Here is a 72,089-nt window from a genome sequence, read left to right on the forward strand (position 1 = left end):
CGAGCCCTGGTCCAGGAAGATCCCACATGCCTTGGAGCAACTAAGCCCGTGCACCACAACTACTGAACCTGCGCTCTAGAGCCTGCATGCCGCAACTACTGACCCTACGTGCCGCAACTACTGAAGCCCGTGTGCCTAGAGCCCATGCTCCACAACAAGAGAAGCCACCACAATGAGAAGCCCGCGCACTGCAATGGAGTAGCCCCTGCTCGCCGCAACTAGAGAAAGCCCACGCACAGCAATGAAGACCCAACGTAGCCAAAAAAATTAAAAAAAAAAAACCCATAAAATTTTATGTTTATAAAGTTAGTAATCTTCCTTTTAGAGGATCTTAACTAACACTCAAATGTAAAATGCTTCATTTCTTTTAAGGAATTTAAAAGAAATACAGCTTCTGCAGTGCTAAATAGAAATAGATGGACATGATAAACCAATTCAAAGGATTGTCTAAAGGATGGTTATTCTTTTCCTCTACGGGAATCTCAAGGTCTCTTTGTCTTGGGTGGCCAATAAGTACAGTAGAAGCTAGCTGATTTATTTCATCTATTACTTTTACTTGAATATTTTAAAGTTCTTATAGTATCATGACATTTCTCCCTTAAATATGGACTATGCATCTCCAAAAAGTAAGGACAGTTCCCTACCTCACCACGAGACCTAACAAAATTAATAGTAATTCCTCAGCTGTATCTAATATTCATCTTCTTTCCCCCAAATTTGCCCACTTGTCCCTAAATGTCATTTACCATTGGTTTATTTAAACCAGTCAAGGTCCACGCATTGCATTCGGTTACGTCCCTTAAGTTTCTTTTAATCTAGAACAGTCCTCTCCCTCTTCCCTCACTTCACTGACTTAATGAAGAAATAGCCAGCTTTTTCATAACAATTAGTCTCGTTTTATTAATTACTAAGCAAGAAGGCAACCACAAGGCTAACTTAATGAAACCAGATGTCTTCATTCCAGGATTGATATTTTTGATTTGGGGTTTATGGCTATTCCCCCTCAAGAGCAAAGGAAACAAAAAACAAAACAAAAACTAACCCTGACTTTGACTTGGATTTGACTAGCAGTTCTATGGCAGCATCCCTGCGATTCGGTTCCATGAAACTCTGAGTCCATGGCTGCTTGTCACTGATTTGGTGCCCAGTTACTGTGAATGCCCACTGTGGTTTTCTTCTACTCCTCTTGATTCTCAAGTCAGTTTTCAGACAGCCAACATCCTTTACCTGTGGGTTGCTTTTTGGAAGGTATACAATCCCCTACCAGCTCTATAAAGTATCTCCCTTGTAAGGAGACTATATTAAACGGAAAGATGTTTACTGATCTTCCCTTTTATTTGGTTACATCTTACATTCTTCTCTATCCTTTTGTCATATGGAAAAGAAAGCCCCCGTGACAGAATGGCAGTTGGTACTAGTATTACCTCCAGTAACTGTTAATCTTAAATCTTACAGTGCACATGTATTAGGGATGTGGGGAAAGGGTCCTTTATTCACGATGAGAGGAAATTGCCACTTAAAAAATGACTCCTACAGGAAGTATTTAGAAAATGGTACCCACTCTTTTACTAGTATGAGTTAGAGGTTATCCTTTCTTACACCTGTGGACCGAAGTGCATCCATTGGCTTGTGTGCAAGTTCCAGCTGAACCATATTAAACTGGGAGACCCAAGGCAACCCACCCATTTTCCTTAGTCTTATATTCTCAATCTAAAAATCAGGAGATGGCACTAGACGTCTAAGCTCCCATCTAGCTGTTGAGCTCGATGACCTCATCATGTGAATAGCAACTTTAATTTTCCCATGTCATCTCTCTCTTCCTCCCATAAATAACCTCTTCTGACAGGCACTTGCCTCTGAGTGTGTTGGGAGCCTCTGTAATGGTTTGGGAGCCATGAGTCAAGAGGTCCCGTTCTTACTTTCAGGTATAACTTTGCAGGTCAGGTATGACCTGTTTATTACTAAACAGGTAATTTCTTGTCTAGTTTTTCACGCTGTAGGTTTCCCACATATGGAAACTACTCATCTTTTTAATTAAGAGCAGTGAACCCAAATATATTTATGTTAAAATGTGTGTTATCATGGGGTTGCCTAGAATTGGTTGCATTAAAAAAATATGGAGCTAGCAAATATGCTGGGACTGAATAGTACCAGCTGATAGTGCAGCATACACAGTGTCTGAGCTAAAAAAAAAATGCATTATTGGTCATCGACCTTGTGCCACGCACATGAAGGCTCATTTTCTCACTAATCTCCACAGTGACCAAAGAGAGAGCCGGCCTGTTTGGGGAATCAACAAAGAAACAATTTTGCGCACAACAGAGCAAGGATTCCAACCCAGGTCTTCCCCAGCCTCAGACCAGTTCTCTTCCCCGTGTTGCAACTCAACTTTTTAAGTTGTGTATTTGAGCAATATTATTGTTTATACTTAGATTGCGTGTAATTCAAGAGCTGTTCTCATTTTTCTCATGTGCTATGCTACAGAATAGATACCACAGACACATTTAGAAACCTTTTCAGAATGATTCATATTGGGAGAAAAATCCAGCCACAAAATATTTGTATCAGGTAGCCATAGAAACCGCAACTTCAATTTGTGTCTTACAAAAGTTCTTTTATGAAGTTGAATAGACCCAAATTCCTGCTTGGTAGTTTAACAACCGATTGGTTATTAATGTGTACGGCTATTTCCCCATCTCGTCTATTTTTGCTGTCTGGTTGGCACAGCCGTGGCCTTTGGCAGCAGCTGGGATATAAATATAAAGTGGGAATTGAGGACCATTGGGAGTGGAAGAACAGCTGACAGAGCACAGCAAAGCCCCAAGCTCTGCAGGGCTGACCGACCAACCCAGGCATGTTGGTTTCGGTCTGATTGACTTGTCGGCTTTGTGCTGAGCGAGCTTTCATGGTTTAAAGGTTGGCATGGGAAGCGATGTTTCTTGCCCTGAGAATATCCATCTCTATTTGTAATCTATGTGGTAATTAAGGCCAGACTTTTTGATGGAGCCTCATCTGTGGCAGAATTTGAGGCGTGGTGTTATATGCCCCTTTCTAGCTTATTTTTTTTTTTTTTTTCTTTTTGCGGTATGCGGGCCTCTCACTGTTGTGGCCTCTCCCGTTGCGGAGCACAGGCTCTGGACGCGCAGGCCCAGCGGCCATGGCTCACGGGCCCAGCCGCTCCGTGGCATATGGGATCCTCCCAGACCGGGGCACGAACCCGTATCCCCTGCATCGGCAGGCGGACTCTCAACCACTGCGCCACCAGGGAGGCCCTCTAGCTTATTTTTAAAGGTGCACATTATATGTTAGGAAAATGTTTAAAAGCTGTTTATGGTTCAAAGTCAGTTGGCGTCATCCTTACTAATTTACAGATGTGTCACCTCATGAATGTAAGTCCTTGTGTTGCAAAGGTACTTGTCTAAACTGCAGGTGAGAGTTTATAACATTTATGTTTCCTTTTGCAAAGACTGGCAGGGTTTTGTTGTTGTTTTACTTTGTTTCTTTTGGGTTGTTTCTTAAGATTCTAATGAGAAAGATTGCTATTGCTTATTAATTATAGTTTACCTATAACCCAAATTGTTGACAAATAGCTAGCATTTTTCCATTTGGGGAATAGAAATCATGTGCATGTATCAAGTGGAAAATTTGTCACATATATTCAGCTAACAGCTAACAGCTTTCTGCAGCAAACATTTATGAAGTGCTCACAGGTGTCAGGCTTTGTGACAGTGACACAATGGAAGGTTGTATAGCTGTGATCTCAGCCCTCCAAGAGCACACAGCTATTTTCCCTAGTTCAGTGAACCCCACTTTTTCTGGAAAATTATTAATATTGTACCAGAAAACAAAGACACCAAATAATTAAAGGTTGTTTTGGCTTTACATATTCAGATATCATATGACTAAAACGTCTATGCTCTTGTGTTTTTCCATCTGTTTCTCAGTTTTCTCATCTGTAAAATGGGCATAATCATAGAACCTACCTCATAAGGTTGTTGTGAGGATTAAACTAGTTAATAGATCCAATGTTTAGAACAGTGCCTGGCACACAGTAAGTGTTCAATAAGTATTAGAGTTATTATTATTTGTCCAATGATTGCCTGGACTTTCTTCTTTCCTGGGTTGCTAGGAATGTTTTGAATCATATGACATTTTTCTGGAACTCATAATCAAAACTTCCCAGCCACACCCAGCTAAACCTGCTCTTCCTGCAGAATTTCGTATCTTAGCACATGGCACCACCAGCTACATAAGCCAGTCCTTCATGCCACCATGCTCCTGCCTACCACAGGGTCTTTGCACGTGCTGGTCCTTGTCTTAGAATGTCGTTCCCACTTCTCCCAGGTAATGTCTGTTCCTTTTCAAGATCACAGCTTCCTTCTGCTGAGATGGCCTGTTTGAGCTCCCCAAACAGAGCAACTATTCTACACCACTTATTTGAGGTACCATTTTACATCTCACTGAGTGATTATTTGATCAATGTCTGTCTCTCCACCAGAATATAAGCTCCATGAGATCCAGGGCAGTATTAATTTTTGTTAATCTTTTGTATCCCCAGCTTCTAGCCCTGAATTACATGATAGGTGCTTGGTAAACATTTGTTGAAAGAATGGATTAGAAGGCTGTAGTTCATGTATTATTTATTATTTAATTCCAAAAATAATACATGGTATTTGTAATAAATACGAGTGGTATAGAAATGCATGAAGAAATGAAGTAAGGAAAAAATGCTCCTTTACCTTATAATCCCATCTCCCAGAAGTGGCCTCTATTGACACTCTTATACAAACTTGGTTTATATCCTTCTAGACGGTTTTTCCTGTGTTTACCAATCATACACACATACACATATGCATATATATAGTTCTTATAGGAAAATAGAATCTTATGCTACATATGCTTCTGTTTTGTTTTATATGATACTGGAGCTATCTTTCTAGGTCGGTACATAATAGAGCTCCCTCATTAAAATGACTATGAAATACTTCAGAAAGGTCTAGAACAATACAATGAGCACACCTGTACCCACTACCCAGCTTGATAAATAAAGATTATCAATACATTGAACAGATCCCCACCTCGTGATCTTGAATTTGGTGTTTCTCATTCCCATGCATTCCTTTATTCTTCACCTAACTAGGTGTATATCTATAACCATTGGAGAGTCTTTTCCTATTTCCAAATTTTATATTAATGGTATAATTCTATATGTGTTTTCTACAACTTACTTTTTTCACTCAAATTTATGTTTGTGAGATTCATTCAAACTAAAGTGGGTAGTTCAGGTTCATTCACTTCCCTTGATGTAGCATAGTCTACTGCAAGAATGTGATATAAATAGTTATCTATTCTTCTATTAGTGTGCATTTAGTTGGTTCCCTCTCCCCCACTACTTTTTTTAGTATTTCAATCAATGCAGCTATAAAACATTCTTGAATTTGCCTGCTTTTGTGCATATGTGAGAGAATTTCTCCACAGGTTATACCTGGGAGGGGAAATGCTGAAGTGTAGGGTATGTAGATCTTCAGCCTTACTAGATGGCGCCAATCTACTTCTCCCAAGTTCTTTCATTATTTTTTAAAGCTGCATAGTATTCCAGGAAAATAACATACACTAATTTATTTATCCATTCCTTTTGCTAGATATCCATTTGCAATATCCAATAACACCCATCTGCTGGATATTATTTGGGGAGTTAAAACAATATTAAATATAAAATATTTCATGTTGAGATGATTCTACTAGCAGAGCACTTGAGAGCTTGGAAGGCTCTCTGGGGTATTTTAAATTCATTTGAGGCACTCCGAGGAGATAGTCAGGTCAATCATTACCATTGTTATGTTTTATCTTCAATGGATGATGAAACCAAACCTGAGGTATTAGGAATCTCAGGTCCTTGCTGGGTGGGCAGCAGAGCTACGTGGAGTGGCTCACATCCTTGGTTCACAGCTTGTTCCATTCTACTGCTCTGTCTTCTGACACAGTGCAAAGAAAAAAATGTTGCCCACTATTCCAGTTCTACAAGGATCAAGCCATTAGCCACTTCAGTCATTGCACCCCGAGGCGAATTCAGGATGGAGAAAAACAGGATGCATTCTGTGCTTTGGATATACCGGCCCCTAGATAGTTAAGATACCTATCTAAGGAAACATTTCAATGATCCTAGATTCTTGCATCTTCCCATACATAGAAAAGCACTAAAAACAGTAACTGGAGATGTCTGTTCTTTGTGACTAGCAGTAATCATTTTATGCTTGACTACATGTTTTTCCCAGCAAAAAGGTTCATCTACATCCTGGCTCCTGCCTTGCCTCTTCAGTGTAGTTCCTCAAAGCTACCTGAGAGTCTGTCTCCTGGGCAATAGTCCTCAGTAAGGTCCCAAATAAAACTTTACTCACAACTTGTACATTGTGCGATTTTAGTTCAGCCGACAACAGCTAACTGAGTGGTTCAGCTGAGAACTATAACTGCTCAGAGCATTGGAAACAATGTCAGAAAGGAAGACCACCATAAAGATGGAGGAGGAAACACGCCTTCTTTGTTGCACTTGTGAAAACTGCAGAGTATCAGCTCACAGGCTGTGCTGCTGGGCTGTATTGTCCTGGGAAAAGGGAAACAGATGGCAATTTAATAGGAAGCTGATAGCATTGTTTGGGGTTGGACAGGGGCTCTCCTCTGGGGAGCTAAGAGAGAAGCTTTCAGCTAAGAGCCACAGAAGCCTGGAGAAGGAACTTCTGTGGCCACTTCCTGCCACCTCTGCCCTAGGAGGAGCCCGAGGGGGCAGGAGTCATAGGTCTCCATGGTCTGCCTGCTGCTGTTTCTGACAGAACTCCCTTGAGAAGCCAGAAGTTATGACCCCAGGGTAGAAACGTGTGTATGTGTGTGTGTGTGTGTTGGAAGAAGGGCTGGCCAGATGGTGAAAGCTGAGTATATAAATGGCATCAGAGCGGGAATGCTGAGGATGGGGAAACACGTTAACCAGATGTGCCTAGGGCACGGGACACAAACAATGTGTATAGTGCCCAACCCTCATTTCTCCTTTTTTATATGCTGGCACATGTCCTGAACTTGAATGGCTCTGACCTGAATAGATGCAGCTGCTGTGCACAGCTTCTCTTAGGAGTGGTGGGGAAGCATGGTTTAAAAACCAGAAACCCAGGCTCTGCCACTAACCAGCTATGTGATGCTGGGAAAGTCCCTTTGCTTCCCGGCGATGCTTATTCTTTAGGAAATGCCAAGATTCCTTCTTCACTGCAGATCCATCTTGTGCCTACTCTGCAGGTCTGGGGTTGTAGGCTGCTATCGAGGGTTTAAAAGTAAGCAAGACATGATCCCTTCCCAGCACCTTTTCTCCAGCTCCTGCCCAAGTTCTGAATGTCTAGCTCCTGGTTAGCAACTGAGTATCAGACAAAGAATCAGAATTAAGGTTGTTCTGGGAACGAGGAGAACAGGATTGAATGGCTCTGAGGTCTGCTTGGTGCTTCTTTTGAGTTTCCTCCATTGAGGTCGAGTGCGTCACAAATGCTATTCTTTGACACTGAGTATCATGGTCCGCCCAGCCAAGGCCACCTCCTGAAATCCTCGTAACCCAAGACACAAACACCCACACTAGGTTTGGATGACATGCCCACTCTTCAATTCTCTCTGGATGCCACTTACGTGCCACATGTCCCTTAATCTGGGTACTCCGGAGTCCCATCCTCTTCTCGCCTTTCCTATCCTCATGTGTATTCTCCAGCTGGATCATCATGTGAATTCCCACGGTTACCCAAAGACCAATGGTTCCCCGCCCATATTCTCTGGTCTGTGGCTCTCCTCTAAGTTCCATTTTAAATGGCTACCTGCCATCTCGACTTGGATGACCTGCAGGCGTTGACACTCACCGTGTCCAAACCGCACCCCTCAACCTCACTCCCAGCTGCTTCCTTTCTTCAGCGTTTCCTATTTGATGGCTGACAGCCTCACCTGTAAGCACCATGCTGGGAGGCTCCTTGGACCCATCACTGGGTCCTTTTTCAAGCCAACTCTTTTGTGGTTCTGTTCCTGGTAGAAGAAAATCCAAAGCCTTTACGGTGACCTGAGAAGCCTGGCTGCCTTTCCAGCTTTTTACTCCCTTCTTTGTTCCCACACGGCAGCCACCTTGAGTTCAGCCTGTGGGTCACAGGGCCCTCACTCTTGTCCTGATGGGGACAAGGGAAGTACTTTGTCCCTATCAGCTTCCTGTCCCTGGAATCCCTCCCTCTTCCTCACATCCAGTCTCCTTACCTGCCTGACTCCTTTCTCCTTACCTTCCAGAATTTCAAATAGCATCTCCTTTCCTTGGGCTTCCTTGGCCCTCTCATCTAGGTTGGTGGCTCCTCCTAGGGGTTTCCATGGCATCCTGCAGTGACCTTGATCTCTGATGACATAATTGAAGGTGCTCTTCCAAAGCGAGACTTGGTGATTATCTCTCCTCTCCTCCGGGCACAGTGGCTGGCTCTCAGCCTGTGGGATAAATAGACACATTTTATAAAGAGGGAAAGAAACTCTTTCTCAAAGTTTTCTTGGGGTGTGGTTAGGATCTCAGGGTTTGAATGTATCCCCATACATTTCTGAGATTTGCCGCAGGGAAAAATCCTGAAGGATGTCCACAGGTTCCAACAAATCCTCCTAACTAGCTGATTTCTTAGATTTCCCGGTGCTTCCTGTCACCAGCTTCTCCACTTTGCTGTGAGGAGTTGACCAGTTGGGGTCTGTCCAGGAGCTGGTGACTGACAGATACCTGGGCATCTTTTGCAAAGTTTCAGGGGAAAAAAAAGGTAGAGAATAGAGTGTCAGCTGTCCAGGTACTGGGTGGCAAAGCTGATGACATCCCCTAATATATTCATCTGTGCTTTCAACAGAGGCAGTGTGCAAAAATGAAGAGCACCGTGGAGCCCAGTTGAGGATCTGGCCGTTGCCGTGGATGGAGGGGTCTGTGAGGAATGGAGGCTGTCACTGGAGGTGAGGTTGGGAAGTCAATGTTTCAGGTTCTTAGAGAAATAACTGCAGAGGCAGTCAGTCAGAAAGGGGTGCGGTGGTGCCCCCCTGTCCCATGCCCCGGTTTCTTGGCACTTAGGCAGCCATCAGATTAACGAAATCTTTTCAGTCCTCACAGAATTGACAACCTCATAAGGAAAAAGAATGTTTTCACACTGGATGGAAGATTTACAACAACATCAAAAGCAGCAAAACCTTTTCTATATAAGAGCATAAACACTTGCCTTCTACACAATGTTGCGGGTTAATATCTTTGTCTCAGGGGTATAATTTTTCTCCTCGAATCTTTAGAGCTATTTCCAGAATTGCAAAGACTGTTTTCAAAAACTGTGTCTGAAGTCTCAAATGCCCGAGTCAGCTCCATGTGTGGATGGACAGGGGAGAGGTGAGGGGAGTCATACTGGGGGATGAGAAAGTTATTGCCTTTCAAACGCCAGTGTGTAACCTAAATCAAAATTTTTAAAAAGTTTCAGAACTATAATGCCTTAAAAAAAAAAACTTGAATGATGCTGGGAAAGTTGAAGCAAAATGAATTTAATTACTGAATCACTGGTGGTAATTAAAAAACAACTTATCTGTAATAAACTATATTTATAGATTTTTCCAATGCAAAAGTATAGGACTTATAAAATGCAAATGATTAGAAGTGTAGGTTAGATTTAGAAAGAAAATCTGAATAGAAATGATTCCCTTCCACGGATAACAATATTTGATGTTAAATTTGGTTCTTTTACTACTCAAGCAATCAATATATATAAAATATAGTTAGAGTAAACTATATTTTTCATCACAAAAGTGCCTTTTAATTTGTAAAACATCAAGTCACACCATGTTCCACTACAAGCATTAATAAATTGCTTATGTTATGAATTATGTTTAGAAAAATGTGCTTGTCCACATTTTTAGAACCACAGCTATCAGAGTAGCAGATGATTTTTAAATGGATATTTAGAACACATTAGGGTGAGTGTTATGTTTAGAGCTTGGATATTCTTACTGAAGATTATTCAGTTTAAGATCCAACAGCACACACAATCTCTGGGAAATGTGTGTCCTCAACAAGAACCTGCTTGGGCATCCTTTCCTTATACTTAGGAAGAAAAATCCGGTCTGGGATGTCCAGGTCCCAGAGAGGCACCTCCTTTGTGGTTCACAGGGAGACCACTCAGATCCTGGGTTCAAATCTTCCCTCGGTCACTTTTTCACTGCGAGATCGTGGGCAAATTACTTAACTTTTCTGTGCCTCAGTTTCTTCCTCAGTCATCTGGGGATAATAGTCTCTTCATAGATTTGCTGGAGGATTAAACCAGTTATGTAAAGCTCTGGAACAGTTTATGATGGGCACGTAGTAAATCTTCAATAGACATGAACAATGATAATTATTGACATTGGAAAGCTCTCACTCTTTCTAAAGAATTGGCATGAATCAATGTCTTTAGAGTACACTCAGACTTTGCAGCACAGCGAATCATTTTCAGTGAATGGTCAAAATTATTTAGATAAAGTAACCTCTCTTCAATGCCCTGGCATCAGTTGTTCAAAAATAAAATGAAAAGACAAAGGGGAAAAATTCCTGGCAAAGAGACAAGTTTTGAGAATTGTTTTAAAGCAGTCATTGTGTTCAGGTGGCTTACTATAAACAGGGAGGGGGGTAAGGAGGAAATCAGAGCCCATTGTGGGTCCATGAAATGGATGTCTTTTCAACTAAACAGATTGCTATCAGCCTCACAGAGCCGACTCATGTTCCTTTTTTGCCTGGTCATTTCCTTTACTGAGTGTCTGTAAGAACCACCCACTCGGGTGTTTCTCAGGATTATAGGTTTTTTAGGTCAAACAGAAACCCTGGGAGCACCCAACGCAGCCCCACACACGCGGTTACATTATGCACCGGCTGGGTGACATCGACCCTGCCGCTGTGGTGTGTCCTGGAAGCTGTTGTGCCTGATTTGCAGGGATTCTCTCACAGTGTGGCCAGCGGCGACCAGCAGCACGGGGTAAGAGCTTGGCTCTGAAGTCCTGAAGCCTTCCTCTTGGGCTGAAGGCTGCACGTGGGAACCCCTCCATTCATTTCAGAAGCTGGACCAGTGGGCCCTGCTCGCTTGCATCCTTTGTCATCCTCGGGATCCATGATGGATGAGACACGGGAGCCTCTGGCCATGACTGTCCACCTCCTGGCCAACTCCGGGCACGGCTCGCTTCTGCAGCAAACCCTGGACCAGCTCCTGAACTGCATTTGCCCAGAGGTCCGTGTCTTTCTGGTGTCTGAGAGGGTCAGTCCTGTGAAATACTATGACAAATGCCATTCCAAGCGGTCCCGCTTCCCGGGGATGTCTGTTCTGCTCTTCCTGCATGAAAGCCTCGGAGAGGAGCGGCTGTTCCGCGTCCTTGACTCCCTACAGCATTGGCCGTGGCAGTGCTACCCCACCCAGAATGCGCAGGGAAGACCGTGCCCCTATATTCTTGCCAATCAGGAATTCTATAGTCTGGACAACCAGATGCCCGTCTGGGGTGTGAGGCAGGTGCACTGTGGCACCGAGATCCTGAGAGTGACGCTCTACTGCAGTTTTGATAACTACGAGGATGCCATCAGGCTGTATGAGATGATCCTGCAGAGGGAAGCCACCTTGCAGAAGAGCAGCTTCTGTTTCTTCACGCTCTACTACACCGAGAGCTTTGCCCTGCAGCTCTCCCTGAAGCAGCTGCCCCCTGGAGTGTCGGTGGACCCCAAAGAGGCTTCAGTGTTGCAGTTCAAGGTTCAAGAGATTGGCCAGTTAGTGCCTCTTCTACCCCATCCGTGTGTCCCCATCAGCCATACCCGGTGGCAAACACAGGACTACGATGGCAACAAGATTCTACTTCAGGTATTTCTGTGTGGTCTCTATGATCTTTAGATGCACATGGAACTGTGCGATTTGACATCCAAGAGATGATTTAATTTTGGTTCACCAAAATCTCTGGGGAGGTTTCAAACATTCCCATGCCATGGCTGCACCCCAGGTCAGTTCGATTAGAATCTTTGGGGGCACACTGGCTTGGGTAAATTTTTGAAAAACTCCTTGGATGATTCTAATATGTAGCTTGTAACGTGGTTGAGAGGCACTGGTTTAATAAAATCCCTTCATCTGACAGATAAGGAAGTCCAGATTCTGTGAGCTGGTAACTTACACAAGTAGTTTGCAGTAGAATCAGGCAACACCCTACGTCTCAGATTTTCCTTTAATCATGCTCCTCAACTATACACAAGTACTTTGCCTGCTCTTTGGGTCCAGAGATATCATTAGTTCTTTCCATCTGGACCTAAGGAAGCTGAAGCTGTAATTATGGTTGGGGATGTTAAGTATGCCATCCTATTGACTTAATTTTTAAGCATCTTGCATCACTGTCAAATTTTACCCCAAATAAAGTTATATAGTTAGAACCCTTCAAAATAAAATCTTAAAATTAAAGCCTTCTTCTGTAGGCATCCTATTGAAAGCAAACACAATTGTGATAGCTACCATGTGTCATTTCTTATGAAGGATTACGTGACAGTTGAACCTTGCTGTTTAGTAGCTGTGTGATTTTTTTTTTTTTTTTTTTTTTTTTTTTTTTTTTTTTTTGCGGTACGCGGGCTTCTCACTGTTGTGGGCTCTCCCGTTGCGGAGCACAGGCTCTGGACGCGCAGGCTCAGCGGCCATGGCTCACGGGCCCAGCCGCTCCGTGGCATGTGGGATCTTCCCGGGCCGGGGCACGAACCCGTGTCCCCTGCATCGGCAGACAGACTCTCAACCACTGCACCACCAGGGAAGCCCCTAGCTGTGTGATTTTTGAGTCTTGGGTTCTTCATCAGCACAATGAGGGTAATATTAGCAACTTCCTAGAGTACAGGTTGTTATCTATGCGAAATGACCTGACATTTATAAAGTGCTTAAGATAGTGCCTGGAATGCAATTTTAGCTGTTATTGTTCATATTATGCCCTAGAGTATGCATTTCACATTGATTGTTTTATTTAGTCCTTCTTACAACATAGGAAGTTTTGCAAAAGGGAAAATTGAGGGGTAGAGGGAATAGTTACTTGCCCAAGACACAAGAGGAAGTGTTTACCTGGCTCCAAAGCCAGGCAGCTAACCACTGCAGTCCAGTGCTGTGTGCATGTGTATGTGTGAAGTGTGTGCAGGCAGGGAGGTGTACGTGATATTCACAGCAAAATTTCTGTCCTTGAGAAATGGTCAGAAACCCTTTTAAGGCCTATTGGATAAAGTAAAAACAGGCTAGAAGATGAATTATCTTTCCTTTTGATTAATTTTGTTGTCATCAGCTTTGAGTTATTAATAAAATATGAGTCATATTGATAGTGTATGTAATGATCTCTAAATTATTTACCTTCTCATTCACATAAGGTGGACAGGCACTGTTTCTGTTAGCTGCCTGTTACATAACTCACTCATTTCCAAGGCATCTAAAGTTTTTCCTTCAGCCTTAGTTAATCTCCAGAATCTAAACCTCACTGTCAAGCAAAAATTTAATATGTGTGTGCAGCAGGGGGCACGTTTCTGTTTCAAAGGCTAACTGACATTTTAACTTCTGAACCACGGCTTATACAACTTAGTTCCTTTGGAAAGTTAAATGAAATTTGGGGAGTGAAGAATAGATTTTTGGATAAAGACGTCAATGAGTTTAGGCTTTTGCCAACAAAATGGGCAATTATCTTCTGGAAACTTCTGTTTCTGGTGTCATATAAAAGTCCCTGAAGAAAGCATATACAAAGGCTTGGCTATAATACACTATAAAAGATAATACCTTGTAGCTACTTCACTCCTATAATGGGGTGAATTTTTCCGGATAGAAAACCCAGTACAAACTTCCTTGGGGGCAGAGAGGATAGTGGGGGCAAATGAACTGGCTTTTGTAAGTAAGTAGCCTGAGTCTTGAGGCTTAGGAACCGACTCCCAGCTCTGCCATTTCCTCAGACAGGCCCTTGTGGTCACTAGCTGGCTGCCAGCAGCTCTGAGGACTAACTTTTTGAGTTCCTCACCCTACAATGGTCCAACAAAACTTCTGGACTTCACGTCATTCAGACCAACTTGGATCCGATTCTCTTCTCTAAATCAATCATTGCATTCCGGGGAATGGGATTAGGTGGATTAGCTTAGTTCTGAGGCAAAGGCTCTACTACCCTGCATCCCGAGATTTTTTGTGGACTCAGACTCTCTTGGCACTCATGGAGGCGGGGGACAAGGGTCCCCAAGGAAGATCAGTGAGGGGACAAATGCTGGGTGGCAAAAATGACTAATGTCCACCAGCGAAAGAAACTAATATCTATTTAAGGGAGAGCTTTAATAATCACAAGTTAACTTCCACATGTGTAACCCCTCCAGGATGGACATGTGTGTGAGGTGGGGGGGAAAGGGGGGGATGCTAGACCCAATGAGGGTGATGGGCAAAGCTTCCCTGAGAGGTGATGTCTGGGCCTGGCTGAGCTGGATGGCCCAGAAGGAAGTAGCTAGATGGGGAAGGGAGGAAAGTGTTCCAAACAGAGGAGATGATGGGTGACAATGTGTGGAATAGCATTTCCTTAGCAGGCATGTTCAGAAAAGCGCCTGTGGTTCCATGTGGCTGGAGAGAAGGGAGGGAGTCGGGGGTAGGAGGATGGGCAGTTGGGCAGGGGCCACATCATCAGGCACGTGGTCAGCCACTGGAGGTAAGCACCACGAGGACAGGGACCTTTTTCGGTCCACTCTTTTTTTTTTAAAATTTTTAAATTTTATTTTATTTACTTTTTTATACAGTTGGTTCTTATTAGTCATCAGTTTTATACACATCAGTGTATACATGTCAATCCTAATCTCCCAATTCATCACACCCCCACCCTCACCCCCACCCCCCGAGGCTTTCCCCCCTTGGTGACCATACGTTTGTTCTCTACATCTGTGTCTCAACTCCTGCCCTGCAAACCAGTTCATCTGTACCAATTTTCTAGGTTCTACATACATGCGTTAATATACGATATTTGTTTTTCTCTTTCTGACTTACTTCACTCTGTATGACAGTCTCTAGATTCATCCACGTCTCAACAAATGACCCAATTTCGTTCCTTTTTATGGTTGAGTAAAATTCTATTGTATATATGTACCACATCTTCTTTATCCATTCGTCTGTCGATGGACATTTAAGTTGTTTCCATGTCCTGGCTATTGTAAATAGTGCTGCAGTGACCATTGGGGTGCATGTGTCTTTTTGAATTATGGTTTTCTCTGGGTATATGCCCAGTAGTGGGATTGCTGTGTCCTATGGTAATTCTATTTTTAGTTTTTTAAGGAACCTCCATACTGTTCTCCATAGTGGCTGTATCAATTTACATTCCCACCAACAGTGCAAGAGGGTTCCCTTTTCTCCACACCCTCTCCAGCATTTATTGTTTGTAGATTTTCTGATGATGCCCATTCTAATCGGTGTGAGATGATACCTCATTGTAGTTTTGATTTGCATTTCTCTAATAATTAGTGATGTTGAGCAGCTTTTCATGTGCTTCTTGGCCATCTGTATGTCTTCTTTGGGGAAATGTCTATTTAGGTCTTCTGCCCATTTTTGGATTGGGTTGTTGTTTCTTTAATATTGAGCTGCATGAGCTGTTTATATATTCGGTCCACTCTTATACTCCCAGTACCTAGAACAGCATCTGGCACATGGTAGGCAAATCCATTCTTGTGTGAATGAGCAAAAGCTTTGCCAAGTAGCTTCTATCTTATTCTGACTGTAATCAGCAGTCACTGACAGAGCCACTGAATGGTACTGACATGTACAATTCACATTATGAGGATCAAAAAGGAGAGTATACATGGAGGTGCTTTGTCAAGTAGAAACTGTAGCGCAATTATTGTCTGTGTAAGAAGGCTGCTAGCTGTCTCTCCATGTCTTTTCCCACATAACCTCCTGCCAGTGCACACTGTCTGATGCTTCTTAGAGCCTAGGATGTGTATTTTTGATGAGATTGATATTAGGGTACCTAGTAGATGCTCAGTAAATGAATGAATGTCTGAATACATAAGCAGGTATGTCAAATGTTTATTCATCCACCAAGTGTTTATTAAATGCATACCTTGAGCTACCCTATTCGCTACTTGGCAGTTTTCATTGTGCTGTCTCAGTCCTTAGTGGATGCATCTGTGGTTTGGTGTCTGACATAAATTTGGGGAAATTCTCAGTCATTATTGTTTCAAACATTTCTTCTATTCCATTCTCTTTCTCTTTTTCTGGTACTCCCATTATTTGTCTACCACTCCTTTTTTAGTTGTCCCATCGTTTTTAGATAGTCTGTTCTGGTTTTTTTTTTTTTTTTTTCAGGCTTTTTTTTTCTCTCTGCTTTTCTCTTTCAAGGATTCTATTGATATATCCTCTAGCTCAGAGATTCTTTCCTCAGCTGTGTTTAGTCTGCAAATGAGCCCATCAAAGGCATTCTTTATTTCTGTTGCAGTGTTGTTGCTTTTTTATCTTTTTGGTTCTTCTTTTAGGATTTCCATCTCTCTTTTCGCATTGTCATCTCTTCTTGCATGCCGTTTACCTTATCCATTAGCGTCCTTATCATATTAATCAGAGTTGTTTTAAATCACAGGTCTGATAATTACAACATCCCTGCCATGTCTGCTTCTGATACTTGCTCTGTCTCTTCAAATTGTGCTTTTTACCTTTTGTAATGCCTTGTAATTTTTTCTTGATAGCCAGGCATGATGTAGCAGGTATAGGAGCTGCTGCAAATAAGCCTTTATTAATGTGGTAGTAAGGAGCTGGGGGAGGGGAAGCATTCTATAATTAGGTCTCCTCCGTCTTAGTGAGTCTATGCTTTGAACTGTGAATTTCGCAAGTGTTTAATCTTTTTTTTTTCGTCCTTGCTTAGGTGGGCGAGAATGGCTAGAGTGGGCTGGAGTTGAGTACTTCCCTTCTCTCACATGGAAGGTTAGAGAAAGCTGGAGTTGGGTATTTCTCTTCACCCAGGTCAGTTAGGCTCTGATAATATGTCAGCATGTTAGGCTCTGGTTAACTAGTTTCCCCTGAGAGAAGGCCTTTTAAGAACAGAGTGCTCTGGAGTATTTAAAAATGGTCCCTTTTCACCTAGAGATTATCATACTAAGTGAAGTAAGTCAGAAAAAGACAGATATCATATGACATCACTTTATATGTGGAATCTAAAAAAATGATACATATGAACTTACTTACAAAACAGAAACAGACTCACAGACACAGAAGAATTTATGGTTACCAAAGGGGAAAAGGAGGGGAGAGGGATAAATTAGGGGTTTAGGATTAGCAGATACAAACTACTATATATAAAATAGATAAACAACAAGGACGTATTGTATAGCACAGGGAACTATATTCAACATCTTGTAATAATCTATAATGGAAAAGAATCTGAAAAAGACCTGAATCACTTTGCTGTACACCAGAAACTAACACAACATTGTAAGTCAACTGTACTTCAATTAAAAAAAAAGGTTCCTTTTCTCCTTCTCTTTCCGGAAGCACAAGGGGATTTTTCTCTGATATTTATTGTGAGAGTCTAGTCACGCTCCTGGAGGTAAATCTCACAAAATTGGGGGGGCTCCCCTGGGACTGGGTCCTCTGGAGTTTTTAACTCTCAGAGTTGTCCACACTAAGCCTCCAGCTATTTGCCAATTACAGTTCAGGTTTTCCTCGCCCCGTCCTTGTTCCTGTAGTGGTTTCCACTTCTGGTCCTCTTTTCCGGGAAGCCATGGCTCCCCGTATTCATTCGTATGTCTCTCCAGTCTTGGGGGCTGCTGTTTGCCCTGTGTCCTCACCTCTCATACAGATGCTAGAAGAGTTGTTGCTCTCTCTAAGGCCACCAGTGCCTGAGCTCAGGGTCAGCAGTATTGGCAAATGCTGACCACCCCTTGCTTGAAAGTTTCTCCTCTGTGAGCTTCCATAACTTGGATCTTCTAATTAAAGGGTTTATCCTATCTCTCTATCACTTGGACATTTTTCTCAAAGTTTCAGCTCTTTTTGCCCCTAACTCAGGTTTCTGCAACCTCGGCACTATTGACATTTTGGACTAGATAATTCTTTGCGGTGGGGGAGATGTCTTACGCATTAGAGGATATCTAGTGCATCCTCAGTGCTACCGTGAGATGCCAGCACCGACTCCGCTTCCCTGCAGTTGTGACAACAGGAAATGTCTCCAGACATTATCAAATGCCCTCTGGGGGGTGGGGGGTGAAATTTCCCCCAGTTGAGAACCACTGTCCTAAGTTTAAGGTTTCCCTAAGATTAAGAAATAAAGCCCATCCTGGGCATTTAGTTGTCCTCTTTGTTCAACTTACTCCTGTATTTTCATCTCCTCTATCTCTTGAGCTTTTGGCTTTTTAAACTCCCTGTAAGATCATTTAAACATAACATCTCCTCATCTCAGATTCAGTCCAAACAAAACCAAAGTAGTCCTCTGCAACCCTGCCCCCAATTTCTCCAGCTCTGGTCACCCTCCCATTTGCACACGTTTTCCAAATAGGTCGTTTTTAAAGCATCTCTTTTTGGAAGACCCACATTCAGACAGCACCCCCCCACCCCAAACTGTTCAAGTTTTCCTTTGGAGCCATTTCTTTTTTTCTCTTTCCTGCCTTAAACCCACCTAACTTCAATGTGCATTGTTATTACAACATTCTAACTCTTCACTCTGGCTCCAGGCACCTGCTTTATCCTGCACAGGAGTGTTGAATACATTTTTAAATGATGGCTGGATTTATGTTCCTTGTCAGCTCAATAGCAAAATTAGCAAATAAAATTAAAACTCACTTGTCCGAGTTTCAAGGCTCTTCATAATCAGGCCCCCCCGAATGCTTCCTTTGCTGCCTCCTTCTCTGGTTTTTCCAACCTTCTTTCCTGACCTCTAGGCGCACTCCCGCCCCCATGTATTTTTTTGTCATAAAATATACATAACATAAAAATGTATCACTTTAACCATTTTGAGTGTAGAATTCAGTGCCTAATGGTACTTAATAGTACATTTACACTGTACTTCATCATCACCACTATCTATTTCCAGAACATTTTCATCACCCCAAACAGAAACTCTGTACCCATTAAACAATAACTCCACAACTGCCACCCACCCCTGTCCCTGGTAACCTCTAATTTCTGTCCCTATAAATTTGCCTATTCTAGGGACCTCATATAACTGGTATCATACAATGTTTGTCCTTCTGGGTCTGACTTACTTCACTCAGCAAAATATTTTCAAGGTTCATCTATGTTGTAGCATGTGTTAGAATTTCCTTCTTTCACGGGCTGAATAATATTTCATTTTATGGATATCTGCCTTTATATACGGCCTGAGCTGTTCCTTGTCCAGAGATGTCTTTCTCTTCCTCTTCACTTGTCTATCCTTTAAGACCCTGTGCAAGCACCACCTCCTCTGTGAAATCTGCTATAAGCGCATTCTTAACTAGAACATTTTACACCGAAACTTTGTAACACACAACTGTGTATAGATTTCCTCATTCTTGTACCATATAATTTGGGACTTTATGACTCGCCATCTCTTTTCAGTATTTTATTGTAAATGTTTATGTCTGGTAGAGTACCAGACAGACAGCTGCTTCTGAACCATTTGTTGATTGATTAACTGCCTGTTGTCAGGAAATAAGTTTCTCTTCAGAAAAGTAAATATTCCAAAAACTAGTTTGGCAGAAGCAAACATATATTTCTCTTCATTTTATCAACAGACCTTTAGCTAAGATCATCTTGATGTTCTTTATTAGCCATTTAAAATAAAAGAAGATAGTCTCTCGTGAAGTGAGTAATTCATTTGCTTCTTCTGTAGCATTTCTGGGTTCCTTTCTCATTTCTGAGTCTGTCAGAGGCACTCATTCAGACTCTATTCCTCCCACTTTGTTCCTCTCCTCATTTCCTCCCCATTCTTCATGCTCCACACAGACACAGACACAGACACAGACACACACACACACACACACATACACACTTCCAACCCTACATGCCCGCTCTCACTCAATACTTTGCTTTATGCTGCCCTGAAGGAATCCTTGTAAGCATGGCTCAGAAGGTTGCTGCTGCTATAGGATGGTGGGTTAACATCATTGGTTTTGGTTAATAAATTAAAATAAGCACCTTTCAAAAGATCAGTTAATTGGGAGAGACTAGACTCAACTCTTAAGTAAGCAAGTTTGGCATTGTTTTGGGGTTTCTTATTATCTATATAATTTGTTCCCATGAAATCTTTTTTCTTTCAATGTAGGAGAAATCCTCTTTTGCTATCTCTTGGAATCACTTTTAGCAAAAGACAATATTATTTTCCCTTCATGATGTCAGTCTGCCCCTTAACAGCTTAATCATGTTTCAGTGATGTATATACTCTTATTTCTCAAGTGTTTAGAGCCAAATGAATGACAAATGATCTGCCTGTTCATCGAGATAATTACTAATGTTCCCTGAAACTAGAAAACACCTACCTCTCAATTTGTAACATTTTATAAATATTTCTTAGAAAGATGGGCTCTAAATGATCAGAATTACTACAAATGCATTTCAATTGCTTTTTTTGGCAAGAGGAGTTTTATTCTCTCTCAAGAGATTTATCTCAACCACTTGGCATTATGTTTCTCCTGGAAATTCTTCACTCCAACTGCACACACCTGCATTTCTACATTAATAATCTTGTGCTTTCTTCTGTCATATCGTCTAAGGACTTCTCTTAAAAAAGGAAAAGTTGATATTCTCTCTCTTAAAAAAGACTTCAGAAATGGCCATCCACAGGATGAATGTCCTTTGGCAGTTTCTTAGTAAGACTTTGTATCTACCTAATGGCTAATAATTAGGGGCCATACATTTCTCTATGCAAATAATTTATAGTTTGTTAGGCATTAAGCTTTATTTATTTATGCAACAGACATCTAGTGATTACTTACCACGTGTTAGGCATTGTGCTAGGTACTGGAGATACAATGATGAAGAAGGTGTATACAATCCCGGCACTTCCAGCTGGCAGAGTCTAGAAGAAGATATAGAGAAGTGAGCAAACAGGTGCAAACTAGTGTGGTAACTACTATGATATGGAAAGTACAGGCTGCCAAGACAGATAGTAATAATATTTGTGATGATGATAATAGCCAACTTACGTTTAGCACTACTATTTCCAGGCCCTGTTGTCATTTAATCTTCTCAACAACTCTTTGACATTGGTACTTATTATGATCTCCTTTTATAGATGAGGAAACTGAGGCACAGAAAAATTAGGTAACTTGTCTAAAGTCTCACAACTAATTAGTGGCAGAGCCAATATTTAGGGGTACCTAACTCAGACTCGGTGACATGGAGAAGGCCTCTAAGAGGAAATGATGTGTAAGCTTGGAGTTAACAACAGGTATGAAGGGTCAGAAGTGACATATCCCAGACAAAGGAAATAATATACACAAACACTGGCATTAAGAAAGAGCAAATAATGTCCAAAGAATTGAAGAAATTTCAATTTTGGCAAGTGGAAGAGGTGGCGAATTAGGCTGGAGTAAGAAGGGACATACTGTGAAGGGTGTGGGAGCCCATACTAAAGGGCTTAGGTTTTTTCTTAAGAAGAGTAGGAAGCCACTTGAAGTAGGATGGTGACAGGATCAAAACTGTTTTCAAAGCTCCTCTGGTAGTGGAGTGGAGAATGGATTAGAGGGAGGCAAGGGCATCCATGGGGTGTCCCTTCAGATGGCTGTTGCAGTAATTCAGACTAGAGATGATGACCTGCCTAGGGTTAATGGCAGTGGATATGGAGAGACAGGAAGATCTGAGAGATCTTTGGGAGAAAGAGTCCATGGGAATGCGTTACAGGAGGGATAGAGAAGGGAAAATGATGCTCTCGTTTGGTGAATGTGGGGCAAATGATGCCAGGTTCTAAGACAGGGAAAAGAGTAAGCAGAACAGATTTAGGGTGAGGAGGGGGATGAGTTCAATTTGGGACGTATTGACTTTTAGGACCTTGTGCCTGGAAGACAGTTGGATAGGTAGTTATGAAGCTTAAGAGACAGATCTGAACTATAATTAGACTTTCAGAAGCCTTCCTCATTTAGATAATAATTGAAGGCAGGGGGTTCAATGAGGTTGGCTGGGAGAGTGTGAAGTGAAAAAAGAAGATGGCCCGCTTAGCACTGAAGAACTACCTCCTGTCACAAATTAACAGGGGAGGAGGCTCCTTCAGTGGACCCTGAGAAAGGGTGGATGGAAAAGAAGGAGAAAATCCAGAAGAACATGTTGACATAGAAGGTTAAGGGGAAGAAGTCTTCATATGTAAAGGAGAAAGGTCAGTCTTGTAAAATTCTACCAGAGCTCAAGTAAAAGTTAATGACAAGGAGGCTCCTCTAGATTGGATAGTCTAATATCAACCCTGAACGATTTCTCAATATGGAACTAGCCATGCCAGTTTCCATTTCCAGAAGAAAAAGCCTTCATTGGATCAAAAATAAAACAAACAAACAAACAAAAAAAGTAGAATATAATGTCAAATGACCTTCCAGGAGGCAAAGGTGGCAGCTCATCCCTTTGAAGGATTGTACTTGTCACTTTTATTCAATTCAACCGACTTTATTGAAAGTCTGCTATGGGCACAGCATGGCAGAAGGCTGAATAGGACGTAGTCTGTTCTTGACACTTAGTTAATGGAAAACATCTGTTACACCTGTTCCTCTTGTCCTTGTCCCATAGGTCCAGTTGAATCCAGGACTTGGTGTTAGGAATGGTGAGCTTGCCTTTCTGAATGACACCTCGGGAACTGACACGCTCCCCCAGGGCTCCAGGCTGACCCCTGTCTCTGCGATTAGGACCCTAGAGCCGAGAAGCCGAAGGAGCCGGGGCAGGAGGTTCAAGGTGGGGTCCGTGGAGCGGCCTGAGCCTGGTGGGCAGACAGTGTCAGACAGCGCTAGTGGCACTTCGTGGAAAAGCCCTGGCCGCTCGGCCCAGCCCAGCAGCCCAGCTACGGACTCCCAGCTGCCTCTGCCTTCTCTCCACCTCGAACCCGGGGCCAGAATAAAGGTCCTCAGACGGGAAAACAGCTTTGAGAAGCAAGAGGCAGAGACGAATGTTGACACAGGATTCACCGTGGTCAGCTCTGGACCCAGGCAATCTTTTCTGAGCAGATTTCCAAGGGACCTTTGGCCCCACCAGCCACCATCCTGCTTGTTAACCTCTTCCTTAGGGGCAGCTGCTTCCAAAAACAACGGAATCTTTAAGGAAAGCGTTCATCCTCTGTCACTTGCTGGCCAAAGGGACCTTTGTTCCAGGACGATAATCTCAAAATGTCCCCTTCCTCTGCCAGTCCAGGGTGAAGAAAAAGAAGCAGAAGAAGAATTCTTTATATAGCATAAAACAACTGTGGTTTTCTAAAACACCAAATCAAATAGAATGTTCTAGAAATGGAACACTGACCCAGAATCAGCCTGTTTCTTGTTCATCTGAGGGGCTCTAAATGCTAGCCATGCACAGATCTGTATCACTTTTATTTCAAATGTTCAAAGTCTAGCAGTGCTGGTGAGTGGTTTGCTGTCATGGTCATAAGGGAACACAGCCAAGGCACAGGGAAAATGCCCAATGCCTCACGTCCTTGGAGACACACTAACACAGCTGGGTGTGTTGAGTTCAGTACCTATCAGGATAATCGCATTATATGCAAATAAGTCAGATGTGTTATGTAATGCTGATTAGAGTCTGTAATTTGGTTTTAATTTTTACTTGCATTGCATTGCTCATCCCGCTGGGCAGCATGGGCTATTTATTCTTTAGTGTTTTTTAATTTTTATGTGACCTCATTTGGTAACTAGACCCTGTTTACCACTCACCTCTAGTGACTTTTGCCTTTAAAGTTGTTTGCATCTGGAATGAATTAACATGCAAAGTGTTTTGAACATTACAAACATTTCTCTTTTTCTCCTGTTTAATGAGCAGCAACCCTGGAAACCAAAAAAAATCTAGTTAAAAATGAAAGCTAGGCTCTAGGATTTTCCAGCTCCTCCATTTTTTTTTTGTTTCCGCACTACCCCAGTGGGGCCCGTGGTTCATACAATTAAGCAGAGAGGAGTGGAATGTGATTGGATGATTCGAGATCTCCACTGAGTGTGGCAGGAAGATTGCATTGGTTGGGTCACTGAAGCCGGACTTGGGTTTTTTTGGCCATGTTCAAATTCCTGAATTCCTTTGTAGTACTCATTCATTTATTCATTCATTTATACATCCATTCGTGCAACACAGTGTACAAATACCTACCTTTGAATAAGACATTGGTATATGGTACACATACATTCTGTGGCCATCAAACCCAAAACTTATTTATGGTTTCACTGTATCACAAATCCATTCTATCATTTCTTAAGAACAGGTAGAAGTTCAAACTTATTTCTCTGGGAAACTTTTCCACAGCTGATTACCACACTTGCTGCACAGGCTGTGGTAAGAATTCACAACCTGTGGATGGAGATTGGGCATATTATGAATTGCAATTATAATCATAATGGACAAATTCTTGGTTGCTCATATGATGTATTATTTGGTTGGGTCTATACACACATTTTTTAAAAATCTGAGGTCTGTGTGTTTCAGTTAGTTTATAAGGTTATTTGACTCCAAGAACTCCATTTTCCAGAACAGATGTTATGTGACTATAAGTGCTGAATTAGCTGGATCTTTTGGAGACCCCTCTACTGAGTATACCTAATTGGAGAGAAGGATGAGTTCAGGCTTAAGCATGAATCTCATGGCAGCGAGACTGGACTGAGTTTGTGTGCTCTGTCCCCCTAAAAGAATAGAAATGGAAGACAGCTGCAAATGGACAAAGACAAGACTTCTAAATGGATTTTTGTCCTTATACCATCAGTGTATTCTTATCCCCATTTTCTTTCTTTCCCTCAGTTTAAAGTTAGATCTTAGAATGTGGAATGAAGAACTTACTTTTGGTATGCTTGTCTATAATAAGAGTTTTAAAAAAATGAAAGTCTTATTTAAGTTGAACTATTGAGCTGCTTTGAAAAGCACAGCAGGCAGTTTTGAAGTTTCTTTCCAACTTTTTTGAGGTTATCTAATTCCTTTAACATAATACATAGGTAAGAATATAAGTACATGGAAAGCATAAAGAGTATTGAGGAATTTGAATGAGTAACTTACAAAATTGACTTGTAAAATAAGACTCTACTCTTAAAATGTACTCTATTGTATCCTCTTACTCACTATAGGAATCCAATTTACAGCATGATGGGATGGAAATGCCAGTGGGCTATGTGAGAGCGGCCCAGATTTTGGTCTCAGTTTAAAATTTACTATTTATATGTGACCTTAAACTCTTTGATCTTATGTTGCCTTATCTTCTGTACCAAGGTTGTTAGGAAAATCAAGATTATGCATATGAAAGCATTTGGATACTGTTAAACACTGTAAATATGTAAGATATTATAATCACAAATGGTCCTTCAGACCCACATTTTTAAAATGTCTTAACAACAAAGGATTTTTTTTGGAACAACTTTTAGTGAAAGAAACGCTACAATTAAAAAAAAGGAATCCAACTCTCTAAGATTTTTACTATGTGTGTCATTTATGTTTACACATCTAGGAGGAAAATTACGGATAGAAAGGATCAAATATATCCTAAAGTTCAAAAGAGATTTTATATATAACAGGGACAAACTTATGAACTAGTTTAATCCAAATTATCAAATTATCCAGACTCTTTACTTATACTGTATTTTTAAAATTTTATTTATTCTATTATTCTATTTTATTTATTTATTGTTTCTGGCTGCGTTGGGTCTTCATTACTGTGTGTGGGCATTTCTCTGGTTGCAGTGAGCGGGGGATACTCTTTGTTGTGGTTCATGGGCTTCTCATTGTGGTGGCTTCTCTTGTTGTGAAGCACGGGTTCTAGGCATGCGGGCTTCAGTAGTTGTGGCACGTGGCCTCAATAGTTGTGGCTCATGGGCTCTAGAGCACAGGCTCAGTAGTTGTGGTGCTTGGGCTTAGCCGCTCTGTGGCATGCGGGATCTTCCCAGAACAGGGATTGAACCCGTGTCCCCTGCACTGACAGGCGGATTCTCAACCACTCTACCACCAGGGAAGCCCTATACTGTATTTTTTGAAATGTAAAATGTATCACAAGTGACTCCTGATGATCAGATAATTTAATATTTTTATAGGTATATTAAAACTAAGTTGCATTATGGTTGTTTGGCTATTTTTAACCTTAATAGTAGTTCACATTTTTTGCAAGCATTATTTGGATATTGCTAAGCATTCATAGAAATGGTAACATTTAGAAACTTGCAAATGTGTTTGTCTCTCAGCGGAAGTAGAGCAGGGGATTTGCAGGCTGAGAGGGAAGGAGAGGGACACACCTTGATTTACAAAGGGAAGTGGCACAGGTGCCTCAGCTATACCCCATCTTCCCTCAGCTCTGAGGGTGTTACCAAGTCCAAGCTTGCACTGCTCACTTCATGAAAGGCCAAGAAATTGAGAGACGAGTTGTTGGGGCAAAGAATAGCGACTTTATTCAGAAAGCCAGCAGACTGAGATGATGGTGGACAGGTGTCCCAAAGAACCATCTTGCTGGGGTTTTGGATGCTAGTTTCTTTTATAGAACAAAGCAGGGTGGGGTGAGAAGGTAAAGTAAAAAAGGTGATAAGTTGTTGCAAATATTTCCTGGCTGCGGTCAGACTTGGGAGGGGAGGTGTTAATTTCTTCCTTCCTGCAGCCATTCATAGGTGAGCCTGGTCAGGATGTTTCCTGTGAACTGAACAGAGCTATTTTAGTTTAATATTCAGGCATGAGAGACAGGGTTCCCAGAGATGGGCCATTATGTATACTTAAGCTATAGGTAATATCCCTTTATAGTGATTAAGTTGTAGCAAAAGCAATAGAATACAAAGGTTAAGGTAAAAGAAACAGATCTAACATGGAGTGAGATTTGTTCTTCCCTATTACAGTGGGATTTTGTGGTGCTGACGCTGGTCTTTCCACCGCTCTACCAACAATGCAGTTATGCATGGGAGGTGCTGATAGCACAGAGAGGGATGGAGGCAAGAGTGGGAGGAGGTGAGAACCCCTTCCTTCTCTCCCAGAGAAAGATGGAGAAAGGGGTAGATGAGAGGAGAGAGAAGAATGGGGCCATGAGCACACACCCATTTTCTGTTGATTGGAAACTCCTAAGTTTCATCTCCTTGCTATAAAACTTAGAAATTCCTGGGATAACAACCCTGGCTGCCTTTCTTGAGTCTTCTCCAAGCCAGAGTGTGTGGGCTTTTCCTCCCTTTTTTCTCTTCCTTTTTTCCCCCATTCCCTTCCATTTTCATTCCTTTTTCTTTTCTTTCCTTCTTTTCTCTTCCTTCTCTCTCTTCCTCTGTGTGTGTGTGTGAATTTGATACTCTCTTCATTCTTCACTTTGTTTAAAATACTTTGTCTTTGCAGCATCTCCCTAGATTCCTCAAGGGGTTGACCTGTAGCTGCAACTTCTGACAGGCCCCCTTGGCTAAGCTCTGAGAGGATCAGAAAGAAGATTTTCTCCTTCTCTGAGGAAATTCTTGCTACATTCCAATTCATTGTTGGGGTTCTGCTCTGGGACAGCTCAACCCACATCACTTAGAAATGAACTGGTCTTTCTTCCCCACAGCTCTCTCCTTCCTTTCACCCCTGTCCAACCTTTCTCTGAGGTTTGAGATGTTTCCTGAGCATTTCTTACAATTAGCCATTTAAAATATTGTCTGTAATTTGTGATAGGAAGACAAAAGGAGCTTATGGCCCCAGAGAGCACATAATTAGGATTTATGTTATTAAGAACTCAAGCCTGCGAAACTTCATTTCACACACATAATTGAAAAAGTCTAGTTATTCCAGAGAATCCATCTGAGCTACTGAAGACATAACTAGGTCTCTGCTTATCATGAGCAATGTATTCTATTTGTAGATTCCATTTTTGCCAGAGATGATTCTGAGGTGTTTCTTTTAAGAACAGTAATTGTAAAGAAGGACAATAATACTAAATCTGAGTTGATGATGGCTGACCTGAGAACCCCCTTCCTAGGTGGGCATTTCTTACTTAAGTATTTCCATCTTTACACCAATCCTGTGAGGCTGGTGCTACAATGACCCCCACTTTACAGATGAGAAAACTGAGGCACAGAGAGGTCGAGAGCCTAATCAGGAATGGCACAATAACTAAGTGGCTCAGTTAGGATTAGAATCTGGGCTGTCAGGTTGGCATCTATACCCTTAACCATGCTACTGTCCCCCTCCCCAAAGGGGGTGCAAGAAGGGAGACCTACACTTCCACACGGTGCCACCCTGCCTCCACACCTTGTGCCCCAACAACTGGCATGCCACCCAGGTTTCCTTGTTGCTCCTCCAGCATGCCCCAGACCTGCCCTGGTGGGCCCCTTTTTGTCCTTTAGGTCTTAAACTAAGTCCACTGTCAGGAGGGACTTGACTAGTTGGCATCCTGTTAAAGCAACCCAGGCACCACTCCCTGTTGCAGTCCTAGGACCAGAGTAAGTGCTTTTACACATATACTGTTCAGTGAATGCACAGCAAGGGTTGGGGACACCTATGAGGCTTCCATTCTCTAGAAGCCAGAGACAAGAGATTGTCGTAGTCTTCTGGGGCTGCCATAGACTGTGTGGCTTAAACAACAGACATTTACTTCTCACAGCTCTGGAGGCTGGGAAGCCCAAGATCAAGGTGCCAACATGGCCCATTTCTGGTGAGAGCTCTCTTCCCATCTTGCACCAGCCACTTTTTCTCTGTGTCCTCCTGTGGTGCCCAGAGAGAAAGGGAGAGAACTCTCTCATGTCTCTGATTTTTTTAAAATTGAGGTATAATTGACATATAACACTATATTAGTTTCAGGTATACAACATAATGTTTCCATATTTGTACGTATTGCAGAATGATCACCACAATAAGTCTAGTTAAATTCTGTCACCACACAGTTTTTTTCTTGTGCTGAGGACTTTTAAGATTCACTCTCAGCACCTTTCATATATGCAATATAGTATCATTAACTATAGACACCCTGCTGTACGAAACATCGCCTAGACTTATTTCTCATGTCTCGTATAAGGGCACTAATCCCATTCATGAGGCCTTCACCCTCATGACCTAATTACCTGTCAAAGTCCCCACCTCCACAGTGGGGATTAGGGCTTCTGCATTCGAATTTGGGAGGATACATCCATTCCATAATAGAGATAAACCATTTCCTTCCTGCCTAGGTCCTAGGGCCATGTTGACTCTGGGCAGCCCCTCTTCACCAGCATTTCCTCCATTTATCGGGTGTGTACCTTTCCTCCTTTATCTGTTGACTGCAGACCTATGACAGTTGACAAAACTTCCCTCCTTATCTCCCTTGGTCCTCTTTAGTGTATAAGCATCCCCGTACATTTCCTTCATTGTTGGTGCTGCTGTGCTCTATCAAATGTTTGGCCTCCTCCATCCATTCCACAAGTGTGTCCTGTGTGCTAGACCCCAGGGAAGTGGACCCTCAGATATCCCACACCTTCTGCCTTCAACTCTGGGAGCTTGTCCAGACTCCCTGCACCTCGGCCAGTGAGCCTCACCTCCAAAGGAACAGGTTTTATCTTCAAGGAAGTAGCCACACTGGACAGTCACAGCAAAAAGGACACTGTTGTTCTCATCACGATGGCTGTTTGAATTCCCGTGGGCAGACAGTCAGAGCAAAAATGACACTGTTGCTCTCACTACGAGGGGTGTTTGAATTCCCGTGGGCATGGACTATGGCTGAGGCAACCTAACATCTCTTATAAGTCACAGTCCTTTTTATATCCCTTTCACAGTTTAGCATTTGCATCTTGGAATTTTCTCTTGCTTTGTGCAATGGTCTAAATCACGAAACTAAGCGTGACTGAATTTCAGCAGGACGTTTTTAGTGGGGTGTGTAAACATCAATACTTACCTTGTTTTTCACCCATCATTAGTCTGTCACTAGAGGGCACTGTTGTGACACTATCCAATGACTGCAGGGGCATCTCCAAGCTTTTCCCCTTTGCTTCAGCCGGAGAGAGCGCAAAGTATTACAGATATTTAAAAATTAATTTATGTTCAGGAAATTTCCCCATAGGAGTATCAGCAGGAGGCAGAGCCCACCTGAAATACTTTCCATCCCCGCATCCCCTCGTGATGTTGTCACTAGGCCAATCAGGTGTTCTCCCCTGGAGTCTTGATGTGGAAAAACTCCTTTAAGGTCGGGGGAGGCGGCAGCAGCAGGCCCAGGGAGAAGTGATGTCAGTCTTTGGCTTTGGAGTCCTTACCCCACATTGGTCCAGGGGCCTGCTTTTGGTTGTGATTCATCCTCCTTTTGTTCTTTTGCATTTTCTGAGCCAGTTCTCCAGCCTTCTGATAAATCCGTTCTCAGCTTGCATTGGCTACAATCAGTTCTGTTCTTGCACCAAATAACTGAGATTGATACAGAGTGAAACACTGATAGGGGTTTGGGCCAAGTACAAAATTGGGGCACATTGTTAGGGAATTGCATTTTCAAAGGGATAAACAAAGATGTTAAAAACCGGTCGTTTGGGGGTTCAGTGTCCCTTTGAAGTTCCCCTGGCTTTGATTCTTTTCCTTTTGGATTGCTTCTTTCTTCTCCCTCACGGCCTGACAGTGAGAAGACCCGCCCCCTCCCCTTTAGCAGGTGAAGAAGGATGGGACGCAGAGTGGGAGCAGGGTCCCTTCTGAGAAGTACATCTGCCTCTAGACTTTTGTCCAGGGAAGACGGAAAGAACCCTATGTGCTACATGTGGTCTGGCCTAGGTCACCAGGACAGGGCCTCAACCTAGAGCCCTTTCATTTACATGCAAGAGAGACTGAGAACTAATTTAAACAAAAGGGGGAAAGAAGGAAAGCTACAGGGTCATTTAACTGAAAGCCTGCATCAGGTAGCCACAGCCCCAGCGTCACATTCCACCAGCGGCGCCCCCTAGTGGAGACAGGAAGTCTTTTCTCAGAGTTCCAGAGAAAATTCTCTGATTGGCCTGGCCTGAGTCACATGTCTATTCCTGGACCAATCACTGTGCCCAGATGATGGGGTTCTCTGATTGGTGACACTGTGGCTGTGTCTGTTTGTGTGAATGACATTTGGAGGGACACAGGGAGGGAGTCAGACCCACTTGAGCAACATGTGGGTCCACACAAGAAAGGGACTTTTTATTAATCAGAAAAAGTGAGAAGAGATGTTGGCTGGCAACGGAAGCAGAGGTCCACTCCTGGCCACAACTGTAGCTGGTAACCAAGGAAGAGCACCTTCTGCATGGTACTTGTGAGGGGGACCCTGGATGCAGCTGCTGGTCTCCTCTTCCTTGCAAAGAGCATAGTTTTTGACAGCATGAGACCTTCCAGTATCCAGCCTCCATCAACCCATGTTGTTTTCTTTAAAAGCTGTATTAGTTTTCTAGAGTTGTAACAAATACACTGCAAACGTCATGGTGCAAAACAGCAGAAGTTATTCCCTCACAGCTCTGGAGGCAAGGTGTCAGAAATCAAGGTGCTGGTGGGGCTACACTCCCTCTGGAAGCTCAGGTAGAGAATCCTTCTCTGCGTCTTCCAGCTTCTCCAGGCGTCCCTTGGCTGCGGTTGCAAAACTCTAATCTCTGACTCCATTTCCAAAGTCACCTTCTTCTCCTTTTATGTCTCTCTCTGTCTCTTACAGTGACACTTGGTATTGGATTTAGGTCATCCGCCCCCAATAGTTCAGGATGATTTCATCTCAAGATCTTTAACTTAATTACATCTGCAAAGTCCTTTTTTCCAAATAAGGTCACATTTACAGGTCTGGGAGTTAGGAGAGGGACATAACTTTTGGGAGGCCACCATTCAACCCACTATAGACCCTTATAATTGTATGGTTTATAATTTTCTGGTTTAGTTATTTATTTGTATTGTCTGTTACTCTCCCTTAGCCCACTCTACTCTGTCTCTATCTCTCCCTCTCCCTCTCTCTCTCTCTCTCTCTCTCTCTCTCTCACACACACACACACACACACACACACAAATATAACCTCCATCAGAGTTAGGACCTACCTGTCACCTTTATAACTGTATTTATAAGGCCTAAAACAGTGCCTGAACCAGAGAAGATGCTCAGTGAGTGTTTGTTGATTGAATAAAGGAATGAAAGAATTGATTTCCTTGGATTGTGTCCCATTAGCACGTCATCAGTGTATTTAGTGAGCTCCTAACTCACTGCATTAGTGTTGGGTTACGTATGGATCTTGGTCCCCCATTTTATTTTATTTTATTTTTTTTAACATCTTTATTGGAGTATAATTGCTTTACAATGGTGTGTTAGTTTCTGCTTTATAACAAAGTGAATCAGTTTTACATATACATATGTCCCCATATCTCTTTCCTCTTGCGTCTCCCTCCCTCCCACCCTCCCTATCCCACCCTTCTAGGTTCGGTGCCCCATTTTAATACATACTCTCTGAGGCCCGTTTTTTATAATTCTGGGTGATTACTGCTGTTCTTTAATTCAGAGCAATGGAATTTATGTGCCAACTCTTGTGCTAGATGCCACCTTAGGAGTTAATAGTAGATAAAGACACATAGAAATACATATTGCAGAGGTTTAGTTTTATTATAATTGCCTGTCCAGCTGTAAATAATTTTAGCTTTTCCCCTTTGTCCCAATATTTGTCTCATCTCAAATTACAGATGAAGCCAGCAATCATTGGGCCATGTGTGCTCAAGCCTTTAAGTATTTTTTTGTGGTCTAACTCTCCTTTGTCAAGTCAGTTACCTTCCTCAATTTTTATTTCCTTAACTCAGCCCTGAACAAGTGAGGCATGAAAGGGAGGCTTCAGATGGACACTAAACCGGTTCCAATAGGATGAAAAGTAGGAGGCTAAATCTTGTTTTTGACTGCCTTAAATCTAATGTTTTAAAAAAAATCATAATCAACGTGCTTTGCCACCCGAGCAGCTGCCTCGTCAGCCTAAAACACCTACTGGGAAGAAGTATTAATGGAGTAATTTCTATAGAGATACTTTACAGACACATGATCATTAAGCGATGGCAATGATACCCCACAGCTTTGAGGGTTTGTGTGTGACCACAGTGTGTACGTGGAAGGTTTCCAACCAGCCTCTCAATAAGTCTTTCTTGAGCTCCTACCACCGAGCAACAGAAGACTAGAAACTTAGGAAATATTTGCCTGGTTTGGGAGTCAAGCAATTGAAATTGATTCTTGCAGTTTTCTCATGAGAGAAAAGCTCTCATATTTTTGAAGAAAGTAGTCAGTGTACACCAGAGAAGCAGGCTTCAATTACTTTGCACATTGCCATGCTAAATGAGCAAGCTTTAAGAGGGCCCTGCAGACACCACAAAAATGTTCCCCAAGTTCAAAAGCATAAAAACATAACAGCCTTGCTGTAGATGTTGCCCTACAAAATTTAACACAGGACTCCTAAGGAAAAAAAGCAGACTGAGAGCCAATTCAGGAGATACATAATTAGTGAGCAATTGCCTCCTTTTTTTTTTTTTGAATTGTATTTAATTTTTATACAGCAGGTTCTTATTACTTATCTATTTTATACATATTAGTGTATATATGTCAATCCCAATCTCCCAATTCATCCCACACACCCCCACCCTGCTTTCCCCCTCATCTTGATGTCCATACGTTTGTTCTCTACATCTGTGTCACCATTTCTGCCTTGAAAACCAGTTCATCTGTACCACTTTTCTAGATTCCACATGTATGCGTTAATATATGATATTTGTTTTTCTCTTTCTGACTTAATTCACTCTGTATGACAGTCTCTAGGTCCATCCACGTCTCTGCAAATGACCCAATTTTGTCCTTTTCATGGCTGACTAATATTCCATTGTATATATGTACCACATCTTCTTTATCCATTCATCTATTGTTGGACATTTAGGTTGCTTCCATGACGTGGCTTTTGTAAATAGTGCTGCAATGAACATTGGGGTGCATGTATCTTTTTGAATTATGGTTTTCTCAGGGTATATGCCCAAGTAGTGGGATTGCTGGGTCATATGGTAATTCTATTTTTAGTTTTTTAAGGAACCTCCATACTGTTCTCCATAGTGGCTGTATCAATTTACATTCCCACCAACAGTGCAAGAGGGTTCCCTTTTCTCCACACACTCTCTAGTGTTTGTTGTTTGTAGATTTTTTTTTTTTTCGATGTTGGGGGTAGGAATTTATTTATTTATTTATTTATTTTTGCTGTGTTGGGTCTTCGTTTCTGTGCGAGGGCTTTCTCTAGTTGTGGCAAGCGGGGGCCACTCTTCATCGCGGTGCGCGGGCCTCTCACTGTCGCGGCCTCTCTTGTTGCGGACCACAGGCTCCAGACGCGCAGGCTCAGTAGTTGTGGCTCACGGGCCCAGCTACTCTGCGGCATGTGGGATCCTCCCAGACCAGGGCTCGAACCCGCATCCCCTGCATTAGCAGGCAGATTCTCAACCACTGCGCTACCAGGGAAGCCCCTGTTTGTAGATTTTTTGATGATGCCCATTCTAACTGGTGTGAGGTGATACCTCATTGTAGTTTGATTTGCATTTCTCCAATAATTAGTGATGTTGATCAGCTTTTCATGTGCCTCTCAGCCATCTGTATGTCTTCATTGGAGAAATGTCTATTTGGGTCTTCTGCCCATTTTTTAATTGGGTTGTTTGTTTTTCTAGTAATGAGCTGCATGAGCTGTTTATATATTTTGGAGATTAATCCTTTGTCTTTGATTTGTTTGCAAATATTTTCTCCCATTCTGAGGGTTGTCTTTTCATCTTTTTTTATAGCTTCCTTTGCTGTGCAAAAGCTTTTAAGTTTCATTAGGTTCCATTTGTTTATTTTTGGTTTTATTTCCATTACTCTAGGAGGTAGGTCGATAAGATCTTACTGTGATTTATGTCAAAGAGTGTTCCTCCTATGTTTTCCTCTTAGAGTTTTATAATGTCTGGTCTTACATTTAGGTCTTTAATCCATTTTGAGTTTATTTTTGTGTATGGTGTTAGGGAGTGTTCTAATTTCATTCTTTTACATGTAGCTGTCCATTTTTCCCACCATCACTTATTGAAGAGACTGTCTTTTCTCCATTGTATATCCTTGTCTCCTTTGTCATAGACTAGTTGACCATAGGTGCGTGGGTTTATCTCTGGGCTTTCTATCCTGTTCCATTGATCTATATTTATGTTTTTGTGCCAGTACCATATTGTCTTGATGACTGTAGCTTTGTAGTATAGTCTGAAGTCAGGGAGTCTGATTACTCCAGCTCTGTTTCTTCCCTCAAAATTGCTTTGGCTATTCAGGGTCTTTTGTGTCTCCATACAAATTTTAAGATATTTTGTTCTAGTTCTGTAAAAAATGCAGTAATTTGATAGGGATTGCATTGAATCAGTAGATTCTTTGGGTAGCATAGTCATTTTCACAATGCTGATTCTTCCAATCCAAGAACATAGTATATCTCTCCATCTGTTTGTGTCATCTTTCTTTGATTTCTTTCATCAGTGTCTTATAGTTTTCTGAGTACAGATCTTTTACCTCCTTAGTAGGTTTATTCCTAGGTATTTTATTCTCTTTGTTGCAAAGGTGAATGGGATTGTTATGTTAATTTCTCTTTCTGGTTTTTCATTGTTAGTGTATAGGAATGCAAGAGATTTCTGTGCTTTAATTCTGTGTTCTGCAACTTTACCAGATTCATTGATTAGCTCTAGCAGTTTTCTGATGGCATCTTTCAGATGATCTATGTATAAATTCATGTCATCTGCAAACACTGACAGTTTTACTTCTTCTTTTCCAGTTTGTATTCCTTTTATTTCTTTGTCTTCTCTGATTGCCGTGGCTAAAACTTCCAAAACTATTTGAATAATAGTGGCGAAAGTGGCATCCTTGTCTTGTTCCTGATCTTAGAGGAAATGCTTTCAGTTTTTTACCATTGAGAATGATGTTTACTGTGGGTTTGTCATATATGGCCTTTGTTATGTTGAGGTAGGTTCCCTCTATGCCTGCTTTCTGGAGAGTTTTTGTCATAAATGGGTGTTGAATTTTGTCAAAAGCTTTTTCTCCATCTATTGAGATGATCAAATGGTTTTTATTCTTCAATTTGTTATATGGTGTATCACATTGATTGATTTGCATATATTGAAGAATTCTTGCATCCCTGGGATAAATCCCACTTGATCATGGTATATGATCCTTTTAATGTGCTGTTGGATTCTGTTTGCTAGTATTTTATTGAGGATTTTTGCATCTATATTCACCAGTGATATTCATCATCTGTAATTTTCTTTTTTTTTTTTGGTATCTCAGTCTGGTTTTGTTATCAGGGTGATTGTGGCCTCGTAGCATGAGTTTGGGAGTGTTCCTTCCTCTGCAATTTTTTGGAAGAGTTTGAGAAGGATGGGTGTTAGCTCTTCTCTAAATGTTTGATAGAATTCACCTGTGAAGCCATCCAGTCCTGGACTTTTGTTTGTTGGAGGATTTTTCATCACAGTTTCAATTTCATTACTTGTGATTGGTTTGTCTATATTTTCTATTTCTTCCTGGTTCAGTCTTGGAAGGTTATACCTTTCTAAGAATTTGTCCATTTCTTCCAGGTTGTCCATTTTATTAGCATAGAGTTGCTTGTAGTATTCTCTTATGTTGCTTTGTATTTCTGCGGTGTCTGTTGTAACTTCTTCTTTTTCATTTCTCATTTTATTGATTTGAATCCTCTCCCTCTTTTTCTTAATGAGTCTGGCTAATGGTTTATCAATTTGTTTATCTTCTCAAAGAGACAGGTTTTAGTTTTATTGATCTTTGCTATTTTTTTCTTTGTTTCTATTTCATTTATTTCTGCTCTGATATTTATGATTTCTTTCCTTCTACTAACTTTGAGTTTTGTTTGTTCTTCTTTCTCTAGTTCCTTTAGGTGTAATTTAGATTGTTTACTTGAGATTTTTCTTGTTTTTTGAGGTAGGCTTGTATAGCTGTAAACTTCCCTCTTAGAACTGCTTTTGCTGCATCCCATAGGTTTTGAATCATCGTGTTTTCATTGTCATTTGTCTCTAGGTATTTCTTGATTTCCTCTTTGATTTCTTCAGTGATCTCTTGGTTATTTAGTAATGTATTGTTTAGCCTCCATGTGTTTGTGTTTTTTATGTTTTTTTCCCCTGTAATTCATTTCTAATCTCATAGCGTCATGGTCCAAAAATACGCTTGATATGATTTCAATTTTCTTAAATTTACTGAAGCTTGATTTGTGACCCAAGATGTGATCTATTCTGGAGAATGTTCCATGCACACTTGAGAAGAAAGTGTAATCTGCTGTTTTTGGATGGAATGTCCTATTAATATCAATTAAATCTATTTGGTCTATTGTGTCATTTAAAACTTGTTGCCTTATTCATTTTCATTTCGGATGATCTGTTCATTGGTGTAAGTGATGTGTTAAAGTCCCCCACTATTATTGTGTTACTGTTGATTTCCTCTTTTATAGCTGTTAACAGTTGCCTTATGTATTGGTGTGCTCCTATGTTGGGTGCATATATATTTATAATTGTTATATCTTTTTCTTGGATTGATCCCTTGATCATTATGTAGTGTCCTTCCTTGTCTCTTATAACATTCTTTATTTTAAAGTCTATTTTATCTGATATGCGTATAGCTACTCCAGCTTTCTTTTGATTTCCATTTGCATGGAATATCTTTTTCCATCCCTCACTTTCAGTCTGTATGTGTCCCTAGGTCTGAAGTGGGTCTCTTGTAGACAGCATATATATGGGTCTTGTTTTTGTTTCCATTCAGCAAGCCTGTATCTTTTGGTTGGAGCATTTAATCCATTAACATTTAAGGTAATTATCCATATGTATGTTCTTATTACCATTTTCTTAATTGTTGTGGGTTTGTAATTCCTTTTCTTTTCTTATGCTTACCAGTTAGAGAAGTTCCTTTAGCACTTGTTGTAGAGTTCGTTTAGTGGTGCTGAATTCTCTTAGCTTTTGCTTTTCTGTAAACTTTTTGATCTCTATGTCAAATCTGGATGAGATTCTTGCTGGGTAGAGTAATCTTGGTTGTAGGTTCTTCCCTTTCATCCCTTTAAATATGTTGTGCCACTCCCTTCTGGCTTGTAGAGTTTCTGCTGAGAAATCAGCTGTTAACCTTACAGGAGTTCCCTTGTATGTTATTTGTCATTTTTCCCTTGTTGCTTTTAGTAATTTTTTTTGTCTTTGATTTTTGTCAGTTTGTTTACTATGTGTCTTGACATGTTTCTCCTTGGGTTTATCCTGCCTGGGACTCTCTTCACTTCCTGGACTTTGGTGGCTATTTCCTCACCCATGTTAGGGAAGTTTTTGACTATAATCTCTTCAAATATTTTCTCAGGTCCTTTCTCTCTCTCTTCCCTTTCTGGGACCCCTATAATGTGAATGTTGTTGTGTTTAATGTTGTCCCAGAGGTCTCTTAGGCTGTCTTCATTTCTTTTCATTGTTTTTTCTTTATTCTGTTCTGCAGCAGTGAATTCCACCATTCTGTCTTCCAGGTCACTTATCCGTTCTTCTGCCTCAGGTATTCTGCTATTGATTCCTTCTAGTGTATTTTTCATTTCAGTTATTGTATTGTTTATCTCTGTTTGTTTTTTCTTTAATTCTTATAGGTGCTATGTGTTTGTTCTTTAATTCTTCTAGGTCTTTGTTAAACATTTCTTGCATCTTCTTGATCTTTGCCTCCATTCTTTTTCCGAGGTCCTGGATCACCTTCACTATCATTATTCTGAATTCTTTTTCTGGAGGGTTGCCTATCTCCACTTCATTTAGTTGTTTTCTGGGGTTTTATCTCGTTCCTTCATCTGATACATAGTTCTCTGTCTTTTCATTTTGTCTTTCTCTCTGTGAATGTGGTTTTCGTTCCATACGCTGCAGGATTGTAGTTCTTCTTTCTTCTGCTGTCTGCCGTCTGGTGGATGAGGCTATCTAAGAGGCTTGTGCAAGCTTCCTGATCAGAGAGACTGGTGGTGGGTAGAGCTGGGTGTTGCTCTGGTGGGCAGACCTCAGTAAAACTTTAATCTGCTTGTCTGCTAATGGGTGAGGCTGAGTTCCCTTGTGTTGGTTGCTTGGCCTGAGGTGACCCAACACTGGAGCCTAGAGGCTCTTTGGTGGGGCTAATGGTGGACTCTGGGAGGAGTTATGTCAAGTAGTAATTCCCAGAACTTCTGTTGCCAGTGTCCTTGTCCCCGTGGTGAGTCACAGGCACCCCCTACCTCTGCAGGAGGCCTTCCAACACTTGCAGGTAGGTCTGGTTCAGTCTCCTATGGGGTCACTGCTCCTTTCCCCTGGGTCTTGATGTGCACACTACTTTGTGTGTGCCCTCCAAGTGTGGACTCTCTCTTGCCCCCAGTCCTGTTGATGTCCTGCAATCAAATCCCACTAGCCTTCAAAGTCTGATTCTCTGGGAATTCCTCCTCCTGTTGCTGGACCCCCAGGTTGAGAAGCTTGACGTGGGGCTCAGTACCTTCACTTCAGTGGGAGGACTTCTGTGGTATAATTGTTCTCCAGTTTGTGAGTCACCCACCCAGCAATTATGGGATTAGATTTTATTGTGATTGTGCCCCTCCTACCATCTCACTGTGGCTTCTCCTTTGTCTTTGGATGTGGGGTATCTTTTTTGGTGAGTTCCAGTGTCTCCCTGTTGATGCTTGTTCATCAGTTAGCTGTGACTCCAGTGCTCTTGCAAGAGGGATTCAATCACCTCTTTAAATGGTTACTCAATGGTTTCTCCTGCACTGATGGGGACCAGAGTCTACTTTCAGTCTCACCCATGAAAGTCTTGGTGAGGCTGAGTAAGTTAGTGTGAAATTTGAATTTGGGACTATTTTGCATTTTGCATATAAAAATGAGGTATTCCAATGAGGCGATTAAAGTCTGCTTCATAAGGAACTTTTTTTCCTGTTGTGAGCATAATTTTGGAAAGAGGTGAAAGTATAGCTGTGTCATAGGAACTCTTTATTAAGTCTGAAAACTGCCACCTCAGTCACCTCTTGAATTCAATATGTTGACGCCATTCAGTTATACTACAGGCTGACATTTTTCTGTCCTATATTGTACTGAAATTAAAATGATCAATTTCTGTGACTTTGTTAGGTTTTGTAAGTTCACATCTGCAGAGAAGCTACAGAGCTGGATGAAAATGGAAAGGTACATAGTGAAATAAACCAATATCCTCATGGCTGTCACTTGTGGTGGACCAGTTCCCTCGCTCCAAGAGGAGTGAGGAGGAGGGTGCCTGGGAAAAGACAACGTCTTATTAAGAAAGAGGTGCCAGAATCTCAGATGTTTTTATGGAAGGCAAAGGCTTTGCTTCTTTGAGTCAATAGCTCTGTAGTTTCTGCTCAGTTATCCCTGGGTCACAGTCACAAAAAGATCCAGTGAGGTCAACTTCCACAAGATGAGTGAGTGATTCGGAGAGCTGGGAGTGACAGGGGGTGCCGTTCTATCCCAAGAGAGAGACTGATGGAAGAAAAGAGGGCTGTGTCCCTGGTCAGTGATTTTATTTTGCAGACAAGGGGCAGTTGGGGTAGAAGGAAGGAGTGAGTCTACTGGGATGGAAGCTGATCACAGGAGCACGAGTAGGGACAAGAATCAGGCTAAGATCTTGCTCTCAGTTGCCAATGACCATGGCAGCAGGATCTTTTGTTTAATGTGACAAGAGCTGAACCAAATTCCCTGATGCTCTCAGATGAGTTGCCATGGGGAGAAGTGAAGGAGACTGAGCATCTTAGACATGGTGCCTTAGCCAACATGGGCTCAGAGTCAGAGCTCACTGGCTTTGGGCCTGGAACTAAGATGAGGCCCTGGAGACAAGAGAAAGTGATGCTGAGGTGTGTGTGCATGCACGTGTGTGTGCGTGTGAGTGTGTGTGTGTCTGTCTGTCTGCCAAACGGGTGCACAGGTCTTTAGTAGGATAATAATCATCACTCAAACATAATGAACACTCAATGTATCCAAGACACTGTTCTAAGACTTTTTTCTTGTACAGTTCAATTTCTAAGATTTTTACATATATTAACTCATTTAATCCTCACAACAACTCTACAAAGGAGGTACGATTATTATCCACATTTAACAAATGAGGAAACTGAGGCAGAGTATAAGTAACTTACACAACAAGTAGAAAGAGCCCAGGCTGTCTGATCTGGAATTCCTGACTCTTCATTACCTTACTATTTGTGAATATATGACTGAATAATGGTCCCCAAAGATATACAGTTCCTAAGCCCTGGAATCTGTGAATGTCACTTGATGTGATGAAAGGGACTTTGCAGATGTGATAGTTAAGAATGTTGAGATGAGGAGATTATTCTGGGTTTTCCCATGGGGTCTTAATGTATCCACAAGTGTTCTTATAAGAAGGAGCCTTGACTGCAGAAGAGGCAGAGGTGATGTGATGCGAGGAAGGAGTCATGAGCAGGTAGCTTCTAGAACGTGGAAAAGGCAAGGAAGCAGGCTCTTCCCTAGAGCCTCAGAAGAGCCAGCCTTGTCAACATCTTGGGTTTCGTCCTGTCAAACCTATTTTGAACTTCTGGCCCCCAGAATTTTATGGTAATATTAATAAATTCATGTTGATTTAAATCACTAACTTCATGGTAATTTGTTATAGCAGCCACAGGAAATGAGTGCACCATGATTCTCTACTTTTTTCATAGAAAAACGTAGAGGTGATGTATGTCCTCAAGGCATATGCTCACATTTTGACACCCTCAACTCCCACCAAATTAAATACTATATGTATATGTACATGTGTGTGTGCATGTATGTGTTTGGTGAGGGCAAGACATAATGAGCACATGTTTTAAGTATGAGATTTAGTCATATAAAAGTAATATAAATTCATTTTTAAGAAAACTCTTATATTATTATTCACTATTAACACTATTTTAAAACTTACTACTTTGACTCCACAAAGAATATTAACAAGTAGGTGGTATTGATGAATGAACCTATGCAAACCTTACTTGATTGCTTATAATGTTACACATTGTTATTTGCCTCATTCATTTGATTTGGTGATTAACTTCCACTGATGCCCACAGAAATGTTCACAGCAATATACTACACTCCAAAAATGTAGATGGAGATGCTCTATTCATGCTTTTTCATTTCCCCTTGTCCTTTCCTTAATGAAAATGTATCCATGGTTAGAAGGGTAAGGAAAGGAAAGGAAAAACAAAAATGACAACTCAACACACAAATCCCAGCCCACTATTAGGGGTTAAGATCTGGGGATGTTTTCATTCTGCCAATGTAAGCTTCATCTTTTTGCTCTTATTCAGAAAGTTCATCAGGATGCAAGTGACAGGAAGTGAGGTTCTGATTGGAATAACCTGGAATCTTACATAATTAAAAATGCAAAGCAGTCACAAACTTTGGTCCTATATTATTAATTGCAAAACACTACCCTTTTTGTCAGACAGACCTGGACATCGGCACCCAGTGCTGAGATAGGCAAGGAATGTGCATTTCTTTTTCACAGGTATAAGCAGGGCTTATCATATGGTACACAAGTTGTATGTGCACATGCCAGGGCTGCCTTCACCATTTGAACACATATGAACCCCTGTTTGCTAGGACAATATCCCAGGAGTGGCACTGAGAGCTGTCTTTTTCTGATTTACAGAGGGAACCATATGGGCTAACAGGGAGCTCAAGAACACTTGCATTGACACAGCAGGAAGAGGGTCACTGGATGGAAAGTCATGTCCTTTCTGGGCTATTTTGACCCCAAAAAGAAGGAGACAGCAACTGGAAAAAGGCAGGAAAGACACCTGCCATTGGGAGTGATCCTCTTGAAGAAATCTGAGTGGGGCTATCCAGAAACCACATATTAATAATCTCTACAGTACTCATGTAAGATGTGAGATGCCTTCCCTATATCACAGGAAGATGCCAATGCTTAGTTAATATTCATGTTAAGGAGATCCTTATGTGTGTGTCATACTTTATTCATCATAAAAATCACCCTTAAGTGAAAAAAATGATAATCCACAGAGGCAGTCAAATTGTATAATAGAAGGAGTTAAAGAAATCTCTAAATAGTTTTTGCTTATTTTCAATTCGAGGTAAACTTTATGCCAAGTGAACCTACTAGGTTGTCACTAGGCCAGGCTAGTTGGATGCCAAATACAAGTTGCCCACATATATATTATAACTGAGTTTTCTAAATATAAACAAGTTCTGACACTTCATTTCTGTCTTTGAAGTAACTGTGGGAAGTAACGGTTCATAATGTGTGTTACAGGAACATAACATCTTGTCAGGTGGCAGTGGTTTACTTGAATTAATCAAGAAAGTGCTAGGGACTTCCGGGGAAGATGGCGGAAGAGTAAGACGCGGAGATCACCTTCCTCCCCACAGATACATCAGAAATTCATCTACACGTGGAAAAACTCCTACAGAACACCTACTGAACGCTGGCAGAAGACCTCAGACCTCCCAAAAGGCAAGAAACTCCCCACGTACCGGGGTAGGGCAAAGCTGAGAGATTCCCGCACAGAGGATCGGTGCCGACCGGCACTCACCAGCCCGAGAGGCTTGTCTGCTCACCTGCTAGGGCGGGCGGCGCTGGAAGCTGAGGCTCGGGCTTCGGTCAGAGCGCAGGGAGAGGACTGGGGCTGGCGGCGAGAACTCAGCCTGAAGGGGGCTAATGCGCCACAGCTAGCCGGGAGGGAGTCCGGAAAAACTCTGGAGCAGCCGAAGAGGCAAGAGACTTTTTTTCCCTCTTGGTTTCCTGGTGCGCGAGGAGAGGGGGTTAAGAGCGCTGCTTAAAGGAGCTCCAGAGACGGGTGCGAGCCAGGCTAAAAGTGCGGACCCCAGAGACGGGCGTGGGACGCTGGGGCTGCTGCTGCCGCCGCCAAGAGGCCTGTGTGCGAGCGCAGGTCACTGTCCACGCCACCCTTTCAGGAGCCTGTGCAGACCGTCATTGCCGGGGTCCCGGGATCCAGGGAAGGCTTCCCTGGGAGAACGCACGGCGCGCCTCGGGCTGGTGCAACGTCACGCCGGCCTCTGCCGCTGCAGGCTCGCCCCTCCCTCCCCCCCCGGCCTGAGTGAGCCAGAGTCCCCGAAGCGGCTGCACCTTTAACCCTGTCCTGTCTGAGCGAAGAACAGACGCCCTCCGGCGACCTATACGCAGAGGCGGGGAATATCCAAAGCTGAGACCCGGGAGCTGTGGGAACAAAGAAGAGAAAGGGAAATCTCTCCCAGCAGCCTCAGAAGCAGCGGATTAAAGCTCCACAATCAACTTGATGTACCCTGCATCTGTGGAATACAGGAATAGACAACACATCATCCCAAATTGAGGAGCCAGGAGTCAGTGCTGTGCCTCTGAGGTGGGAGAGCCAACTTCAGGACACAGGTCCACAAGAGACCTCCCAGCTCCACATAATATCAAACGGCAAAAATCTTCCAGAGATCTCCATCTCAACACCAACACCCAGCTTCACTCAACGACCAGCAAGCTACAGTGCTGGACACCCTATGCCAAACAACTAGCAAGACAGGAACACAACCCCACCCATTAGCAGAGAGGCTGCCTAAAATCATAAAAAGTCCGCAGACACCACAAAACACAACACCAGACGTGGACCTACCCACCATAAAGACAAGATCCAGCCTCATCCACCAGAACACAGGCACTAGTCCCCTCCACCAGGAAGCCTACACAACCCACTAAACCAACCTTAGCCACTGGGGACAGACACCAAAAACAACGGGAACTACAAACCTGCAGCCTGCAAAAAGGAGACCCCAAACACAGTAAGATAAGCAAAATGAGAAGACAGAAAAACACACAGCAGGAGAAGGAGCAAGATAAAAACCCACCAGACCTAACAAATCAAGAGGTACAAGGCAGTCTATCTGAAAAAGAATTCAGAATAATGATTGTAAAGATGATCCAAGATTCTATTTCCAAGATCCAAAATCTTGGAAATAGAATAGACGAAATGCAAGAAACAGTTAACAAGGACCTAGAAGAACTAAAGATGAATCAAGCATCGATTAAAAACACAATACATGAAATGAAAAATACTCTAGATGGGATCAATAGCAGAATAACTGAGGCAGAAGAACGGATAAGTGAGGTGGAAGATAAAAGAGTGGAAATAACTGCTGCAGAGCAAAATAAAGAAAAAAGAATGAAAAGAACAGAGGACAGTCTCAGAGACCTCTGGGACAACACTAAACGCACCAACATTCGAATTATAGGGGTTCCAGAAGAAGAAGAGAAAAAGAAAGGGACTGAGAAAATATTTGAAGAGATTATAGTTGAAAACTTCCCTAATATGGGAAAGGAAATAGTGAATCAAGTCCAGGAGGCACAGAGAGTCCCATACAGAATAAATCCAAGGAGAAATACGCCAAGACACATATTAATTAAACTGTCAAAAATTAAACACAAAGAAATCATATTAAAAACAGCAAGGGAAAAACAACAAATAACACACAAGGGAATCCCATTCAGGATAACAGCTGATCTCTCAGCAGAAACTCTACAAGCCAGAAGGGAGTGGCAGGACATAATTAAAGTGATGAAGGAGAAAAACCTGCAACCAAGCTTACTCTACCCAGCAAGGATCTCATTCAGATTTGATGGAGAAATTAAAACCTTTACAGACAATAAAAAGCTGAGAGAGTTCAGCACCACCAAACCAGCTTTACAACAAATGCTGAAGGAACTTCTCTAGGCAAGAAACACAACAGAAGGAAAAGACCTACAATAACGAACCCAAAACAATTAAGGAAATGGGAATAGGAACATACATATCAATAATTACCTTAAATGTAAATGGACTAAATGCTCCCACCAAAAGACACAGATTGGCTGAATGGATACAAAAACAAGACCCATATATATGCTTTCTACAAGAGACCCACTTCAGACCTAGAGACACATACAGACTGAAAGTAAAGGGATGGAAAAAGATATTCCATGCAAATGGAAACCAAAAGAAAGCTGGAGTAGCAATTCTCATATCAGACAAAATAGACTTTAGAACAAAGACTATTAGAAGAGACAAAGAAGGACACTACATAATGATCAAGGGATCGATCCAAGAAGAAGATATAACAATTGTAAATATTTATGCACCCAACATAGGAACACCTCAATACATAAGGCAAATACTAACAGCCATAAAAGGAGAAATCGACAGTAACACACTCATAGTAGGGGACTTTAACACCCCACTTTCACCAATGGACAGATCATCCAAAATGAAAATAAATAAGGAAACACAAGCTTTAAATGATACATTAAACAAGATGGACTTAATTGATATTTATAGGACATTCCATCCAAAAACAACAGAATACACATTTTTCTCAAGCGCTCATGGAACATTCTCCAGGATAGATCATATCTTGGGTCACAAATCAGCCTTGGTAAATTTAAGAAAATTGAAATTGTATCAAGTATCTTTTCCGACCACAATGCTATGAGACTAGATATCAATTACAGGAAAAGATCTCTAAAAAATACAAACATATGGAGGCTAAACAATACACTACTTAATAACGAAGTGATCACTGAAGAAATCAAAGAGGAAATTTAAAAATACCTATAAACAAATGACAATGGAGACACGACGACCCAAAACCTAGGGGATGCAGCAAAAGCAGTTCTAAGAGGAAAGTTTATAGCAGTACAATCCTACCTTAAGAAACAGGAAACATCTCGAATAAACAACCTAACCTTGCACCTAAAGCAATGAGAGAAAGAAGAACAAAAACATCCCAAAGTTAGCAGAAGGAAAGAAATCATAAAAATCAGATCAGAAATAAATGAAAAAGAAATGAAGGAAATGATAGCAAAGATCAATAACACTAAAAGCTGGTTCTTTGAGAAGATAAACAAAATTGATAAACCATTAGCCAGACTCATCAAGAAAAAAAGCGAGAAGACTCAAATCAATAGAATTAGAAATGAAAAAGGAGAAGTAACAACTGACACTGCAGAAATACAAAAGATCATGAGAGATTACTACAAGCAACTCTATGCCAATAAAATGGACAACCTGGAAGAAATGGACAAATTCGTAGAAATGCACAACCTGCCAAGACTGAATCAGGAAGAAATAGAAAATTTGAACAGACCAATCACCAGCACTGAAATTGAAGCTGTGATTAAAAATCTTCCAACAGGGCCTCCCTGGTGGCGCAGTGGTTAAGAGTCCGCCTGCCGATGCAGGGGATACGGGTTCGTGCCCCGGTCTGCGAGGATCCCATATGCCGCGGAGCGGCTGGGCCCGTGAGCCATGGCCGCTGGGCCTGCGCATCCGGAGCCTGTGCTCCGCAACGGGAGAGGCCACAACAGTGAGAGGCCCGCATACCGCAAAAAGAAAAAAAAAAAAAAAATCTTCCAACAAACAAAAGCCCAGGACCAGATGGCTCCACAGGCGAATTCTATCAAGCATTTAGAGAAGAGCTAACAGCTATCCTTCTCAAACTCTTCCAAAATAGAGCAGAGGGAGGAACACCCCCAAACTCATTCTACGAGGCCACCATCACCTTGATACCAAAACCAGACAAAGATGTCACAAAGAAAGAAAACTACAGGCCAATATCACTGATGAACATAGATGCAAAAATCCTCAACAAAATACTAGCAAACAGAATCCAACAACACATGAAAAGGATCATACAACATGATCAAGTGGGGTTTATTCCAGGAATGCAAGGATTCTTCAATATATGCAAATCAATCAACGTGATACACCATATTAACAAATTGAAGGAGAAAAACCATATGATCATCTCAATAGATGCAGAGAAAGCTTTTGACAAAATTAAACACCATTTATGATAAAAACCCTGCAGAAAGTAGGCATAGAGGGAACTTTCCTCAACATAATAAAGGCCATATATGACAAACCCACAGCCACCATCGTCCTCAATGGTGAAAAACTGAAACCATTTCCACTAAGATCAGGAACAAGACAAGGTTGCCCACTCTCACCACTATTATTCAACATAGTTTTGGAAGTTTTAGCCACAGCAATCAGAGAAGAAAAGGAAATAAAAGCAATCCAAATTGGAAAAGAAGAAGTAAAGCTGTCACTGTTTTCAGATGACATGATACTATACATAGAGAATCTGAAAGATGCTACCAGAAAACTACTAGAGCTAATCAATGAATTTGGTAAAGTAGCAGGATACAAAATTAATGCACAGGAATCTCTGGCATTCCTATATACTAATGATGAAAAATCTGGAAGTGAAATCAAGGAAACACTCCCATTTACCATTGCAACAAAAAGAATAAAATATCTAGGAATAAACCTACCTAAGGAGACAAAAGAGCTGTATGCAGAAAATTATAAGACACTGATGAAAGAAATTAAAGATGATACAAATAGATGGAGAGATGTACCATGTTCTTGGATTGGAAGAATCAACATTGTGAAAATGACCCTACTACCCAAAGCAATCTACAGATTCAATGCAATCTCTATCAAACTACCACTGGCATTTTTCACAGAACTAGAACAAAAAATTTCACAATTTGTATGGAAACACAAAAGACCCCGAATAGCCAAAGCAATCTTGAGAACGAAAAATGGAGCTGGAGGAATCAGGCTCCCTGACTTCAGACTATACTACAAAGCTACAGTGATCAAGACAGTATGGTACTGGCACAAAAACAGAAAGATAGATCAATGGAACAGGATAGAAAGCTCAGAGAAAAACCCACACACATATGGTCACCTTATCTTTGATAAAGGAGGCAGGAATGTACAGTGGAGAAAGGACAGTCTCTTCAATAAGTGGTGCTGGGAAAACTGGACAGGGACATGTAAAAGTATGAGATTAGATCCCTCCCTAACACCATACACAAAAATAAGCTCAAAATGGATTAAAGACCTAAATGTAAGGCCAGACACTATCAAACTCTTAGAGGAAAACATAGGCAGAACACTCTATGACCTAAATCACAGCATGATCCTTTTTGACCCACCTCCTAGAGAAATGGAAATAAAGACAAAAATAAACACATGGGACCTAATGAAACTTAAAAGCTTTTGCACAGCAAAGGAAACCATGAACAAGACCAAAAGACAACCCTCAGAATGGGAGAAAATATTTGCAAATGAAGCAACTGACAAAGGATTAATCTTCAAAATTTATAAGCAGCTCATGCAGCTCAATAACAAAAAAACTAACAACCCAATCCAAAAATGAGAAGAAGACCTAAATAGACATTTCTCTACAGAAGATATACAGACAGCCAACAAACACATGAAAGGTTGCTCAACATCTTTACTCATTACAGAAATGCAAATCATAACTACAATGAGATATCATCTCACACCAGTCAGAATGTCCATCATCAAAAAATCTAGAAACAATAAATGCTGGATAGGGTGTGGAAAAAAGGGAACACTCTTGCACTGCTGGTGGGAATGTGAATTGGTACAGCCACTATGGAGAACGGTATGGAGGTTCCTTAAAAAACTACAAATAGAACTATCATATGACCCAGCAATCCCACTACCTGGCATATACCCTGAGAAAACCGTAATTCAAAAAGAGTCATGTACCAAAATGTTCATAGCAGCCCTATTTACAATAGCCTGGAGATGGAAACTACCTAAGTGTCCATCATCGGATGAATGGATAAAGAAGATGTGGCACATATATACAATGGAATATTACTCAGCCATAAAAAGAAACAAAATTAAGCTATTTGTAATGAGGTGGATGGACCTAGAGTCTGTCATACAGAATGAAGTAAGTCAGAAAGAGAAAGGCAAATACTGTATGCTGACACATATATATGGAATTGAAGAAAAAAATGTCATGAAGAACATAGGGGTAAGACAGCAATAAAGACACAGACCTACTAGAGAATGTAGTTGAGGATATGGGGAGGGGGAAGGGTAAGCTGTGACAAAGCGAAAGAGAGGCATGGACATATATACACTACCAAACGTAAGGTAGATAGCTAGTGGGAATCAGCCGCAGAGCACAGGGAGATCAGCTCGGCGCTTTGTGACCGCCTGGAGAGGTGGGATAGGAAGGGTGGGAGGGAGACGCAAAAGGGAGGGGATATGGGAACATATGTATATGTATAACTGATTAAATTTGTTATAAAGCAGAAACTAAAAAAGTGCTAGGTTTTTTAAACAGTGAATTTTAAGTGTTTATCAATTTCCACATTGCTTTTAAAAGGCTTAGTTGTGTATAATAAAGACATGTAAAATATTTGAGAGAAAATGAAAATGTTCGAGTCCATTAATAATGGAAATCCCTTCCTAGGATGAATCATTATTTTTTCCTGCCCTCTCATGATTTCCTCGTGTCTCTGTAATTGCAGTGATCACAGTTTGTTCTGCCATCCCTCTTATTTATATTACACATGTATCTGATCCCTCTAAGAGGTGATAAGATCAGGAAAACTACAGACTGTTTTAAATTATTGTTTACCCAAATCACATAGTAGGGTGTTTAGCTCACAATAGATGTTAGATAGTAATTCTATGCATTACATTGGCAATCATGTCTATGGGTAGAGTTTAATTCTAATAACATTGACAATATCAATATCTCAAGACTATCTTGAATCTAAAATGTACGTTTTATTAGTATCCATGCATGGGGAGACCAGTACTTCAGAAGATGACTGTCACGAACAGATAGTTTATTACTCTCCGTTCCCAAGAGGAGGGGCAGCACACCACACCATGCGGGGCCACATGGCACCAGGGTTGATCAGACCAGAGGCAGAGAGGGAAAATGTGGGCAAGAACCTTTTTTGTGGTTTCCATGGAAGGAACAGGTGAGGCAAAGTGACCAGGTTTAGGATTGGCTAGTTTGAATAATTTCAGCAGTCTCTGGGTGTAGAACTGTGTCTGGTTGTCTGGTACCTGGCCCTGGGGTGAGTAGGACTGGGCATAGTGGTCCAGTGTGCGAACTCCATGAGGGAAAGATAAAGGAAGTGATTGGATGTAGACTCTGGACTGGTTGGATTGTCAGTGAAAGGCATGTTCTCACGTGAGTCTTTAACTATCTCTAGGAATTGGCTAGTCCTAAGGGGGGCAGTCTCTCCAGGGTCAGCAAGGCCCCAGATGTCAAAGCATCAGAAGAAAAAGACATGCTTAATCCAAATGAAGAAACTATTTTCAGACGTACAGTGAGAATATGATGGTGACTGTTCCCCAAGCACTTGTTTAGTGCCTGGCCTTGTGCCATGTACTTTGCATGTGTGAACCCTGAACCTTCTGATTTGGTGGTGTTTTACCTAGCTCAGGTAACTTGCCCAAGGGCATTCTGCTGGTAAATGTCTAAATTAGGATTTCTAGCCTAGACAGTCTGGCTCCTGAGAACCACAAAGGGGCCCAGTACTTTTAAATGGAGGTGGCATGGAACAGTTAAAAGAACACAGCAGCGGCAGAGAATGAACTTGGTGAGAAGGTGGCTGCGGACGGTTCGATATATTCTTCTCAGTGGGGTGAAGAATGATTGTGTTTTGAATGAATGAAAAATACCTACACACAAAATCTCATGGAGCTCAAAGAAATATATGCTCTTTATGATACTCTGTTCTGGCATTTGTTCAAATGGACTCGAGTTAATTGTCTTACATTAGAAGAATGCACTTCTTAAAGAAAAGATGGTACTATGGCTTGGCTTCAGTAAGTGGGTGTGTTTCCAGTGGGTGGGCTATGCCAGTATCTCCATCCCAGCGAGCAAGCTGGGAGCAGCAACAGCCAGTCCAGGGACAAAGCATGGCCAATGGTAAGGAAGATGGGTACAGAGCTACCATCCACAGGGAGTAGGGCTAGAAGTCCCAAACCATGTCTCAAAGAGTCACAGTCACTTGCCAGTCAGGGAGGATGACAGTTCTGAAGGGTCAGGGTGGGGTCTGTATGGAGGGAGGTCAGGTACAAGCCAGGCCATCTGCAAGAACAGGAGAAAAGAAAGCTGGTTTTAAATTATTTATTTTTGGCTGCATTGGGTCTTCGTCGCTGCTTGCGGTCTTTTCTAGTTGCAGAGAGTGGGGGCTACTCTTCGCTGCAGTGCGCAGGCTTCTCATTGCGGTGGCTTCTCTTGTTGCGGAGCACGGGCTCTAGTTGCGTGGGCTCTAGTAGTTGTGGCCCACGGGCTTAGCTGCTCCGCGGCCTGTGGGATCTTCCCGGACTAGGGATCGAACCCATGTCCCCTGCATTGGCAGGTGGATTCCCAACCACTGTGCCACCAGGGAAGCCCGAAAGCTGGTTTTAAAGAACCCTGGCTATTTGTGGTAATTTATCTCAAGGAGCCAATTTTAGATGATTCTCATTTGGGAAGCTTCCAAGACCATGCCTTACTAGAGCTCTCCAAGCCAGTACAACCTTAAATGATGCCGAGGACCCACTCACGTTTCCGTCTTGTTCCTGAAGCCTATACTATGTGTGAAAATGATCCTGGAAGGACTATATCAAAACCAAGGATGTGTGTGTGGGCTTCCCTCAGATCAGCATTCAGTCAATATTCATACAATTCAATTCCGTTGAAAAAAAATCTTGACCTGAATGGGGAAAATGTGTCACACATCTGCAATATACATTCTCATCGTTTTTTGCTTTTTTAAATTTTATTGGAGTGTAGTTGATTTACAATGTTGTGTTAGTTTCAGGTGTACAGCAAAGTGATTCAGTTATATATATACATCTATCCACTCTTTTATAGATCCTTTTCCCAAGTAGGTCATTACAAAATACTGAGTAGAGTTCCCTGTGCTATACAGTAGGTCCTTATTAGTTATCTATTTTATATATAGTAGTGCATATATGTCAATCCCAATCTCCCAGTTTATCCCTCCCCCACCCCCACCCCCACTAACCATAAGTTTGTTCTCTACATCTGTGACTCATTTACAGAACAGAAATAGAGTCACAGATGTACTTTCTCACCGATTTAATGAGTATTCACAAATTCTCAGAGCATCAGTTATCTATATTACATGAGTAGGGTACTATTGCCACCTTGTGATCAGAGATAGAAGTGTTTTCATTCTGGGAATTGATTCTGTAATACTTCATTTCAATATGAATTCGCTACCTTCACCTACTTTTGATCAATTCTTTCTTTTTCTTGTTTTGTTGCTTTACATATATTTACAAGAATTTATACTAAAATCAAAACAAAACAAAACTCTGCATTAACCCAAAGTGGGCAAGAAACCATCCCAAACCATTAGAAGAAAGGAAGGGGCCAGTGACACTGTCTCTAACCCACACCTGTTTTTCTCAGATGAGTTGAATACAGTAGCTTTGAGGCCAAATACTGAAAATAGCAGGACACATGTCAGATTAAATCCTAGGCACTCTAAAGGGTTTTAGACATCCCTTCAGGGTAAATACTAAAAAACTCTCTGAGGTTAATTGTCAAAGATGACTGGAGCTGCCTCTGAGTTTGATTTAGCACACTTGGTCGGGGTGGTAAGAGGATTATTACAAAATCAGGTTAAATATTTTGTAAACCATATATATATATATATATATATGCCACACTTCACGGCTTGCAGGATCTTAGTTCCCCAACCAGGGATTGAACCCAGGCCATGGCAGTGAAAGCTCTGAGTCCTAACCACTGAAAGGCCAGGGAATTCCCCTGTAAACCTTATTTAGAGAGAACATTCCCAACCACTGAAAATTAAAATAAATAAAATATTAGTGGCAGGAAAAACTTTACATTGATTCTAAACTAACATAAACCTTTTTTTGTGCTTCAGAAAATAGCACCCCTACCCCTGGCATGAGAAAATCATGGATTTTAAATGTCATCTGCCTCTTAGGCAATTTTCACCCGTTTCTTTCTCATGAGGAGCCTCTGCAATTTGTTCGCTTCTTGAAGGCCATCTGTGGGTGGCTAAGACACTATTTTCATGAGAAGTTGTTCTTATAATATTTCTTCCTGGCATCTTATTATTTCTAATTGGACATCATTCTCTTAATCCTTCATCTCAGTGGCCATTCCTTTATTTTTCCTGGTGTCTTTCTTTTTTTAACTTTTTAAAAACGGAAGTATAGTTAATTTACAATGTTGTGTTAGTTTCAGGTGTACAGCAAGGTACAGATTCTTTTCATATTCTTTTCCCTTATAGGTTATCTACATACAAGATATTGAATATAGTTCCCTGTGCTATACAGTAGGACATTGTTTGTTATCTATTTTATATATAGTAGTGTGTATCTGTTAATCCCAAACTCCTAATTTATCTCCCCCTCCGTCCCCTTTGGTAGCCATAAGTTTGTTTTCTATGTCTGTGAGTCTATTTCTGTTTTATAAAAAAGTTCGTTTACATCATTTTTTTTTAGATTCCACATATAAGTGATATCATATGCTATTTGTCTTTGTCTGACTTACTTCACTTAGTATGATAATCTCTAGGTCCATCCATGTTGCTGCAAATGTAATTATTTCATTCTTTGTTATGTCTGAGTAATATTCCATTATACATATATATACCACATCTTCTTTATCCATTCACCTGTCAGTGGACACTTAGGTTGCTTCCATGTCTTGGCTACTGTAAATAGAGCTGCAGTGAACATTGGGGCAGTGCTCATAACTTTAAAGATTGTTATCTAATACTGAACAGGAAAGTTCTTTACTGAGCATGGAAGGAGTATGTGTTTGTAGAGGGAATATACAGCTTTTATTGTTTTTATTGGTTAAAAATAAGAAGCTAGGCCTTATTCAGATATTCTCAGCAATAACTCAGATAAAGAACAAATCAGGATCCTAGAATACATAAGCTACCTGCTGTTTAAAAGGAGGAGTTGCCTGATTAAATAAGGATCTCTAGACTCTTAGTTTGAAACACATCCTGAACCATGATATCATTCTAATCTTCCAGGAAAAACACTAGAGGACTCAGGCAAGAGATGACTAATGTTAAAGCTACTCCCTGTTTTTTTTTTTTTTTTTTTTTTTGAGGTACGCGGGCCTCTCACCCCTGTGGCCTCTCCCGTTGCGGAGCCCAGGCTCCGGACGCGCAGGCTCAGCGGCCATGGCTCACGGGCCCAGCTGCTCCGCGGCATATGGGATCCTCCCAGACCGGGGCACGAACCCGTGTCCCCTGCATCGGCAGGCGGACTCTCAACCACTGCACCACCAGGGAAGCCCGTCACTCCCTGAACCTGTGTGGAACTAAGACTGGGAAGATGAGAAGCCTTTAGCTCTGGGTAATACTCCGATAACAGATTCATTAGCGTTTCCTGAGGACGTGACACCCATGGTCCTTGTTCACCCTGCATACCCTTCCATCAGAGCGAGGTTGATTCCTTGGGTGTAATTATTGATTTCTGGGCCAGCGCCAAGAGAGCATGTCTGCCACCCTTCCTAAACTCATACCCTCTTATTCCTTGTAATTACAGTATTCCTTTTAGTTTTCAGCTCTGAAAAATGCTAGCAACTGAGTGCCCAAGGGGGCAGGATTCTTGTACCATTAAAAGCCTCCATTACCACCTGAAACTTCAACTTTTCTTACTGACGATGCAATCTTTCTGAAGGCCTGGACTGGGCTCCTGCCTAGTTAGGAGGTGCTGAGTGGACAAGTCTCTCCGGGACTGTCCAAGGAGGCTCTGGATACCCTAAGAATCAGGCATCACCACTCCCACTTCATACTCGGCACAGGTACACGCATTGCTTTTACAACATTTCATGTAGTTCTTATTCTCTCAACTAAATTGGAAGCGCTTTTGGTGGTGGGGAACCTATCAACAGCCTTTAGCTCTCAAGAAGCCCTGGAGGGGCCTCCCTGGTGGCACAGTGGTTGGGAGTCCGCCTGCCGATGCAGGGGATACGGGTTCGTGCCCCGGTCTGGGAGGATCCCATATGCCGCGGAGCGGCTGGGCCCGTGAGCAATGGCCGCTGGGCCTGCGTGTCCGGAGCCTGTGCTCCACAACGGGAGAGGCCACAACAGTGAGAGGCCCACATACTGCAAAAAAAAAAAAAAAAAAAAAGAAGCCCTGGAAGTTTTGTAGGAGCTCAGTAATGTTTGTGGTTGATAATCAGATAGATAATGAAGAATGAGGAGGAAGAGGAACGGGGGAGAAGTTGGCAAGGGACAGATATCAGTAGAACCAGGGACATCGGAAGGATGACATGAAGACTCGAGATTCAGAAGCCCTGGATTCAAGCAGGATGGTGACACTTAGTGCAATCCTGGACTCATGGTGCTTTCATTAGCATCTTGTCATTTTCTGTTTGGAGTTTAGAGGTATCTAGCAGGAGACAACAGAGAGGCAGGGTTGTTCATAGGCCCGGGAAAAAAGTCAAGGAAACTGCTCAGTAGAAGACAATGGAGGCACTTTTCTCCTGTGCTCTCACCCTGGCACCTACCCTCAGGGGCCCTTGCAGCCCTAGGAGCCACAGACCAGGGGTCTCCTCCCCAGCAGAACAAGTGAGAGGCCACTATTAGGCAGCTTTGGCTCTTGCTGGTGAGAAAGTTCTAGATGTCACCCTCTCCCACATTGAGACCCTTTTTACTAGAATGTCCCCTAAATCACAGGGTGGTGGTTAGAGGCGTCTTAAACTGTTGACATCAACAAGGTCCAGGGGCCAAGGACAAAGTGCCAATGCCTGGGGAACCTGTATTGGGGCAGTAGATAGAGCAATGGGGCCAACGCTGTTCCAAGGGGGACAATGAGGGCCGAGCTCCTGGGTGGCTGCTGCACTCATTGCTGCTTCTCTTCTGTTCCTCTGCCCAGAGCTTCCTCCCCAGACAGATAGGTCTCCTCCACCATCAACTGCGAGGGATGAAAAGGACCAGTGGTTCCAGCAAAGTTTGACCATTTAAGCGATGGTAACGGGTAAGCCTTTCAACAGGTATAAATCCATAAGCAGGGCAGGTGGTGACCGGTGAAGGGCGGCATAAGCCTGAGGCCTTGCGGAGGGTTCCACGGAGATTGGGGAGGAAGAGGGGCCCAGATGGGGAGGGGAACCAAAGTTTTCTACCTGCCTCCTCCAGGCCAGGTTCTGAGCTAGGCATTTTGCATCCTATCTCATTGTTATGTTTTTACTTTTTTTTTTTTTTTTGCTATACGCGGGCCTCTCACTGCTGTAGCCTCTCCCGTTGTGGAGCACAGGTTCCGGACGTGCAGGTTCAGCGGCCATGGCTCACGGGCCCAGCCGCTCCGCGGCATGTGGGATCTTCCCGGACCGGAGCACGAACCCGTGTCCCCTGCATCGGCAGGCGGACTCTCAACCACTGTGCCACCAGGGAAGCCCTGTTTTTACTTTTAATTAAGAAAAATTTCAAATATGCACAAGAGTACAGAAAATAACATCGTGGTTACCCCTGTAGCTGCATCTAGCAGATGTCAACACTTTGTGGAATTTCTCCCCATCTCTTCTTTTTTTGTTGTTGTTTTTCCTAATGACTTTTTATTTGTATTTATTTATTTATCTACACATCTTTATTGGAGTATAATTGCTTTACAATGGTGTGTTAGTTTCTGCTTTATAACAAAGTGAATCAGTTATACATATACATATGTTCCCATATCTCTTCCCTCCCCATCTCTTCTGAGGTCTTTTCCAGTATCGTTGCTTGGGGCATGTGGTAGAAGACCAGCTAGTACAATTTTAAAAACAAATAAGAAAGCAACAAGCTGAAACAAATAATTGTCTTCCAAGAAGGCCAGTTGTAATGTGGTTCTCATCTTTGATATCTGTTCGTATATTCTGTTAATGTCTTCTTTTCTTTTATCATTATTTTTTGGAATTTGAGATTTTTATTTATTTTTTAAATGTTTATTGGAGTATAGTTGATTTACAATGTTGTGATACTTTCTGCTGCACAGCAAAGTGAATCAGTTATCCATATACGTATCTCCACTCTTTTTTAGATTCATTTCCCATATAGGTCATTACAGAGTATTGAGTACAGTTCCCTGTGCTCTACAGAATGTCTTATTTTCAAAATATTTTAATGGTTATTTTACTACAGGAAATTTTACTCCTAATTCCCCCTCCTTACATAACTGTTTCTATATCCCTGTGCTCTCATGCATTTTTCTCCGTTTCATGTAGTTGCAATCATAGTTTCTATGTAATTTGGAGCTCTATTTCTCCTCTGTCATGACCACAGAATATTCTTTCATAAACTTACTCTATTGTTAGCATCCATGGAAAATGGCTTTGCTTGCCGGCCATTCTGTTGAGTTTGTGTGCCCACATTTCCTTTAGGGGAAATATTATGTTATTTCTCTTGGCTTTGCTTTTACCTCTTTCAATTCCAAATTATGATCATGAAGATTTTTTAGATGCATAGAATTGAGCTGATCATACTAATTTCATGGCATATGATCACCATGATTCTACGCTGCAGCCTCTCTTTTACGATTTTATTTTATTTTCCTCTCTCCTCACTCCTCGTTCCTAATATGATTCCCCTCCTGTGTCTGATATATTTACTATATACCTTTCCAAATGATTTTGTAAGTTTCTTTACATGTTTATTCATGAGAAACATGTATTGCTTTCTGTTTTAGGAAATGTACTTAAATGTTATCATGCCCTAAATCAATTCTGTTCCTTACTTTCTTTTTTCAATCAGCATGAGGTTTTGAGATCTGTCCTTGGTGTTATAGGCACAGCTAGCTCCTTCCTTCCTTCTGTTCAGCAATCTCTATGCGTGATGGTGCACATTTTACTTATCTGTTCCCGTTTTTATGGACAACTTCATGGTCTCTAACTCCTAGAAGCCCCAATGCATCTATGAGAAAATTTTTCTGGGAAGTAGACTCAGGAGTAGAAAAGCTGTGTCTGAAGGTACAGGTTTCTCAGTTTCACAAAATCCTGCCAGATTGCTCTCCAAATGAACACACAAGCCATGGTCCCACCAGCAATGCATAAGGGTTCTTGTTTTTCCACATCCCTACCAACAAATGATTTTATTGAAATTCTGAATTTTTGACTATCTGATGGGTAAAAATAGCATCTCAGGGTTGTTTTATTTTTTATTGTTTTCCTGTGTGGTTTTTTTTGAAGTATAGTTGATGCCCAATATTATATAAGTTACAAGTGTACAATAGAGTGATTCGCAATTTTTAAAGGTTATATACTTCATTTATAGTTATTATAAAATATTAGCTGTATTCCCTGTGTTGTACAATGTATCACTGTAGCTCATTTTATACCTAATAATTTGTACCTCTTAATCCCCTACCCCTGTATTGCCCCTCCCCTCTTCCCTCTCCCCATTGGTAACCACTAGTATGTTCTCTGTATCTGTGAGTTCTCAGCGTTGTTTTTTTGCGGTACGCGGGCCTCTCACTGTTGTGGTCTCTCCCGTTGCGGAGCACAGGCTTCGGACACGCAGGCTCAACGGCCATGGCTCACGGGCCCAGCCACTCCGCGGCATGTGGGATCTTCCCGGACTGGGGCACGAACCCGTGTCCCCTACATCGGCAGGCTAACTCTCAACCACTGCGCCACCAGGGAAGCCCTCAGCGTTGTTTTAATTTGCACTTCTCTATTGCTAGTGAGGGGTCAGTTTTCTTTTGTGAATTGCATATTACTATTCTCTATCCATTTCCCTATTGGGTGTCTTGTCTTTTTTCCCCTCTCATTTGTAGGAGTCCCATCAATATAATAAAAGTGCTATACCTTAACCTGATTCTTTTCTAGTCACATTAAAAATGGACTAAAAACAATTTATCTGTGTCTAAATAAGCTAACACAGAAAGTTAAATATTTGTAACCCTAATATGAGCTGTCAATTTCAAAGCTGGGAGAGAAGATGAAAAGGTCACAAGATGGGAGAAGCTCTGAGCTGCAAACACCAGAGACAGTATGCTTTTATTTGCAAGCAAGAGAAGCTCAACTCAAATTAATTTAAGCATAAAGGAGGACTGTACTGGCTTGCAAAAGTTCAGGGAGGTCAGGCTTCAGGCAGGGAGAGACACAGAGAAAGAGTTTATCTTTTCATCTCTTGCTTCTGGCTTTGCCTTGCTGTGGGACAGGCTTCCTCTTGACAGTAACAGAGACCACCCCTGGGCTCTCCAAGCTAATGGATGCTTGTGATCTCCTTGTCAAAGGGAATGTTTTGGTGTCACTGAGGGTGGTGTCTGTACTCCAGGTTACTCAGAGACTAGTCAGCATACACGAAATTATTATTTGACTGTAGTAAGTCAAAATTTGACTTTGCTAAAATTTGTAACTTTAATAAGTTATCAAGTCCTTTCTACCAGTCTTTAGTAAGTGACAAATTTAGAAACCTAATTCTTCTTTGTACTTTAAAAATTAAATTACAGATCTTACCTATTTATAAACCTAGCAAATGTTAACAGTCACTTTTAAGGGTGCTTTTGTAATCTAATAAAATTCTCTTAAATATTTAAACTTTATTTTTAAATTTAATATGTTCAATTTTCTTTGAAGTCCTTCAAAATCTTAGTTTAACAAACTAACCTTACCAAGTACTTAGATGTTCTGATAAGGCAAATACATTAAAATTGTTCATATGGAGAATCATAAATTCTCTTAAATGTTCTCATACTGTTTACAACCTTAGTCAACTTCTCTTATTCCTTTCACCTGAAAAACTCAAGTTTAAGTCAATTACTAAATGTGCTTTTTCATTGGAATGACTGGATTAACCTGTTAAGTACTCAAATTCTCCTAAGCATTACCAGTGCTTAAAATATCCAATGTGCACGGATTGTTTTTATCTCCATATGTGATGAAGTTGCATGCAACTGGAAGTCTTGGTCAGGACATAAGATCTGGAGTAACATGCTGGGAGGGTATTTTTCACCAAGAGGGACAAACAGAGCTCTCTTTAAGGGCCACTGAGCCAACAGGGACTTCGAGTCCATGCTTATCAAATGGCGTGGCCTTGCAGCCATTCTCAAATTACTGTACACATTATTTAATTCTGAAATCAGATTTGAGACTATAAGCCCCTGACCAGATACTCTCAGCATTTGACTGGATTCAACTATTAATTCTTTGATTCTCTTCTAAATTCTTTTCATATCCTTCTTACCTAGCAGGACAAAAATTTTATAGTTTTGTGAGCACACCTGACTGAATTCTGCACACCTCTGAAGAACTGGTCAGGCTCTGCTGTCACAAATCCAAATTCATACCAGTGACACTCCATAGCAGAAAAATCCTCTTTCCAAGAATAAACCACAGTTCCAGGTGAGAGAATTCACTTGGTTCTGTTTGTGCTGTGTGCTCATTTCTGGAGTAATCTTTGTATCCTGGACTATGAAATATTTGGAATGGCCTGTCTTGAGAAAGAGGCTTTCTCTTCTTCATGGTGATATTAAGAAAAAACATATGTTTTTTCTTAAACACATACATTTATAATTGACTAAATGTAACTACATATTAATGTATGGGTGTATATCTTATAGATATTATATGGTGCATAAAATCATGATATAAGGTACCAATGTATTCCTTTTTTATTTATTTTATATATATATATATATTTGTGGTACGCAGGCCTCTCACCATTGTGGCCTCTCCCATTGCGGAGCACAGGCTCCGGACGCGCAGACTCAGTGGCCATGGCTCACGGGCCCAGCCGCTCTGCAGTATGTGGGATCCTCCCGGACCGGGGCACGAACCCGTGTCCCCTGCATCGCCAGGCAGACTCTCAACCACTGCGCCACCAGAGAAGCCCCTGTATTCCTTTTTTTAAAGGATAGATGTTGAATTTTATCAAATGTCTTTTGGAAATAATGAAGATGATCATATAATTTTTCTATGATTTATTAAACTGGTAATTGTAAAATGGTAAACTACATTAGATTTCCTAATGTTGAAACTTCCATCACTAATATACATCCCACCTGGCAACATGTATTATTGCTTTAAAGTGCTGATAGAATCTTCTGGCTATAGTTTGTTTAATTACATTGATATTTATTACTGAAATTCCCTTGTAATTTTCTTTTTCATGGATTTTCTTTGTCAGGTTTTGATATCATATGTAACTCCAATTTTTTTTTGAAAAAGGGAAGACTTCCTCCATACTCTATGCTCTGGAGCTATTTAAATAACATGAAGGGACTTCCCTGGTGGTCCAGTGGTTAAGAATCTACCTTCCAATGCAGGGAAAGTGTGTTTGATCCCTGGTCAGGGAACTAAGATCCCATGTGCTGTGGGGCAAGGAAGCCCACGCGCTGCAACTACTGAGCCTGTGTGCCACAACTAGAGAGAAGCCCGCACGACACAACAAAAGATCCCGCGTGCACAACTAAGACCCGAGGCAGTCAAATAAATAAATAAATATTAAAATAAATAAATAACATGAAAATGATCTGTTCAAGGGTCAACTGTATTTCTCTTTCATTCTCTCTCTTCTTTCAACTTTCTCTATTCCTTCTATGATGATTTGTCTAGAAGTTCTATCTTTTCTGCAGTGTCTTTTAATAATGCATATTTTCTGACACAATCATTAATTACATACAAATTCACAAAATTATTTGCTTAGATTTGAGTAAACGGCTCTATAATTTTTCGAATGCCTTTGAGAGATTATTTCTCTATTCTCATTCTTATTTTATTTATATGTACTCTTTTACCCTTTTTCTTGAATAGATTAGATTAGGGTTTCTTAGCCTTGGCACTACGGCCATTTGGGGCCCAACGATTCTTCGCTGTGGGGGAATGTCCCGATATTGTAGTACATTGAGCAGCGTTCCTGAGCTTGACTCACCAGATACCAGTAGCAACCCCCTTTCACCCCAGTTGTGGCAGCTAAAATATCTCCAAACACTGCCAAATGTCTGCTGGGGGTGCGGGTGGAGCAAAATTGCCCATGTTGAGAACTACTACATTAGATAATAGTTTATCTGGGTTATTTAAATTTTCATTTTGTTTTTAGAGAGCAAGATGTTGGTTTTATTCTTCTAGTTCTATCATTTTTCAGTCTCATTGACTTCTGCTTTTATCTTTATTACTTCTTTTGGAGCCATTTTGTCTATGTTTGTCTAAATAACTGGGTTGGATGCCTCATTTATTTATTACCGCTCTTACCTGTTTCACCCTATGGTGTCAAGTGGGGTTCAAGGGGGCGTCTGCATCCCCCAGCCCAGTCCACCCTCACAGATCATTTTGTATCACGCTAGAGGTCATTGGCTTGTCCTGTGGATGTTTCATCACTTTGGAGGAGTCTGTGCTTTGCCAGCTCTTCCTAAAATTCCCAAATCTCTCCATGATTTGGATTTTTAGTGTTTTCTATTTTCCTCAGAGAATGAGTTACCATTTCTTTTTACCCTTTTTTGTGCATTTGGTTTGTTTCAGGGTGAAAAAGATGGTAGAGGCACCTTTCAACATCATATAATCCCAAATCTAATATGTTAATTCTGTTAGGTCTGATTTGAGCAAACTATATTGTTGGCTGCTAATTGTCAGAAAGTACCTGCAGTTTGTAGGAACAGCAACTTGCAATGTCACTTGCTTACACCAGTCCTCAGAACTATCACCCAAATCTTTATTTGTGACAAACTAAATTGTACTACCGCCCTACTGTTAGAAACAGCAAACAGACAAATCCCAACTGTGGTGCGTTGATGATTTAAAATAATGCTCTTCTTGCCACAGAGGCATTTAATGGATGATGACTTCCATAAACCTGGTGGCCCAGCACATCTAATGACTGGAGGTGACAGTGCTACCAGGCAAAACATGGATGTCAAAGAGCGTTACCCGGATGAAAAACACTGAGACATGGGCGCATTCTTCCTTGTGGAACACAGATTTTATGGACAAAGCCTGACAACTGTGTACGTTTATGAGATTTTTGTACTCTCTTGCTCTAAATAAAATAGACTCTTCATGTTCTTAAGCTATAACCTCATGTTCAGAATTTAAACTTGAAAAGATATATACTTTGTCAGTCTCAAAATTCTCTCTTATTAGGCTGAGAGGACTTAAAATTAATGAAATTTAAACTCTTAAAATAACCACCACTCAGAGGCAGTAGGGACCATTTTATTAAAAACAGTTTGTCATTGTTAGGTGTAATGCCAAGATTTGGCTTATAGTGACAGTGCTGCGGCAGGATAAAAGCCTGGTTGTTCTCCAACGTATTATTCTTCCCACCTAGTATTATGTGTATTGTGCAGTGGAAGGGGGTGATTTTTTTAAAAACTTACTTATTATTATCATTATGTGAAACCAAACAAAGAATTATAAAGTGTTTCTAAAAGTTTTAAAAATATTGAAAATTGGGTGCAAAGTCTTTCCTCTCATTTTAAAAGGAGGGCTTCCCTGGTGGCGCAGTGGTTGAGAGTCTGCCTGCTGATGCAGGGGACACGGGTTCGTGCCCTGGTCCGGGAGGATCCCACATGTTGCGGAGCGGCTGGGCCCGTGAGCCATGGCCACTGAGCCTGCGCGTCCGGAGCCTGTGCTCTGCAAGGGGCCCCAACAGTGAGAGGCCCACGTACTGCAAAAAAAAAAAAAAAAGGAGCATGCATTGTTTTTAACAACCCCGAGAATGCTATTCATGTCAGCGAAATGATATCTTTATTATGAGAGTCATAATTCTTGGTACCCTTTAACAGTGAAAAGCTATTAATAACTTTATGTTAATAGCAGAGGTCTCTTTCTAGCTTCAAAAAATGTGCTTTTGGAATTCTAAGTCACTGACTTTTTCATGATGCGGTGACAGTCTGGTAATTTCATGAGCTCTACCTTTCTTCATTAGAAACTGTGATTTGTCTGTGGGTGTTGTTGGAATATTGATATAGGTTTTCTGTATGGTCCTGAAACACTTTTCAAAAATGGAGGTACTAATTGTATTGACCAAAGTCACAGCCTGTATTTGACAAGGTCAGAAATAACCATTGACTCTGAATTCAGTTAACCTGTAACATATCAAAGGGATCCAATAAACTGTTTTGGGGTGGAGTTGCTCTTTATTTGCTGTGACAAAACTTATACGACTTCAGTGTTTACAGCACTCCTTCCTTCCCCATTTACTACAGAAAATCCTATATTTGCTGGGTCCCTTCCTCCCTTGTGTCCACCCTACCTTCTAATCACTGAAGAGAACACCAAGTTAGCTGGGAAAGAGATTAGGTTGAAACACAAAAAATTTGGGGGAAAAGGAAAATAAGGTCCTTAAACCGGGGCTAAGAAGGGAGTATGAGGGTTTGGCTTGTGAGAGTTTCCCAAACAGAATAAGGAAGAACAGAAGGGTCAAAGGTGGGTAATGACCTTTATCCTCATTAATGTGCTTTGCGGTTCTCCTGCTAAGAATAGAATTCTCTTTTAATTGCTGTGGGTTTTAATTACTGTAGGTTGTTCAATTGTCCTTTAAATGTGACTTCACAGAATGACCCCTGAGCAGCATTGAGACAGGCTTGGACCTGGGATGCTTTGCTGCAACGCTTGCCCCTGGACAAATGTCTCCATGAATAATAAAATACAAAGAAACTATAAGGGACAAAAAATAATGGTGTGCATGTACAGTTGGGGCAAATTCTAGACAACAAGATACAAAAGATACAAAAAATCCCCTGCCACTTCTGAAGAGCTGGGAGCAAAAACAAGGTGTCAGGGGCAAAAGCAGCGTACTTCGCATGCCCCCTACACTCAACACTACCAAAGGGGTGGGCAAACCACCTAAGCTACCCCTCCGGCCTGACCCCTGGACACACCCCTACCCTCACCCCATGTAAGGAACTAGCTCTCCCCGCTTGGAGAGTGAGCCAGGGAACCTGTTTTTTGTTCTCACTCCATCCTGTAGCCCCAGGAGCCCCAATAAAGCCTTGCCTGAATTTCTTGTCTGGCCTCTAGTCAAAGTCTATTGACTGGGGAAGGCCAAGAACCCTGGTGGGTATCAGTGTGACACCGCTCCTCATCATTTATTCAGGGTATTGCTCTATCTCGAATGGAAACTGAAGGCTGATAGGGATTAGGAAATCAATATTTTTGAAAACAATTTTAAACAATTTTTAGAGAAGCAAACTTTTTAGCATGCATTACTGTACCCTAGATTACTATCTGTCATACTGTTACGGTAAATGATTACTATATAATATAGGGATTCTTATTGTATTAACTCGTATAACATTTGTGAATCACATTATATGATCCCTTGTTTTTTAGTGGTGTTTTTTTTTAAAAATTAATTTATTAATTTATTTATTTTTGGCTGCGTTGGGTCTTTGTTGCTGCACGCAGGCTTTTCTCTAGTTGCGGTGAGCGGGGGCTACTCTTCGTTGTGGCGTGCGGGCTTCTCATTGCTGTGGCTTCTCTTGTGCTGAGCACGGGCTCTAGGCGCACAGGCCTCAGTAGTTGTGGCATGCAGGCTCTAGAGTGCAGGCTCAGTAGTTGTGGTGCATGGGCTTAGTTGCTCCGCAGCATGTGGGATCTTCCCAGACCAGGGCTCGAACCTGTTTTCCCTGCATTGGCAGGCGGATTCTTAACCACTGCGCCACCAGGAAAGCCCCTTTAGTGGTGTTTTAAACGTTTCTTTTCCTGATTTTTAAAATTGGTATTTTGGGGGGAAAGTATAGATGATTATAAAGAAAGAAAAAATGCTTCTCATAATCTGACTGAGATGTGATTTATAATAAGAAATATATGTTTGATTCTTCATCCCCACTTCTGGCACAGAGCTCCTAAAACCCTTGGAACCTCCTAAGTGACAAAGGTGTCTTTTGTTATGTGTTAAGGTGACTTTTGGATGCACGTAAGGATGGGGGCTTGTTGCCTGGAGAACCAAACATGTGAGTAGAGGGTTGGAATTTTCACTCCCACCTTCTTGACTTCCAGAAAAGGGTGATGGGCCGCAGGTTGAATCAATCATCAATGGCCAATGATTTAATCAAATTTGACTGTGTAATGAAGTCTCCATAAAACCCCAAAAGGACAGGTTTTGGAGAGTTTCTGGGTTGGGGAACACATGAAGATTTAGGGTGAGTTTCATGCCTGAAGAGGTCATGGAAGCTCCATGCCCTTACCCCATACCTTGCCCTATGCATCTCTTCCATCTGGCTGTTCCTGAGTTATATTCTTTTATAGTAAACTGGTAATCTAGTAAGTAAAATGCTTCTCTGAGTTCTGTGAGCCACTCTAGCAAATTAATTGAATTGGAGGAGGGGACGTGGGAACCTCTGATTTACAGCCAGCTGATAAGAAGTACAGGTGACAACCTGGGCTTGCAATTGGCATCTGAATTAAAGGGCAGTCTGCGCTGCCCTGGTGGCGCAGTGGTTGAGAGTCTGCCTGCTGATGCAGGGGACACGGGTTCGTGCCCCGGTCCGGGAAGATCCCACATGCCACGGAGCGGCTGGGCCCGTGAGCCATGGCCACTGAGCCTGCGCGTCTGGAGCCTGTGCTCCACAATGGGAGAGGCCACAACAGTGAGAGGCCTGCGTAACACACACACACACACACACACACACACACACACACACACTATATATATATATATAAGTATAGGGACTTCCCTGGTGTCACAGTGGTTAAGAATCTGTCTGCCAATGCAGGGGACACGGGTTTGATCTCCGATCCAGGAAGATCCCACATGCTTTGGAGCAACTAAGCCCCTGCACCACAACTACTGAGCCTGTGTGCCACAACTACTGAACTCTGTGTGCCTGGAGCCCATGTTCCACCACAAGAGAAGCTACCACAGTGAGAAGCCCGTGCACCGCAACGAAGAGTAGCCCCCATTCGTTGCAACTAGAGAAAGCCCTCGCACAGCAACGAAGACCCAACACAGCCAAAAATAAATAAATTTATTAAAAAATATATATATATATATATAGAAGTACATGTACTACCTGTAGTTCGTTCTTCTATCTTTGACCTTCTTAATGTAAATTTATTTGTGGTGAGGATGATTAGGGAAAAAAAGCAGGTATAACTGCAATATCACACCTCAGTAAAAAAGGACTAATTTTCTGGGAGAGAATGGATACATGTATGTGTATGGCTGAGTTGCTTTGCTGTGCATCTGAAACTATCACAACACTGTTAACCAGATATACTCCAATATAAAATAAAAAGTTAAATAAAAAAGGACTAATCTCTCCCTTTAAACATCAGAATGTAAATTCATTGAAATAAGATCATAGGGATGAATTTGAATATCACCTAATTAGTAGCAAACATAAATTATTCACAGGATTGTGTTTTGTGTTATTAATCACAAAGCACGTTCCTTGTACAAATTATTTTTGATACTATTGTAGATAACATCTTCTGAAATATCATTTTTAAGTTGCATGTTGCAGGAACTTAGACTATAATTAATATTTGTAAACCATTTTTCATATCCAGCAAATGTGCTAAATTCTCCTACCAAAAGCTTTGGGTTTTCTATGCACACAATCATGTCATCTGTTAATCATGACCATCTCTCAGTTTCTAATTCCTATGCCCCTGGAGTGGAATTAAAGTTTCCCCTTGGTACTTTTTCAGGTTCTGAAGAGGCAGCAATGTTCCTGCATCTGTGGGAGCTTACATTCTAGTTGATGAAATAAGAGAGAAACACATGAGAAAGTATCAGATGGGGCTGAACAGAAAACCTGGGAGAGTGCTGTGGTAGAGAGTGGCTACCTCCGATTGGGCCTCAGGGAAGACTGGCCAGAGGAGGTGACTTCGAGTAGCAATCTACTCTACAGCAACTGTGGACCATGCTGAGTTCAGGAGGAAGGACATTCACGGCAGAGCACAGCCTGGGCAAAGGGTCTAAATATTGGTAATCAATTCTGAGTGTTTGGTGGACAGAATGAAGTCCTGTAGCTGGAGTGTGGCTGGAATGTGGCTGGCAAGGGGCAAGTGGGATATGGTGAGGTCAGAGGGTTGGCCGGCCAGGGTGAGGAACTGGTTTTCACCCGTGATGCTGTTGGAGGACAAATTGGATGTTTTTCTACAAAGAAGTGACATAATCTGATTTATAATAAACAACTGAATAGGTAAATAAACAAGATACTTTCAGACCATGACACAAACTCTTTAACAAATAAATAAACAAGATACTTACAGAGGAGGATGACACAAACCTTTTAACGAGTAAATATATAAACGAATAAGATGCCTTTGGAGTATCACCCACTGCCAGTCCGTTAATAGACTACTCCCATAATAAAATCTTGGGTGAGTCTTTCTCTCCCTCTTTTTTTTTTTTTTTTTTTTTTACTTTATTGAAGTATAGTTGATTTATAATGTTGTCTTAATTTCTTCTGAACAGAAAAGTGACTCAGTTATCCATCTTGTTGTTTATCCATCCTATGCATAATAGTTTGCCTCTGCTAATCCCAAACTCGCATTCCTTCCCGCCCCTAACCCCCCTTCCCCTTGGCAACCACAAGTCTGTTCTCTATATCTGTGAGTCTGTTTTTGTTTCATAGATATGTTGATTTGTATCATATTTTAGATTCCACATATAAGTGATATCATATGGTGTTTGTCTTGCTCTTTCTGATTTACTTCGCTTAGTATGATAATCTCTAGGTCCATCCATGTTGCTGAGAATGGTATTATTTCATTCTTTTTGATGGCTAATAATCCATTGTATCAATATATATGTACCACATCTTCTTTATCCATTCATCTGTCAATGGACATTTAGGTTGTTTCCATGTCTTGGCTGCTGTAAATAGTGCTGCTATGAACATAGGAGTGCAAGTATCTTTTCAAATTATAGTTTTGTCTCAGTATATGCCCAGGAGTGGGATTGCTGGATCATAAGGCAACTCTATTTTTAGTTGTTTTTTTTTTCTCTGCCTCTTCCCCGCCCACCCCCCACACTTAGCTTCCTTTCTCAGATCTCTGCTTTGTTTACAGATGTAACTTCTCAACACAGGGTGCCATCTTTCTGTCTTTCCTCCTATAGGACGACATTCTGTGCAAGATATATACTTTTAAAATAAGGACTCTTGCCATGACTCTCACTCATCAAATCTTTATGATACCTATGAGATTTTTATTTGTTTATCTATTTTACTGTGGAAAATTTTTCATTTCTCTTGCTTTACTAGCTACATTGTATTTAGCTAATAAAAGCAGGTGGAAAAGAGAGGAGGATGGGTGGGGTCATGGTAGGGAAGGTTGAGTATTCCAGGAGAGCAAAGAGCTTAGTTTGAAGGCTTGGTTTGGTACATTTAGAGAAGGGGAAAGGCAGGGAGTTGGATGGGCAAGGAAAGTGGCCTAAGAAGAGATTGGAGAGGCAAGCAGGCACCAGAGCATAAGGGACCTAGCAGGTCATGGAAAAGATTTGGATTTTGTTTCAAGAGAAAATGCATTTGTTGAGAGGGTAGATGTACAAAAGACCACATATTCTTATTTGTGGAGAGGAAAATGAAATAGTGTATTTAATCAAAGGAGAAATATGTAGCCTCAAATTTTCATCTAGAAAAAAAAACTTTTTTTCTATCCTGGTATTTAATCAGCTGGTCTCCACTTAATTACCTTACTTTGGATTCATTATTTAAAGGAAAGTGGTGTCAAAACTTCGACTCAGGATTTGCTATGCCTTTCTCCCAGCCAAAGAACATGCTGGGAAAAAAAGTTGTGAGTAAACTCAGGAAGAAACTGGAGGCCATTAAGACATATACAGAGCTGCAACCCAGAAAGATGCTATGGGTGGAAAGAGGCTGGCAACCCAAACCCAAATTCCTAAGCAGGCACAGCCAATATCCCACAGGTCTGAGGGAAGAGTCTCTGAAGTTTACAATTCAGTGCTGCATGGGAATGGGGTGGGTCAATTGAGCCTCAGCAAGGGTGAGAAAAACGAAGCAGCAGCCAGCCCCTTAGGACAGCATTGTCCAATGTAAATATAACACAAGGCACATGTGTAATTAAAACTTTTCTAACAGCCACATTAAAAAATAAAAAGAAGAAACAGGGGAAATTAAATTTAGTAATGTATTTAATTTAACCCACTGTATCCAAAATAGGATCATCTCAACATACAATCAATACAATAAGATATTTTACACTTTTTTTCCTATGAAATCTTCCAAATCCAGCGTATTTATTTCAATTTGCACTAGCCATGTTTCAAGTGCTCAATAGCTATGATATGGCCTGAAGAGCTAGGGGCTGTGTTGGGTTTTCCTCATCACATTGTGGTTTGCAACAGAGGTAGCTAGTCAGAAAAAAAAAAAAAAAGCGCCACTTCTAGACTATGTTCATCAGACAAATCTCCAGATCATGACTGTCGTGGAGCTGTAGGCTACTTCAGCCATTAAACATCCCAGATAGGATGCAGATTTGACCTTGTTCTAGAAGCTTTGGTGTGGTGTCAGTCAAGTTGAGGGCAAATATGAAAGGACAACATCAAACCAAGCATCCCTGAGTCTTACTAGACTTCTAATCAAAATTCATTCCACTAATTTGATTACATTGAAAAATGTAAGCTTCAATGAGAAAACTCATATATTTATAATAATTTATTCCCATCATAATGAGCACTCTCAATTTGTTTTTGTAGTATCTAACCTTTGCAAACTGCCTTTGAATTGAGTTCATCTGTATTACAAGAGAGCCACAATATCATGAGCTGGAGAAAGGTCATTAGTAATACCTGCCAAATGCACGTTATCTCTTGCCTTAGCTTTCTTTTTTCTTCATTTTCCTGCTTTAGTTATTTATAAGATTTTGCAAACCTTTAGATTAAGTACTCAAGGACTTTAATTCCCTTCAGGGGTCAAACAGTAGGACAAAAAACCTTGAATGTGGGCCAAACATTTAGAGAAAATAGAGTTCCTGGTATACCTGTTCACCCTACATCTCTCAACAGGCCACCTCTAATCTGATATCTTCAGGACAAACAGCCAAGCCCTCAAGTTAGTGTCATAAATCTCATTTTAAAATTCATTTACAAGCAAATATTTCAAATTTCCTTGTGGGAAATCACTAGAATTCTATTTGCACATTCCTTTTTTTCTCCTGAGCAAGTGTAACAGAGGACAAACCTGACTCCATACTGGATCTATTCCTTTACCTCTAAACCTTGTGCTCTGCTGCCTGTTCTTAGTCATTTGGGCTCTGTACCTTTTGTAAGAGAATGTTGCCTATAGGCTGAAATATACACATTAGCCCATTCTCAAGGCTCTAACCTTTAAAGGTGTAACACTCTTCCAT

General features: G+C 41.5%; 1 protein-coding gene across 1 annotated transcript; it reads left to right on the plus strand.

Annotated features, from left to right (window-relative positions):
• Positions 1-11,144: 11,144 nt before the first annotated feature.
• FAM124B (family with sequence similarity 124 member B) lies at positions 11,145-23,363 on the plus strand. Its single transcript, XM_060107381.1, has 2 exons — positions 11,145-11,879; positions 22,710-23,363. The coding sequence occupies exons 1-2, from the start codon at positions 11,145-11,147 to the stop codon at positions 23,361-23,363; spliced, it is 1,389 nt and encodes a 462-aa protein (XP_059963364.1).
• Positions 23,364-72,089: the final 48,726 nt, after the last annotated feature.

Source organism: Mesoplodon densirostris, chromosome 8, assembly GCF_025265405.1.
Source record: "Mesoplodon densirostris isolate mMesDen1 chromosome 8, mMesDen1 primary haplotype, whole genome shotgun sequence".
NCBI lineage: Eukaryota > Metazoa > Chordata > Mammalia > Artiodactyla > Ziphiidae > Mesoplodon > Mesoplodon densirostris.

Bases quoted from the DNA above. Each gene is read 5' to 3' on its own strand.
- FAM124B (XM_060107381.1), top strand. From the start codon at position 11,145: ATGATGGATGAGACACGGGAGCCTCTGGCCATGACTGTCCACCTCCTG. The intron at 11,880-22,709 runs GTATTTCTGTGT...CTTGTCCCATAG, and splicing joins GCAACAAGATTCTACTTCAG to GTCCAGTTGAATCCAGGACT.